The following is a 72089-nucleotide window of genomic DNA, read 5'->3' as shown; positions in this document are numbered from 1 at the left end:
ATAATCAAACTGTAATTAAAGTTTCACTTCTTCCTCCAGGCTCCAGAACTCTGAATCACTGTCAGCCTGAGTCAACACGTAATCTCTCCTGAGAATAGGCTAACCTCAGGGTGAAATATTCTGTGATCTACTGTCCAATCAAACCACTCTTTCATCTCAAATCCCTACATCCTATTCTTTTGAACCATGTTTACTCCTCCCAATAGAAGAAAACTCCTTGTTGCCCAACTTTTGATAGGCATGTAGATTTATGGTTACGGGGTTCCCTCTATTGCAATAGTCCTCCTCCCTCTGTTGCAAGTAGATCCCTCCTTGAAATTATCCTTTTGAATAAAGTCTCTCCTTACTAAGTCAGGATTTTTTATTTGACATTGGCAACTGGTAGAAAGAAGTAAATATTTCTGCATTTGGATATATGTGATAATGGGGAATTGAGAACTCTTAAGTACTAAATAATTTGATTCATTCAGTGAATTATGAGTGTTAAAGAATACATTAAAGAGTCCACAAAAATATAGTCATTTAAGCGTCTGCTATGTGCGAGGGTCTTCTCTTCTAGACTACAATTAGACAAAACTGTTTGCTCAAAAATCACACAGGTTAGTAAAGAACACTAATATAAAACCATCATGAGATGAGTTGATAAAAAGGTACACAAAGTGCTATGAGTACTTTTAATAAAGTCATTTACTGTGAACACTTAGGGTGGGTGACAGGAAAATGATGTGACTTGAAAGTTTTACAGTGCAGGTGATATCTGAGAAGAACATTAAAGGATGATAGGACTTCGTCAGATAAACAAACTGAAGAGTCTGCATTTAGGGTTGAGAACAAAGTGATCACAAAAGTCCAAGTAATACCATGGCTTGTCTGGGTAGTAAAAGTACTTGGAAATGATTTGGTTAAACAGCATGGATGTAAGACAATTGAAGATAAGCTAGAAAGATGAGCATATACAAGGTAGACTTTTACAACTATAAAGGTTGGGGCACCACACAATTCCACATAATGATGTAAATGGTGGTACTTCCTGGAGTTCTCGAATCCCTGAGCAATAGCTCTGAGCAGATACCAAATTAGTAGAGTATTTTTATGCCAAGTATACAAGGCCAGACAATTAAGTTCATGAACTCATCCTAGAAAAAGTGCTACATACCTCATTACTGAATATCATGTCGGTCTCCTTCAAAGTACTCCCCTGGGGAAGCTATGCACTAACACCAGTGCCTAGTCCACCTTTCAAAGCAATTTTGGAACTCTTTTTCTGGAATGGCCCTCAGAGCTGTTGTCGTCTTAACCTTAATGTCCTGAATGTCATCAAAATGTCTTCCTTTCAATATTTCCTTTATCTTTAGGTAAAGAAAGAAGTCATTGGGGGCCAGATGAGGTGAGTAGGGAGGGTGTTCCAATACAGTTATTTGTTGACTGGCTAAAAACTCCCTCACAGATAGTGCCGTGTGAGCTGGTGCATTGTCGTGATGCAAGAGCCATGAATTGTTGGCGAAAAGTTCAGGTCGTCTAACTTTTTCATGCAGCCTCTTCAGCACTTCTAAATAGTAAACTTTGTTAACTGTTTGTTCAGTTGGTACAAATTCATAATGAATAATCCCTATGATATCAAAAAAGGTTACCAACAGCGTTGCAACAAGTTCGTGAACTTAACTGTCAGAACTTCGTATATGTTAGGATGTTTTTGGTAACAAATAATGAAAACCAAACCTGTCTGTCCGTGGCTTCAAGAGGATTTTTGGAAGAACATCAGGGATTCATAGTACTGCCATAGGGCTGGAGAAAACCCAAAACATATTGGCAGATCACAAACAGGAAGTTAGAGCGCCTTCCTCTAACAGGAACAATTTGGCCAGAATGCTACTGACCGATGTGCAGGATACTACCAACGTAACTTCTGTTAAATAATTCTAGCCATCTCCCATTGTTACAGCATTTTGCTCTATATTCAGTCTTCTAGGTGAGAAGATTTGATTAAGCCTGAGCTGAGCTCTTCTTCTCGGAAAGATAACACAAAGTAGAGATTATCCTCAAAAAAGTGAGGAGGAATTAGGTATGCCAAATATGACAGATATTTTAAAAAAAGGAAAAGAAAGCTGGGGAGTTTGGATTTTGTTTTCTAAGGCAGAGGTTGGTAAACTTTTGCTTAAAGGGCCAGAGAGTACATATTTTAGGTTTGCCAGCCATATGGTCTCTGTGGCAACTAATGAACTCTGCCCTTGAAAGCAGCCATGCTAAATCAATGAATTTGGTTGTGTTCCAATAAAACTTTATATACAAAATAGATGGCCATCCTAATGGTCTTAGTTTGCCAAAGACCCCATTCTTAGGGATGGGAAGGCCTTCAAGGAGCTCAAGTCTTTGTTTTGCCTGATGAATTGGCCCTAATTAGGTGAGGTGGTAGCTATAAAAGGAGCAAAAATCTTATTCCCCCTCCTCAATAAAGGTATAATGCAGCAAATAAGGCCAAAATAAAGCATAAAATCATCATAATACTTTATAAGGCATGATAAAGAATTAATCTGGAAGTGTTTCCACTTTCCAAAATTGCTCCCCAAATTATATAATTTCAGGTCCAGTTGATCACATCTTTTCCTTTTCTGAAATATAAATGAAATGCTTGGGAGGAGAGAGATGAATACCATCTTCATAAGAAAATAATGAACAGTTTATAGTAAAGAAGGGAACAGCCAAATGGGTAACAGTGCTAGATATAATTTGGGATTTCTGTGTAAGGAATTCTGCAGTCCTGTGGAGCACAAGAAAATTGAGTAGGGGGATGGAGATTTAAAGAATAGTCATTGAGGGGGACCAGAGTTTCCCACCCCAAAATACGTCTTTTGGGATATCGATTTTAAACTGGTTATTAAGAAACAAAAGACTCAGAAAGAACCTTGGACCTGACCCCTAACTGCTTAAAAGAATTTAGATAGAGGATCTGCTCTTGGAAGGGAGCTATCATCACAGGTAACTATAGTTTAATATGAACTAGGTTGGTAGACAAGAATCGAGCCAGGCCCATTTGATCAAAGTCCTCTCTGTGTCCCATTGTTAAAGATGGCCCAGCAAACATCTGTTTACCAAACATTTGCATTTCCATCTCCATGTGAATTGCCTTCCTGCTCTTCGAAATATGAAACCACTGCCCGCATTTGCTCAAGATGTCATATAAGCCTTACCTCATGTCTCATATTCTTATGGCACACCTATATGTATTAACACATATGTAATAAATTTGGTCATTTCTCCTGTTAATCTATCTCATGATAATTTGGTTATTAGTCCAACCAGAAGAACTTACAAGGGTAGAAGTAAATTAATTTTTCTGCACCCACTTGCATGTGTGCACACATGTGCACATGTGTGCATACATTTGTGTGCGTTTTGATTTAACAAATGTTGGAGAGAAACGTGGTATGATGGAAAGAGCATTGGCCCCAGAAGCATGGGTTCAAAGTCCTATTTCTATCACTCCCTTTCCATGAGACTTTAAAAAATCTATTGTAATGACTCGGTTGTTGTTTCTTACATTTAAAAAAGAATGAGGCATTTTTCAGCTTGAAGTTCTGTGATTGTATGGTCATTTTAAATTTCAGCTTGCCAACTGAACTCTTAATTATTTCTAAACTCCCAAGTGTATACAGATAGCTGATTACTTGTGACCTCTCACTGATAGGCCTATTGTACTCAAACAAAGCCAACTACTCCACAGAAATGTACTCAACTTGTCTAGAAGACAGATCTAAATGTCTATCTACTCACTGTGTAATTATATATATTTAATAAAATTCTCTGTAAAATTGATGACAGAGGTCTTTAGTGCTCCATGAACATAAACATGTTGGTTAAAGGAGTAAAACGTGGATTTCACTATTTGTATATTATTCACATGAGTTATATTATTAAAGTCATGGATAGAAAAAAATGTTTCTGCCAAGAGTATGTGTACTATATATCAAAAGTGAAAGTTATTATTTTGGCATGGTTGGATTCATAACAGTTAGCACGCCCAGTACATTTTCAATACTGGAATTCTTTACCAATATATTCATGATACTTTTATTATTCACCTTTTATATTTGTATCTACTAAGAAGCATTTTCATAATACATACATATGAATATTTGTGGATTATTTTAGTAGTATCTTTCATAACCTAAAACTGTTGCAAATCCCATTTGCTAAGAGGTCTTACATCTCTACTAACAGATGATAGATGATTTATTGTCATATATGCAAGTCAAAAGTTTCATATTTGCAAATAAAAACTATGGTTGGGAAAATCTGTGATGTCACTCTCTATATAAACATATGCATGAAAATAACCTATATATGTGTATATACATACACACATATATATTATATATGTACATAACATGCATATATGTATGTGTGTATATATCCACTCATCTTTCCACCCACCCATACATACATCCATTAATCGAGCTATCTTCCTACATATAATATCCCTACAGTGATAAAATAGGATCAAAATACCAGAGAGATTCAGAGCCCAAAAGATCCTTAAAGATAATTTAAAGTCAAAGAATGTTATTCCCAGAGCTTTTACTCTCCAAGACAGCACAAGTAGTAAGAACTCAGCTTGAACCTAATCCACATGTCCTGATTACAAACTCAGTTTTCATTCCACCACACTACACTGTCTTTGCACATATATTTGATATATAGATAAATATATAGTGTCACAGCTGAAACTGTTTTCTATGTTACACACCTTGCTATCAACAAGATTCTCATCTGAGTTTTGAAATTTACTGATGGTTACTGTCAAGCCCATATCCTCCTAGGCATTTTTACATGTAATCACTATCAGGAGAACTTCCTGTCGGGTACAGTGTTTCCCCGAAAATAAGACCTAGCCGGACCATCAGCTCTAATGCGTCTTTTGGAGCAAAAATTAATATAAGACCTGGTCTTAGATTAGATTAGATAAGACCCAGTCTTATACTAAAATAAGAACCGGTCTTATATTAATTTTTGCTCCAAAAGACGCATTAGAGCTGATGGTCCGGCTAGGTCTTATTTTCCGGGAAACAGGATATCAATCAGTTCTTTCAACCACAATTATCTATTAAACTACTGTCTTAGAGTCAGAAAAAATGGTTGTTAGTGTCAAAGGCAGCTTTGCTGACACACACATACAAATGACAAATTGTATTCGACTGCTCTATTTTCAGGCTATTTGATAAATGGTATCTTCTTTCTGTCTACCATAATTTTTTATTACAGCAAAAAAACTATATACTAGTTTCTTGCAATACCTTACTAATGCAACTACAATTTCAATAAAGAGTTAATCACTAGCACAGCTAAACATTTTAAAGCAATTTCTCCTCTAATAGGAAATTCAACTTTCTTTCAAGCAAAGGACATTTACTCACTACTTCATCCCCAGCTAAATCAGTTCCATGATTTCCTTTCTGTTTTGTACTCATCTCTCTACTCTCCTAAACAAGGTCATTTCTGACGACTTTTCAACTGTGAGTATTGGGGGGAGGGGCGCAGAGTGTCTACAATTGGAATAAAGTTTGTATAAAATTAGTTTCCATATTGCTATGATTCTCTAATAAGAAACTTACAAAGAAACTATGCAAATGGTTCAGATGTACATATGGAGATGACTATCAACTAAGAAACATCCAGAGGTCTTGGAAAACCCTAAAAGGAGACTGACTCACTCAGAATATATACAAACACAAATGAGATAGGTGGGATGGAGTGGGCGTCATTGTAAATATAAGCCCTAGATATATTTTGCATAATTGAATTAAATTCTTTAAAAATAACCAAAAAGAAAAGTTTTAACTGAATTTTAGAAGGGAAGACTAAGTTAAACTAAATTTTTGTTTAGAATTACTTTCATTCAGAATAGAAGGAAGTTAGAAAATAACGTTTATTAAAACATACTCTGGTTAGCAATACTGCCGGGGAGCAGAGTTTGCCACCCCAAAATATGCCTCTTTGGAGATATCGATTATTTTAGGCTGGTTAATTATAAGAAACAGCAGGCTTGGGAGAAGCTCTGAAAACCCAGTAGAAGTTGCCCTTTGTAAAAGGTCATTTGCATTTGTAAGGGAAATTTCCATCTGTAAGGGTGTCTCCCTCCCTGTATCAGGCCTGCCTTCACTGTCAATGGAGAAGTGGAGGACTGAAACTGAAATCTACATAACAATCTTACCCTTGTTTATGATAGTAACCTCTTGGTAATCTCCCCTGACTCTCCTTTCCACCCCCAACATCTTTGTCTTTAGCTGAAGGTGGAATTTAAGGTGATGGCTTCCCCCATTTTGGGGAGTTAGTGTTTCTCTCCCTTGTATGCAGGAGGTATGCGAGTAACTAAAATTTAAATTTGTTTTTCTCTTGCTAATCTGTCTCACGTCAATTTGATTATTAGACCAGCCAGAAGAACCTTGAAGGCTAGAGGAAAAGTTTTCCTCCTCAACAATACCTGTATGGAGATTCGAGTACATCCCATGAACTAGCTATTGTTCATTGCTTCCGTTAGAAGAGCTCTTTGTTGTTAAACCTACACAACCAAGAATATAATTATTTCTCAATCAAATGTTCTTCAGCCAATGATTATACAGGAATAAAACATATTTACATCTCTAAACTCAAGATAACTTTTATAATAACATAGTGGTTGAAGAAAATCTTGAGTTACATTCCAAATACACTGGGTAACATTTTAGAATCAGGTTTAGATATTTTAAAAAGCCTGCAAAGTGTCATAGAAGAAGGTGTGCAAGCTCGTTACTGGGGTTGAGAGAGGTGTAGGCGAATAGGAGGCCACATACTAAACCTGACAAGCTCAGGGGAGGCCCGCATGGCAGGCCCTACAAATGCAGAGATCGAAATGAACAACATAGGAAGATCTGAGCATAAAAATTCCTAACTAAAAGCAGGTCATGGCCAGTAGTCACATCCTTGGCCTGTAGCTTCCTTGACAAGGTCAATCTTCACCTTAAGAGATCCTGTCTATTGTCTTTTTTGGGTCTAAGATAACTTACTCTTGGAATGCCAGAGTAATCCTTTTTTCCAGACTCCTCTGGGCACCACCCCTCACACCAGAGCAGGAAACTACAGAATCCCTCATTGTTGTTCTTGTCCCCTGCTTACCATCTCTATGTGCTGTAAAATGCTAACTATTAACTACCTTGCACCCACCAATGTAAAAGAAGTATCTGTCTCTCCAATTTACTTTTTATCCAATCCCAGAGATTTCCCCACTTTGCTTTCTCCCAACCTCTTAATCTACCACCAATGGATTTCATGTAACCCTCCTCCTTCGATTCTAATGTATAAACTAAGTTGCAAAATCGCCATTTTGTGGAGCATTTTCTCAATCCGTTGAGATTTTGCTCTGCAGCAATTGTCGTCAGTTTGGCTCAAATAAACTCAAGTTTTCTCTTAGGCTGGATGATTTTTTGTCGACAGAGGCCATGTTACTGCAAACAAAGTAGTGTTTGTTAACACCATGTTGATTATTAGTTGACTAGGAAATTATGTTTTTAAATATCTAAATTGTAAAATAATACATGTTTTCTGCTTGTTTGTTTTGTTTTATTCCATTTCAGGAAATTTGTTGAGGTTGTTCAGTTAACATATGAACCATATTAAGTGTTTCTGTGTAAATAATAGGAAATAGGCAGGCTCGGGTGATAAAATATCGAAGGTGAGGAATAAAAAATTTCATCAGCTATCAAGGGTGGGAGATTTTCCCTAAATTGAATCAGTGGGAATCTTGTTAAAACTGGTTCAAAGGGCTCAAGGACAAAGCCCAAGGTCAAGAACCAGTTAGAAACAGGAATCAGAGGAGACTGACTCAAGTTTGGTCAAGGGAGAGTGCTAGGGTCTGAAAGTTTGTGTTCCCACAAAATTCATATGTTGAAATCCTAATCCTCAAAGTTGATGGTATTAGGAGGTGGGGTTCTTAGGAAGGTGATTAGCTCAGGAGGCTGGAGCCCTCGTGAATGGGATTAATGCCTTTTAAAAGAGGCCCAAAGTGCTTCCTGGCCCCTTCGACCATATGAGGACACAGCAAGAAGGTAGGTACCACCTATGAAGCAGGAAGAAGTCTCTCACCGGAACATGACCATGCTGGAGTCTTGATCTTGGACTTTCCAGCCTCCAGAACTTTGCAAAATAGATTTGTGTTGTTTACAAGCTACCTAGTCGGTGGTATTTTGTATGGCAGCCAGAATGAACTAAGACAGAGAGAGTCCTTATCAAAGGTCCTTCTTTCCTTCGGCCCTTCCTCCTTCCCTCCTTTCTTCATATATTTCTCTATCCAACACATGTTCATTTAGTGCTTACTTTTAGGAAATGAATAGACAGAAAACAGGTTGAGCTATAAAGATCACTATTCTTAGAGTATGTAGTTAATTGGAGGAGGAGATAAGGGACTGTGAAAGCATGACACAAATAATTTTATTTTAGATAAGCTGGTCAGGAAGGCCTTTCCATGGAAGTGACATTTAAACTGAAGCTTGAAAGAGGAAAATGCAGTAATGTTGGGAAATTTAGAGTGATTTTGGTAAAGACTTACACAACTTACTTTCTTCTATATACAATAAGATGTCAAAGGTGTTTGAAGAGAGAGGTTACATTCTAACAGAGTGGGTGGGAACTTGTGTTTAGCCTGAATATTAAAGAGGCCCCAGGAAATCCAAACATAATGAAGCCCAAACTCTCCTCCCAATACACATGCCACTTTTAAAACCTGCTGACCACAGAATTTGTGGAGGACTGTGGGCATTAAGACCTAAGGAAGAGATGCAACATGATTATAATACAGTAGTTTGAATTTAAACAAAATGTTATGCTTGAAATGTAGGGACCTTTTTGTAATATAACTTGAAGATTTGGTGATTTTCTTTGGATAAACAACCCAGACTCTGAACATTCAGGGACTCTGCATAAGAACTAGTACAACACTCAATTAGCACCACAAAAGGGAGAATCCAAATGGGAGAGATGTGAGGTAACCATTACCTACACCAGGCACTGTCATTATTGTTACACCTACTGTTGTAAATACCATTCCTCCCCTTGATGGAAGAGGGAGCACAGCTCACTCTGACTACAGGCTGCTGAACAAAATCCACAACCCCCCTTTGACATGAGCGAGTAAAGTAGGAGGCCTGGAGAAGAACAAATAGTAAGTAACTATCTACTCTCCCCTGAGCTCATTATCTTCTCTTCTCCCTACTGGGTCTAAGGAAGGCAGAATATAGCATTGAAGTGTGCTTTCAGGGCCAGCATGTTCAGCTGTAGAGAATGTGCACTGCATATTTCTAGGAGAGTCATTCACTTTGTTATTTACATGAATGCTGCCCCCTGGGGTTATATAGTAAACAACCAGTGGATCTATATGTGGCGGACCTGCTTGAATTGGTTTGCTTATATATTGTGAGCCTTTGCGTTGCTTATTCATTTTGTGTTCTCTGTGTTCATTCATTTTTAGAAATAAACCTGGTATCAGTTTTATCATTGGAGCCACAAAATTCATCTTTACTATGTCTATATCTACATAGGCAACAAGCAGAATATTATTTATGTTGGTGTCATTTTCTTTATTTTTTACAACAATACTAGGAGGTGAGATTTTATAAATAAAGAGATTAATTTGCAGAGAGATGAAGTAACTTGTTTGTGAATAACAGCTGGACCATGGCTCAGAGAACAATGTAAGATGGCTCAAAATTGAATAAATCCTAGAAGCAAATAGAAAAGTGACCAAAAATCTAAATCTGAGCAGAACCAGGAAGAAAGGAAATCATAAGAGGGATGGGACCTTGCTAAATAAACACATTTTTATTTCCGTAATTACATGGAAGCATAAGAAAGACATGAAAATAATTCCCGTGCCCAGCCTACATACATGAAAAGGTTATGATTTCAATTAATCAAAATTTCACACTTAGATTCAAAACAAGTATTTGTAGCAAAGAACCAAAACGTGTGGGTTCCATGAGACATGCATATTTATTTTTATTTTCTGCATCAGAGCTTTCAACCTTTTAACCCATCCTTCTGGTGGGAAAGAAAAAAATACATAAGAATCTGAACTATTTTACCAAACTTTAACTGTATTTACTTCTTAATTAAAAATTACTCTTTTTATTAAGTTAAAACAAAAATATTCGGGACTAACTCTAAAGCAGAATTGAAATGGCACACAAAATGGCACCTAGAATAAAATATTTCACACAAAAATGATCAAACATGATTCAAGCATCTCAGTTAACTAAGATTTTACTACCTCTGCGTAATGATGTCTAAAACTGTGTTTCCATTACACATAGAAGAATATAGTGGAACCGGCAAGAGCTAGCCTATAAACTTTGTTTGAATTTAAATATATCCTATTACCGTAAGTTTGAGAACATGATTTAATTAGCTTCAACCTCATTATGTACAATATGAGAATAGTAATACCTATCTTGCATGGGACTTGAGATCAAATAAGTAAACAAGCAGAGCGTCTAGCGATTGTAGTTGCTCAATCAAAAGTTACTGTAGTTATCATTGGTCTCTTGTGTGGGAAAATGATTACATAATGAAAAGATCCCTAATCCAGTATCTTGAAAATCAGGCTGAATGCAATGAATTCTATGCCTTCACTTTTTTATTCTCACCCAGAGAGTATTGCACGTCAGGAAATAGAAGGAGAGATTAATTTCTACTTCAATTGAAAAGTCATCATTGTAAGTTTTTCATCATGTGCTATATGGTACTTCAAATATAACCATAAAATCTTTGCTACTCCTTTCATTGAAAGGTAGAGCTTAATGCTCCCCTTCTTGAATCTGACCTAGTGGATTATTTGATCAACAGAATGCAACGGAATAGGTGGTCTCGTACTTCTGAGGCTAGGTGATAGGAAGCCTTACAGGTTCCACCCAAGCCTATCGCCATGTTCACTGTGGGAGAAGCCACTTACTATGTAAGAATTCCAACTACTTTAATATTTCCAGGTTACAAGGAATCCTAAGCTATATGGACAAATTTCATAAAGAGAGATGGAAAGAGACCAGCTCCAGGTTTTCCATTCAGTGTAGCCCTGCCCAAGCACCAGACACGTGCGTAAAGATGCCATCTTGAACATTCCAGCCCCAAAAGATGTGACATAGAAAAAAAAATTAACCAGATTAAGGCCCCCAGACATATGACCCTAGTCAAGTCATCTAATCTCCAGCCATTCAAGCCACCACAGCTGAGGCCCAGTCATGACAGAACAGAGATGAGGCTTCCCCAGTTTGTTTTATCTTTTTTCTTAACTCACAAAGGTCTGACTATAACAACATGTTTTTTGTAATATCTACCACTGATCCTTGGTGTAGCTTGTTATACTACAATAGATAAGTGAAGCATATGTCTTGATCACTTCTTATAGTTCTAAAGCCACAGAATTCCTTCTACCCATATTCGGGGGAATTCAATCTCTTGTTGTCATTCTCCCTTTGAGTCATAGAATTTGTTCAGAAGCTTCCTTAGACTGAGAGTAAAATAAAACTCTTGATTACAAAACTCCATCATTACAAGCATCTAAAACGGAATAGCCAAATCTGCTCACACACATCCCATTTTTTTCACCAAGTCATAATCAACAGATGGGCCGAATATTTCAGTGCTGAATATGTAAGTCTGACTGATTAAAAGTAGGCAACTTTTTGTCTTTAACTTCTTCCCCTCCAACGCAACTTATAGTTAAGACTTTTTGATGCACTTCCTATCTCTGAAATGAGAAGAAGAGGCATCTTTAGAAGACTTCAGATATCAACCAGACAAGCAATCAAACAAAGACCAAAGCAGCAAGATTACTATCCAAAGGAAAAACTACCGGATTTACACTGCAACATTCAAAAGGCAAGCCAAAAAGTAAGAGCACTCAGTGTAAAGCACTGAGTGGTGGCTCCTACTTCAACAATTAAGGTCAATAACTAGGTCTCTGGGATAATGATTCCTATACCATGTTTGTCATGCGGGCTCTCTTGTCCCGCTCCCCGCACAAGAACGCAGGATATGGTGAGGCCAAAAAGGAACACCCACGGAGCCACAGATAGGGGAGTCATACCACTATAGTCTCGCTGGCGGCTGGGTTGGAGACACAGGGTGGGGGACACAGGATCCGCAGTCCGCTTCTCTGCCAATGAACCAACCTGCCGCTGTAGCCACGGCAGTTCTATTAGTGGCTAATGGCTAACCAGTAACAGCTGATAGCCAACTAGTCACAGCTGATGGCCATTTACTACTCGAGTCAGCACCTTTCCACATGAGGCTGAGAGCTTGGAAACTGCTCTCTGGGACTCTGTCCCCACAATGTTACTAGCACCAGAGTTGGGACCTAACCAGGGATAAAACAGTTCAGGAAGCCAGAGTCATTGACACTCTGAGCCGACATCAGGGAACACCAAACTTCTGGGGCTATTAGTTCATGTGTTTCTGTATGTGAATTTAGAAACATTGTAACACTGAATCTTCTGGTAACTCGCATACTATTCTAATTGTAAGCAATCATACTCCTGCTTCAGCTAAAGAATGTGGCCTCAAAATCAGGTGTCATTTATTGTTGGTACCACTGTTCAATAAGCAAAGACAGAAGTATGGGAGGAATTTGGACCCTTGCCTTTCTCTCACATTTCTCCCCTTCCTACTTCTCCTGCTATCCAATATATCATCAAGGCTAGTCAATTCTGCTTACTAGATACCTCTTGAGCCCCTCATTTTAATCAAATTCCATTGCCCTGATTCAGACCTTTGCCATGACTAACCTAGGCTGGCCTCCATCCATTTCTGCCCCTTCCATCTCAACCATTGCCCTTCCTATTCATCCTCAACATGACTACCAATATTATTATTTCTAAACTGCAAATCTGATCAACTACCCACCTAAAAACTTCCATGTCTTGCCATTGCCCTGAAGATAAAGTCTAACTTCTGAACATGTCATAAAAGGTCTCCGTTTTCTTGCCTGTGTGCCAATTTAGCTAATCTCTTTTTCATACTATATACCAGTATTTAAAACCTACTATGCTTGTTGTTTTACAACTGTTAGCAGTTGCTGTTCGTGCTATCAAAAATATTTTCCCCTTTCATTCCCTCAGAAATCTTGTAATCATCCTTTAAAACCCTAATGCATAAATGACCTCATCAGTGAAACCTATTTTCTTTCCCACTCAAAGCACTTTCTCCTCAAAACTATACTATACATGTAAATAACCACTGTGTAGCTCAATTGTTTGTTATGCTCTAATGACAATAGATTCTTTAAAATACCTTCATCTTTGTATATTTGACATCTCATAATATACCTGACATTTAATAAATACTAAATACTTGAACTGACACTTGAATTAAATTGATTGAAATGAATCAAATCAACTACTCTCAAGAACACTAATGATTTTTAGGGTTTCCTGGATAGAGAGTACAAATTTTTGCTGAATTTTCATAATAGTGCTAGTTTTGATTGAGGCACAGAAACCATCAAGTTTACAGTGAAGTTCCCCCATAAAAAAAAATAACTGCAGTAAAATGTAACAAATACACTCAGAAGTCTATAAAGGAGACTGGGTGGTCTAGTGATTCTGTTCTCATCCAAAGACTTGCTGAGATTCGATTTGGAGGGGAAAGATTGATTTTCTAGCTTAAGTTAAACGAGGCATCAAATAAATGTCAAAAGCATGACATAGACTTAGATTCTTGACTGTCACACCAATAAAGTTACCATCTTTCCATCTTTTTTTTTCTTGAACAAATGCAAGAAAGCCTGCTGTAGCCTTGAAAGAAATAGCAACTGTGAATTTACATGGCTCCTTAAACTTCCAAACTGTGTACTGAGAGTAAATTTATGCCCCATGATTAAATAGACAAATGTAAACAGAGGTTATTTTCCATGGGTTATATGGTTTTATTTTTAAAGAGAAATATTGTTGTTCACTCTGAAATTTAGACACAATGTCTTACACTCGAAAGATGTTTAGATATTATCATGTCATTATGAAAACTGTTATTAGATTAGAAAGCCTGAAATTATAGTATTAAGGTAACCCTTTTTGAATAGTAAAGGGATATATTAATATCACTCCAAACTAAACTTCTAGGACTTCAGAGGGAAAAATGCAAAATATGGCACAAAAGTCAAAAGACATGTGAAATCTTATTTTTGAAAAAAAAAAAAACAACTTTATTGAGGTATAATTGACATGTAAAACGCTGAATATATTTAATATATACAACTTGATGAGTTTGGAGAAAGGCATAAACCCATGAAACCATCATCACCATCAAGGCCATAAACATAAACATACGCGTATCCATTACCTCCCAAAGTTTCCTTCTGCCCCTTTATTGTAATTTGTGTGTGTGTGTGTGTGTGTGTGTGTGTGTGTGTTTAAGAACACAAAATAAAATCTCCCTTCTTTGTAAATTTTAAGTACACAAGACAGTATTATTAGCTATGGGCACTATGCTGTATAGATCTTCACAACTTATTTATCTTAAATAAGATAACTGAAACTTGGTACCCTTGAGCATCACTTCCCCATTCCCCCTTCCCTCAGTCCCTGGCAACCACCATTCTCCTCTGCTTCTATGAGGTTGACTGTTCTAGATTCCACATGTACGTAACAGTACACAATATTTGTCTTTCTGTGAAATCTTTAAATCTAGCTCTATATCAGTGAAGGTAACAGTCTATTGTACATAATTTAAGATTGAAATGAGGAAAAAATAAAAGGACACAACTCTTTAACAAACAACTTTCTATTATTTTGGTTGAAAGCCGTTTACAAATACTACTGTGCATTTCAACTGCATGAGACAGACTCATTTAAACATTGTTCCCATTGGTTTTGTTATCTAAGACCATGAAAATTTTAACATGCTTAAGAAACATGAGTTAAGAGTTGGGTGGCTTCTTAAAGTGCGTATTCCTGGCCTCTGTGTCCAGATTCTTTGTTGGTAAAGGTTAGGAAATAGGAATTTGCATTTCATGAACCTCTGCTGGGGATTCTCATGCAGTAATTTTTCGCACAATACTTTGAGAAACTGTCTTAAATAGGAAATTTTTTGATCCCGGTTTGCAAAGAATGCAGATGCTTTATTCTTATTGTCCTGTGCAGTTAGTAATATTTTCTCTTAGCTTTCCTGGCTTGGAGATAAACTATATGGTCATCTTAGTTTTAGGACACAAGGGCATCTTTAGGTTATCAATAAATTTAAAGATTCTGTAGAGTTTAGGCCAGCTCAGGAACCAGAGAAGCAGGTGATGCTTTGGAGCTATGGGGCTAAAACAACCTGATGCAGTTACAGAGATGCCTGATCTTCCAGAAGTAACCAAATATTGCCACTTTCTCCTTGAAATCCACTGGGCCGGAGACCAAAGGAAACCACTTAGAATTGCTCAAATTGGTCTCAGTAGGATATACTCCACTCATGAAATTTGATTTGATCTGAGTTAGCTTTTCATATGTGAAAGTTAGAAAAGCCATTTGAATCACAGTATTCCAGTTCTGTTTTCTCACCTGTTTTCATCACAACTTTAGGCTTTTCTGCCTTATGAGAAATATTCTTACACACAGGAACCAGGACATAACTTAATATGATTTCACTATCCCAGCAATCTCCATTCTGATCCCAAGAAATTCATAAGTGCCTTGGAATTAGTGCAATGTATATGTTAGCCCCTATCTGCTTTTATCATTATAATGATAAATTCTATGTCTATACAAATAAACATATAATATTGTTCAAATATCTGCAGATGATTTTTTAATTAACAAAATAACTACCATGTTTCCCCAAAAATAAGACCTAACCGGACAATCAGCTCTAATGCGTCTTTTGGAGCAAAAATTAATATAAGACCCGGTATTATAGTATAGTATAGTATAGTATACCCAGTCTTATATTATAGTAAAATAAGACTGAGTCTTATATTAATTTTGGCCCAAAAGATGCAGCAGAGCTGATTGTCTGACTAGGTCTTATTTTCGGGAAATACGGTATATCCGATATGCCCCACTTTACCCATAGCAGAGGAAAAAAAATAAAAGCACATAATCATTTAAATTCTCACTAAGCAACTCAACATCCCGTCTCAGTATTACAAGAATATCTTTTTCTTCCCCCTAAGCACCACAATAAAGCCAAAAAGTTTCCAGAGGGCTTTGATTCATATCGAATAGTAAATATTGATGGCTCTCACAAATTACTGGAGTAGAAACTCAGATGTGACAGGAACGCTCTGTGATTACCACTGACAGCTGTTTGCCTAAAGGGAGGACTTATATTCCAGTGAACATCTGGGAGATCCAAAGAGGTCCTTTGTCTTAAGGCTGTTTTCCCTATCATCACTGACTGAGACTGCCAAGTTTCTTCAAGTCCAGCCTCACTGAGTGTGTGCTCAGCCATGGGGTATTCCACACCGAAATTTCCCTTGGGATCCAAAGTCTCAGCTCTTTGAATGAAGTCAGACAACCCTTTTACTAGAGTGCAATCCTTTTCCGTAGGAGATTTACGATGGAACACTTTCTATCACTTCACTAAACCACAATTCCAGTTCTTATTGTATTATCGCCAACATCATACCAAATAAAAACTCCATCCTCTAGTAATCACTAGCTGACTGTTTACCACGCCCAATTCCTTTCTTCCTGCACGCATAGTGAGATTACATTTCTGTGTTTCCCATACATGTAGATTTGGTCATGTAACTGGTTTTTGGTCGATGGAGTATCAGAAGACGTGATGTATGTCACTTGTTCTGTATGGTCCTATACCTTCTCTCTTTCCCATTCTGTTGTCTAGTATTGATACCCAAGGTGAACTTGGAATTCATATTTTAAAGATTATGAAGGAGGCTGGGTCCTGAATCACCAGTTATAGACTATCTGATCAGAAACAGCCAAATCCCTTATTGTGTGAATGAAGAATAGATTTTATTGTTTCAAACTGCTGAGATTTTAGTATATATCTGTTACACAGCTATTACTATTTTAACTAATATGCAAACCTGTGGAGATTTTCCTTTAAGGATCTTGGGTAAGGACAGTCATGCTTGCTCTAACAAGTTTTCTTAACTTTGAATCTTGTGGAAAAGAAGGGTTTGGAATCTCAGATCTTTCCCTTCAAGAACTCTATCACCTTTCTTAAGAGAATTTGTCATACCCTCTCCAGAAGACAATAAATTCCTACCAGTTATCCCAATACATGCAAATTTATTGAAAGATTTTACTGAAATCAATGTATAATTTCAATAAATGTATGCTAAAAATTAATTACTCTCTTGTGGAGGGTGCCATTTTACAATTTAAGGCATTCAAATATGGTCCTTGTACTCAAACTGTGAGACTCACTGAAACTAATAGATTTTTAGAATATACTTTATGCTAATATAGTCACATTATTTTATTTAAAAACTTTAATTTTGAGAAGTCATCTTCTTAAGAACACCTTTTTTTTCTCCCCAGCTCACCCAATAGAACCCCTGAAGGAGCGCTAAGAAACCATTTGGCTCAGCTGAGTACAATTTGAAAAAATAAGGATGATACCATGTTTCCCCAAAAATAAGACCTAGCCAGACCATCAGCTCTAATGCATCTTTTGGAGCAAAAATTAATATAATACCCGGTCTATAATATAATATAATATAATATAATATAATATAATATAATATAATATAATATAATACAATATAATATAATATAACATAATACTGGGTCTTATTTTACTATAAGACCGGGTCTTACATTAATTTTTGCTCCAGAAGACACATTAGAGCTGATGGTCCAGCTAGGTCTTATTCTCGGGGAAACACGGTAGTAGCTAGTACAGTCGTTATTAGGCACTAGATACTACCCCAAGCACCTAACATATCTTAACATATTTAATCCCTTTTAGAAACGTATGAGGCAAGTACTATTACTGTCTCCATTTTGTAGATGAGAAAACAGAATCACAACGTCACACAACTAGCAAACTTCAGGGATGAGATTCAAACCTAGGCCCTCTACTACTGGGTCTGTGTTATTGCCCATTTAGAGGACATTTCTTCTTCAGTTTCCAAGTTCCATTTACCTAATGGAAATACATTATATCCAAGGAGAAGACAAGGACAAGAGAGGCTCAGTGACTTTCCCAAAGTCACAGTGCAATTTAGTAGCAGAATTAGACCTAAAGCCCAATTTGGGAACTCATAGTACAATATTGTTTCATGTGAACCACCATGCAATTGAAATGTGGACATTGGCAATTTTTACTTTACTTAGACTTATTTCTTATTGCATTAAATGAAAGGTATTTATTTTCTCATCTTCAACTTATTTCTAAGATTTTTATTTTTATTTTAAGTACTTAGATTTACTTCCCCATCCTTTCCATTAGCCCTTCCTAATCAATACTGCTTTTCAAATTACCCTTTAAAAATATGTATGTATATGAACTTATCTAATAAGGTACATTTACGTCAAATCCTTTATTTAAGGAAGAAGAACATAAATAAATCAAAGAGTAACACTGAAAATTAACATTAAATAATAATGAATGAAGGAATGAAGTAATTGCTCAATATTATGTCATTGGTTAGGTACCAGAAAATGATCCAAATTTAGAGAAAAGTTACTCTTCCATTTAGGGACAAATGAAGTATATTTTGGTGCCTAGAGGGTGCTCATAAATGTTAGCTATTAAACACTAAGGACAATATCATGATAGTATGGCCCCTCCCATGTACACATATATTGGTTAATAGCTTTTTTGCTGCCGTTCGTGTGTGTGTGTGTGTGTTTTCCCACAATAGTTATGATGATACCAAGACACACACACACACACACACACTACTTTGCATCTAATATAAGTAAAAGAAATTCAAATATACTCAATGCATATGTCTTCAATGTTTGATTATGTACTAGAAATAAAAACATAAACAATATTTATGAAACAGTGATAAAAATGGGGTTTGGGGGGGATTTAGTTTTGATTTTATAATTTATTTTTACTTATTGCATGACCATAATATTATCAAAACTCTGTAGAAGATACTACTAAAAGTGTAATACATGCTAAATATAACTTGGTAACATTTTCATTGTTACATTGATAAGCTAATTTGTAGGAATACATATACTCATATGATATTCTACAGCTATCCAGAAACTCTTTGATTCCTCATCTTGACAACTGCAAACAGAGTTTTCTTTTTCTATGTAATCATTTTGTTGCATGCAATACTCTCCGTGAGACTTAGCAGCAGATAGTAGAGCACAAGTGGAAACCCTAACTGAAAGTACAGCACTTGAAGTCTTGCATGCATGCAAAACAAACTGCTGAGGCCTAGGACATGAATCATCTTATTTAAGAGACCAAAAACCAAACATAAGTAGATACAGATGTGTGCTTGGCCAACAGCTTGTCCAAATTTGGTCCTCAGAACACACACACATGTTGGACACTACATCGGTCATCAGAGGATGGCACTCTGAAAGTAGGCCACAGTTTCTAAATAATCCCACTGTATATTTTATCTCAATTAACGTGTTTCCCCGAAAATAAGACCTAGCTGGACAATCAGCTCTAATACATCTTTTGGAGCAAAAATTAATATAAGATCCGGTCTTATTTTACTATAATATAAGACCGGGTCTTGAATAGAATAAAATAGAATAAAATAGAATAGAAGAGAAAATATATAATACAATATAATATAATACTGGGTCTTATCTTAATTTTTGCTCCAAAAGACGCATTAGAGCTGATTGTCCGGCTAGGTCTTATTTTCGGGGAAACACGGTAGTAAATCTTCTCAGGACAAAATAGATTTGATACAAAATAGCTGTGTATAGGGAATGGTTGGAGAAGCTTTTTTTCACCTTACATTTCAACAGAAGAGGGCAATTGTACTCTGATAAAGAGAGACTGCCAAGGGTGTGCAAAAGGCCTGGGCACTCGAAGAAGTGGAAACTGCTCTCAGGGTGGCAGATGTGGCTATATGCCATGTCACTGGAGTGAAAACAGCCCTGAGACAAGCATAGGTGGTATCTTCTGCCCCTTGTGTTGATAGGGCTAAAGATCACCTTACCAGAAACTTGAGAATAGGAGTGGCCTCTGGATATGAGAAAAGGAGAAGTAACAACCATGTTAATTCTTGTTAATTCCCAAAAGTACAAACTTTCTGACATAAATGACTTGGAAGAGAACCTCTTCTTTCATAAAGCTATTAAGTGACTTGCATTTGAAATATTAAAAGATCTAGTGTTGATAACATTATTAAAAGTTCTTAGGCACCTATTAAATTGAATAACTGCAAGAAAGTTAAAGACTTGAGTAGAATCATCCTCAAACTCTGGTACATATTAGAATCACTCAGGAAGCTTTAAAAATCTAGATTATCAGTCCACACTCCCCAGACCAATTAAATCAAAATCTCTTCCAGTGAGACTCAGGCATTAGTAGTATATTTTAGAACTTCCCATTGATTCCAATGTGCAGCTGAGTTTGAGAACCAGCGTTTTAGTGTAGTAAATAGCATTTATTTTAGTGATTTTCTGGTACAGGTTAAAGAACAAGATTGAGTTTTAGAAACAGATCAAACTGAGTTAGGCATCTTAAGCATTTTCCCTAATTCCTACATGTTGCTTTGTCTTTTAGTAAGGATGACGGTCTATACCCCATTAGGTGTCTGCGAGGCTTACTAAGATTAAGGTATTTGAAAACAAAGAGTTATTAAGAAACGTAGTTCTTTTTCTTTTCTTCTCCATATATTTATGCTGCCATTCGTGACACTGGATCCATTAAATTTGTACTTATTTGTTTTCTTTCATCTTCTTTTTCTCGTTTTCTGCCTTTCCCTCACTTAAGGTTCTCCACATGCCATTTTTGTTTTGTTTTACCTTCTTCCTCAGTTTACTCTTTTTTTTTTTCCATCTCTCCTAGCTAAAGTTCTACCTCACTGATGGAACTTAACAATGTAGACTTGAGAGCTTTTTTCAGGTACGCTGTGACAATTTTAGTCCCAAATTAATACCAGTTGGATTTCAACAACTCACTTTTTACTTCCTCCAGCCTTCATGACAGTCAATCCCAAAAGAACGTAAACATCACTTCAGATACATGTTTTCGTCACTAGGTGGTGCTCAGAGTATACATTAGATATTTTGTATTTAAGAGACTTCATCCTACTAAAAAACAAAATTCATCTAGAAACCACAAAGCATTTAACAACTTCTCAGAAAGGGCTGGATGGGGGGAGAGAGGCAGGGGGCTGTTAATATGAGAAAAATGAACTTTGAGTGTAATACTAGCTCTGATGTTTACGGTTCATTACCACTCATCATGTCGAAGAGATAAGTGTCCCATATTCCAGATAGACAAAGAGAACTGGGTGGCTGGTAACAGAAATATAACTAAGGGTAGTGTCTTTGGGGTGTTAGTTTTACTGGAATAGCCCACATGGATTTGGGAGTAAAATAATTAAACTACAACATCCCTAAACTAAACTACTACTACTAGCTAGTGTATTTAATAGTGCTACATAGAAACCATATTTCTGCTCAAAGGGGAGTGGGATGCATTTTCAGTTCCGATTCAAAAATGAAATTTGCATGATCAAAAGAATAGGTGTATAAGACCTTTTCCACAATTTCAGGAAAGAAAAACTGATAATTATGAAAGGAGCAAAACAGAGAGATATCAAGGAGAGCAGAACCACAAAGCTAAAATGAACTGGAGGGGTCATTGGAGTAACAAAGCCTCAGCAATATTTCTGTTTAATGTATGAATTTTAAGCAATTTAAAAAAATCAATAAAAATGAAAACTACGGATGTACAGAAGCCACCTTGAGGCTGGTAGGAGGGGCAGAGACGTGAAACAGGCTGGTCCCACACCTGCATGTGACCGTTAAAAATCAGGAGGGCTATCTGGGCTGTGGAGGCTCCCCCCTAAAGGAGCAAGGGGTCCCAGCACCACATCAGGCTCCCCAACCTAGGGTTCCAGTGTCAAGAGAGAAGTCCCCATAATTTCTGGTTGTGAAAACCAGCAGAGATTGTGACTGAGTGAGACAGAGGGTGGCTGAAGACCCAGGTGCTCCACTTAAAGGGACTGCACAAGGACTTATTCACCGATGGAATCACTGGCTCTGAGCTCCAGTGCTGCGGCAAAAGCAGGAGAAGTGACAGGGACATTCGGTAGGGAAATGAGTTTTCTGGCTTCAAAACAAGGGCTGGAGGGGCAGCTTTTTCCCAAATGGAAGAGCTGGAGGAATCCATTGTTTCTTTGGTGAGCCCTGCCCCCGCCCAGCATGCAGACACAGGTGGCTGCCATATCTGAGTCTCCATGAAGCTGACTGACACCATTCATTTGCCGCACCCTGGTGATTCTGAGACCCTGCCCAACCCAAATTCTAGGCACATGCAATCTGCTTCCAGTGATTTTTTCGTACAAACTGCCTGCCTTGGCTCATGGTACAGCCTTTCCTAGGGTCTCTCAAAGGTTTGTGGAACCCAGACAAACAGCATCTGGCTTGAGTGTGTGACCCTCACCGCTAGGTGTTCAGCCCTGGCACTAGCAGCAGCCGGTCTTCGTTTGCAGCTTGGTGTCTTGAGGCACTTCCAAGCACAGTGTGGGTGGTGGCCATCTGCAGATTGCTTTGTGGTCCCTCCCAGGTGGCCCCAGGTAGGGCACAGGCGGTGGCTGAAGTTGACCTGCAGAAGGTCCCTTACCAGGTGGCCCTAGACCTGGTACACCCGGTGGCCAGCTTTGAAATGAGCTGGAGCATCACCCAGTCACCTCCATGACAACATAACCAAAGGGCAGTTTGAGCCCTGCTGAGGCAGATCCTGCTCTGTAGGGTTAGCCCCTGCACCACAACTCCTCCACTGTAGTCACGGCCAGTTCTCAGAACAAATGAGCCCAAGGGTCAATCCCTCCCATTCATGTGCAAACAGTTACCAAGGCTCAACTATAAGAGGAGGGCACACAACCCACACAAGGAACACAGCTGGAGTGCATGGCTTAGGTGAGCAGGAAGACTGTACCACTGAGCCCCACAGGCCACCTACTACATAAGGCCACTCTACTAATAACAGGGGACATGGCAGTGGTACCTAATACATAGAAACAAACACAGGGAGGCAGCCAAAAGGGGGAGACAAAAAAGCACGTCCCAAATAAAAGAATAGAACAAAGCCCCAGAAAAAGAACTAAACAAAATGGAGACAAGCCATCTACCAGATGCAGAGTTCCAAACACTGGTTATAAGGATGCTCGATGATCTCAGGGAAATAGTCAACAAAGAGATAGGAAATATAAAGATGGAGATAGAAAACATAAAAAAAGAACCTGTCAGAAATAAAGAATACAATAACTGAAATAAGAATACATTAGAGGGAATCAACGGTAGATGACATGAAGCAGAGGATTGTATCAGTGACTTAGAAGATAAGATAGAAGAGAACACCCAATCAGAACAGCAAAAAGAAAAAAAAAAATCCAAAAAAATGAAGAGAGTTTAAGGGTCCTCTGGAACAACGTCAAGCATACCAACATTTGCATCATAGGGGTTCGAGAAGGAGGAGAGAGAGGGCAAGGGATTGAAAACTTACCTAACCTGGGGAAGTAAATAGATATTTATAGTCCCAGGAAGAGTAGAGTCCCAAACAAGATGAACCCAAAGAGACCACCATCAAGACACATCATAATTAAAATGCCAAAGGTTAAAGACAAAGACAGAATCTTTAAAGCAGAAAGAGAAAAGCAGTTAGTTACCTACAAGAGAGCTTTCATATGACTATCAGCTGATTTCTCAACAGAAGCTTTGCAAACCAAAAGGCATTGGCAGGAAATATTCAAGGTGATGAAAAGTGAGGACCTACAACCAAGATTACCTAACCAAGCTGTCATTTAGAATCAAAGGGCAGATAAAGAGCTTCCCAGTCAAGGAAAAGCTAAAGGAGTTCACCAACACCAAACCAGAATTACAAGGAATCTTAGAGGGATGCCTTTAAGACAAAAAAAAAAGTATGAATAATAACATGGAACTATCTATCAACAATTATTTTAAATGTAAATGGGTTAAATACTCCAAAAGATAGGGTACCTGAATGGATAAGAAAAGACCCTTACATATGCTGCCTGCAAGAGACTCACTTCAGATCAAAAGACACACACAGACTGAAAGTAAAGGGATGGGGAAAAGATGTTTCATGAAAATGGAAACAAACAACAACAACAACAAAAAACAATAAGCTGAGGTAGCAATACTTATACTAGACAAAATAGACTGTGAAAAAAGGCTATAACAAGTAACAAAGAAGGACCCAATAATCCCACTTCTGAGTAATTATCCAAAGAAATCCCAAACCCTACTTTGAGGGGACGTGTACATCCATGTTCATTGTAGCATTGTTTATAATAGCCAAGATGCGGAGGCAGCCTGGGTGTCCGTCAATGGATGAATGGATAAAGAAGAGGTGGTACATATGTACAGTGGAATATTGCTCGGCCACGGAAGGAAATGAGTTCTTGCCATCTGCGGCAGCATGGATGGCCCTGGAGGGTGTTGTGCTGAGTGGAGTATGTCAGACAGAGAAAGACAGATGCGATGTGATTTACTTATATGTGGAATCTAAAGAATGAAATAAACCAACAAACAAAACAGAAGCAAATTCATAGATACAGAGAATATTTTTATGGTTGCCAGACGGGGGTGGGGTTGAGAATAGGTGAAATGGGGAAGAGATTAAGAAGTACAAATTGGTAGTTACAAAGTGGTCATGAGAATGTAGGGTATAGCATAAGGAATACAGTCAATAATATTGTAGTAACTACATATGGTGTCAGATGGGTACTAGATTTATTAGGGTGATATATGGGAGGGGGTTGGGGGATGGAGTGAAAAAAGGGGAAGGGATGAAGAAGTACAAATTGGTAGTCACAAAATAGTCATGGGGATGTAAAGTAAAGCATAAGGAATATAGCCAATAATATGGTAATAACTATGTATAGTGACATAGACTAGTCCCAGGGATCACTTCTTAACTTATATAAATGTCTAACCACTATGCTGTACACCTGAAATTAATATAAAATAATACTGAATATCAACTGTCATTGAAAAATTTAAAAAGAGGGGGAAGGTGAAGGGGAATCAGAGGTTCACATTTCCAGGTATAAAACAAATATGTCGTGGGGATGTCATGTACAGCGTTACAAAGGAATACAGTCAATAATATTGTGACAGCATAGTATGGTGTCAGATGGTTGTTGGACTTATGGTGATCACTCCTCTAGGTATACAAATATTGAATAACTATTGCGTACAACTGAAACTAATATAATTTTGTATGTTAGTTATATTTTAATAAAAATCATTTTTATAAAAGAAATGCTAAAAAAACAAAAACACTTAAGATTTTCTGTTATTAACTTCCTTAAACAAGGAAGCTGTAATTCCAGCATTGACAATATAGGGACAAGATCACTGCATAATACTTAGAAGAAAATCAAAACCAGTAGGACATACACTGGATTATAAAAGAAATAATATAGTTATAATTATACCAATTTCACTAATTTCTAGTGTGATAATATGAAATTTAAATCTTAGTTCACTGTATAAAATTCCTCCTTTCCTTAATTAATTTATATTATCAATAAATATTATTGATCCATTAAAATAAAGCAAGCACTAAATAAGACATTGGAGATACTGCCACAAATAACACAGTTCCATGACTGTGAAAGGGAGAGCAGAAATGGCCATACCAAAATATGCCTCTTTGGCATAAAGATTATGCTGAGTTCGTTATTTTTAAAGAAACATCACAGGAAAGGTTCTGAACACTTAGTAAAATTTACCTTTTTGCTAGGTACATTTACATTTATAAGGGAAATGTCCATTTCTGAGGGTGTCAGCCCCTCTGTAAAAGGAAGAGGGTAACTCAGTCTCTAGAAACTCTTATCAATGGGGAAGGCAACACTTAAATCTGCATTAGAATTTACCCTCCTTTACTGTGCATTTCCTGGTAAATTCCTATAATTGACCCCCACCAACCCTAAGGTGGTAGCATGTGCCACGTGGGGAGTTACTCAGTTTTCCTGGGTCTCTCCCATGAATACAGGAGGTATATCTGTTATTAAACTTCTGTATATTTTTTTCCTGTAAATCAGCCTTTTACACAAGAGTGTCTCGGCCAAGGACCTAGAAGGCTAGAGGAAAAATTACTTTCCCCGCCGCCAAAATGTTACCTTTCTGACCTTCAGCATACATTTCTATTTGTTCACTTTTGTATGTAAAACTTTCAGAACATGTAAGTGAACCTCAAAAGTGAAAAGCAACTTTGTTCAGAGGCATAAGCCCTGCTAGAATTAAGCCTGAAGTTACTGGGAATCTTATAATAAAATGATGTTGTATGTGTTCTTAAAGCCCTTCCCCTTGGCAAATAAGGAATAGCTCAAAAGGCAAAGCAAGTTTTATTTAAATAAAACAGAACTGATTTCAAATATAGAAATTGTTTCTGACCTCTGAGTTTCTATAGGATAATAGCAGCTTCTTAACTCCTAATATTTCCACACATGCACTAAAACCCATTAGAAAACAAGAAAAGAAAACCATACAAAACTTATGCCAACGGCATAACTAAAAGTCAAATAATATTACAATTTGAATTTGTGATTAGTCATGCATCGCTAAATGGACGAGATATTTTCTGAGAAATGTATCACTGGGTGATTTCATCATTGTGTGAACATGATACAGTGCACTTCCACAAACTTAGATGGCATAGCCTACTACACACCTAGGCTATAGGGAATAAGCTATTGTTCCTAGGCTATGACCCTGTACAGAATGTTACTGCATACAACCAATGAGATTAAATCAAGCACAAGAGAAAATGATGCCATCAAGAGACGTGGTAAATGCAAGATGCAAAAGACAGCTACTGGTGTAACACAGCATGCTATTTTAAGGGAAACTATATATATATATAGAAAGAGTACAATCTGAAATAACGATAAAATGTGTAGAGTAGTAAATACATAAACCAGTAATATAGTCGTTTATTGTCATCATCAAGTATTATGCACTGTACATAATTATATGTGCTATGCTTTTAACCACTGGTAGTGCAATAGGTGTGTTGATATCAGCATCTCTACAAACACCTGCATAACGCATTACAGTATGACCTTGCAGTGGTTACAAAGTCACTAGTGGATGGGGACTTTTCAGCTACATTATAATCTTATGGGACTACCATTGTATATGGGATCTGTCACTGACTGAAACACGGTTATGTGGCAAATGACTATACTAGGAAAATATCTGAAACCAGCAGAACCTGCCTTGAAGCCCAGGCTAAATGGGAGAGTCAGATGAAACTGCTTGAAAATCACAAGCATGCAGCAGGAAAATACCCATGCCAGAACATAGAACAATTTCTCTTAGAAAAATGAGGTCTTACTTTGAGTGGGGAAAATACCAACAGCAGATGTGAGGCAAGAAGGTTCAGATCACAGGCTACTGAGTATCCAAAGGAAGGAACCTAAAAGTGTGGGTCTAGAGGTAACAGTCTTAGAATCAGCTGTGCTTCTGGGGCAAAGGGAGCAACTGGGAAGGGAGTGAACATCCCCTGGACTTTTGAAAACAAAGACAAAGAATAAAGTAAATGAAGGGGATGAGAAGTCCTACAGAAACAAAATAATAATGCAGAATCAGAAGATACAACCCTCCCTTAAATGTGTCAATCATTAAAGAAGCTACACTTCACTGTAGCAATTATCTTCTCACTAGGAGAGAATTTGAAAAACAAAGAGTGAGATATGATTGTGAGGTTTTGATGTGTTGACCTGCCAGTACCTAAGAGTACAAATAACACTGAGATCATGGTTTTGAAATATCATTTCTTGCTGAAAGGATCCAAAGCTCCTTGGAGATTCTGCTCATTATTTGAAAGATTAGAGAAAATATAAGATGAACCAGAAAGTAAAGAAGTATTCTAACACAAATGAGGCCATAGCAAAAGGATTCAGGAGCGAGCTTGAAGGTGTGTCCAATAGATAAATTTGGTGGAACTTTAGCATTAATGAGAATAATGACAGTGGTGAATTATAATACATTAAAAATGAAAAATATCCATTTTTATGAAATATTCATAGTCATTTTGAAAAGAGAGGAGGTAGAAAAAGTAGGAAATGATCTCTTTTTTTTAAAGAAAAATAAGATAATAACAATCATCTCAGCAAATGAATGTAGAAAGAATTCCAGAGTAAGAAATTCACTGTTTTCTAATCTCTGATATAATATCTTCAGGTAAGGACCGATGGCTGAAACCATATGGTAAAAAACGGGAGAGCAAGAGATTCAAAATCCTTCAGATTCCTTATTAATTACAAATGGCAAATGTGCCATTACAACAGAGAGATCGGTGGTCACCTCATAGTCACTAACAGTGTTATGACCTGACATTATGTGTCTATTGAAGAGATGCAGAGGAAGTTGCACATCATCATCCATCTGCTATCCTTGCCAGAAATATTTCATCTGAATCTCAATGTGGAAACACATTCAGATGAACCCTGAATGTGAAACATACTGAAGAACAACTGGCCTTGACTCTGCAAAGGACCCAATGCCATTAAAGGTACAGGACAGTAGATCAACTCTTCCGGATCACGGAAGACTCAAGAGCCATCAGAGCAAAATATGAAGGTAGAAGTGGATTGAATCAAGGTGGAAAACAGCACATTTTGGGGGGAAATGAGGAAATATTTAGTATTGTGAGAATGGAAAAATAAATTTCCCTTTCCCCTTCTAGGTTCTTGGCTAAGACCCACCTGTAATAAAAGACAGATTAACAGGAAACGAACAGAAGTTGAATAACATGGACACCTCCTGTATACTAGGGAGAGACGCAGGGAAACTGAGTAATTCCCAGAAATGGCCCCGGCCCTCACCTTAAATACCATGTCCAGCTAAAGACCAAGGAAGATGTTGGGGTGGGGAGCAGTTATGTGAAATCAGCAGGAAAGCACAGTGAACAAGGGTAAGGTTGTGATGCAGACTGAGGTCCTTACCTTCTCCATGGATGAGAGCTGTAGTCATCCCACTCTCCCTGGGACAGAGGGGAGACACCCTCACAAATGGAGATTTCCCTTATACGTGGAAATGTGCCTTAAGAAAGGGTGACTTCTAGGTTTTCAGAGTCCCTCCTGTGTCTGCTGTTTCTTAAAAATGACTAGCCTAAAATAATATGCCAGAAAGGCATATTTGGGGTGGCAGATTTTGCTGTCCTTTAGCATAATGGTTAATAGAATTGGATTAATGCTAATTTTCTTAAAGTGGGGTAACTGTGATATGAGTTTGAATCCTTATTACAGGAAGAGACATAATTAAGCATTTAGAGGTAAAATATCATGTCCTCAGGCTAATCTTAGGTTGTTCCATAAAAGACAGGTGTGTGTGTGTGTGTGTGTGTGTGTGTGTAGACAGAGAGAGAGACAGAGAGAGAGAGACAGAGAGATGAAACTGGAATGTTAATTAAAAATTAATGTATGTATTTTTTATGGTGGCCTTTCAACTTTCAACTTTTCTTTGGGCTTGAAACTTTTGCCAAAATCTAAAACACAAATGAAAGATTTGTTTTAAGCATTTATAGGCATTGTCAACTATATGTTTATTTATGAATCATTATAGAGTTTTAAGATTTCATCTCTTTTCCCTACATAGTCATATCTTAAACATCCATGGAACATCAGCTGAAGGAAACACTGTATGCACGAATGCCGGGGTGTTGTGTGTACTGACTATCAGCTCATGTTTCTTTGCTACGTATGTAGACTGTTCTCAAGGAATCTCTCTGTGGACTCGAAGGATGTTCTGATATTTGCGGTCAGTTCTCTCCTTGTGTCTACAAAAGAGGTGTATGGAAATCACAGCTGACAACGAAAGAGAGTTTCACTTAGAATAGCCTTTTAAGAAAGTTCACATACTTTTAAAGAACCGTAGTAAAATTAATGCCACAGTAGGTTGATGTCTGATTTTGGATTTTTTCAAGTCTTCTGACCATCTATCTCTAATGTATATCAAGGAATTACTTAAATGTGGTACCCCAGTTAAACTTGTATAACATATGGATTTTCATACATTATTTCAATTGTTTCTTCTCCATATACTATGAAATCAGTTATGAGGACACTGAATAATGACAGATTTTACTCAATCTCATAATAACATTAGGCTTAATATTCCGTTTGTATATTCTGGAAAATATCGCAGTTTTTGAAAACAACTAACCAAATCAGATGTATAGAATGGGTTGAAATGGGAACTAAATGATCTGGTTAGACATATTCTAGCAAGACTTAGTAACTGAAAGGGAATGTTTTCAATGAAAACTATTATTTTGTAATTTCATTTTCATTGCTAAAGCATGTATTTCATGTCCATTATTTTTCCTTTCGCCTCCCACACTTGAGGAATCTTCTTTTTCTATCCCAGCAAGTGGCCTGCTTTGTAATGGTATCTCACGTACAATTCTGATACCATTTCTTCTGTCATAACAATTGTGCATCTACTCTCACCTTTTTTATACATTATACTCTTACATTAATAGATTGCCTTTGCATGCCAAATACTTAATAGTCTCTCATGTAAGTTATATGTAATCGTGCACAAATAAATAGTTATTCCTAAATGCTTTGGTCCCACCACTGTTACCTTATGACACTTTCACTACAGAAATGTTTATTTGCAAAAAATAGGTCTACAGGATTCATGTCAGAATCACATTTCAGAAAATGCCCCAGTCTGCAATTTTCTGAAAGGACATCTATCAAAACAAGTTTTACTAAATATGATGATGCTAGTCAAATATGCCTTTTGTTTCTAATAGTCTTTTAGATGGGTTTCTAAATGTGGTACATATTATTTCCACAAATTTAATTTTGAGGCACACTGTAGAATATTATACAATTTATAGTGGTTCACTTCTTGGAAGGAAATATGCTATTTTGTGAGGAGTTTCTATTTATGATAATGGCATTAGTTTGGAAAGCACGTTCATGTGAATTATTCATGTCAACATATGTTTAATGTGTACATACTGTGTTCCATTTACAAGGTCATACACTAGAGATAAATAAAAAAAAGAAGCAGGAGAGGAGAAAGCACGATCCAAGACTCAAGGAGTTAATGAAGGACACGAATCCACCATGATTCTCTAAAACTTTCACTAAATACAAACTATTTCAAACTTAAAAATATCGCACAAATAATCACTAGGTTATCCAAAACCCAGATTCAAGATTTAGTTTCCTCATATTTGATGAATATCTTTTTGTTTTAGAAATAAAATGTTACTAGCAATCCACTTTGAGAGCCCTCAAATTGCAATGCATTTCCCTTACTGCTCAGAGTTGCAAACTGTCTAAAGTTTGACTATACACTAGCATCCATGTTTTTTACAAATCAAGATATTTGTTCGCAGTCAGAGCAAATTTCCTGTTTTGTTTATTTTAACTTTACATTAATAGTATATTTCCTTTTGAAATTTGCATTTTTCATTCAATGTTATATTTTCCCCTCAACAGATTGGGAGGTTATCTATTTTAATTCTATGTTTTCAGTAGTTGAAATGCTAACATGCCTACTGGAATGATCACAGTCTTATGCTGAGCACCTCTACCCCGTCCAGAAAAAAATAAATAAAGAAATTTCTAAGTATTTGTTCTGGTTGTATTTTATATCATCTTCCACGTAATTATTGTCTAGATTTTAATGGCACTTTATTTTTGACTCAGCTCCCAAATTAGCCACACAATTATATGATGTTTAACAGTTAATCCTTTTTGGGTTTCACTACATGTATGTAAATTTCTTTACCCAATATTGTTCCTTAATCCTACTCCTTCTCTATAGATTCAATTCCTTTCAGTAAGAAATCGATTCCTTGTAAGTTCTACTAGTGAGTATCTATAAATAGGAAGCTTTATCTTTGTCTGAAAATGTCATTTCCTTCATCTGTTCATATGGTTGGTTGAGTATTGCATTCTAGGTTAAGAGTGATTTCTCCTCCATTGAGGACAGTATTTTTTAATTTATTTTGTTTTTAGTTATCTTCTGGAATCTATGGTTACTGATGAGAAGATTGCTACCCGTCTAATTGGTCTTCTTGTTTGGTATTCTGTCTTTCTTCCAGATTGCTTTTTAGATTTTCCTCTTTGTCACTAATATGCTGTGATTCACTACATGGTTTTTAGCCTCAGAAAGCAGAGCCACAAGCCATGGGTTTATGTGCTATTATTTAATTAGAGTACAATCCAAATGAACAGGATTGCAGGGCATAAGCAGTGAAGCAGGGAAGGAGGATGATCCAATGTGAAAATGCAGAATCAAGCTGACACCTGACCCCTAGGAGTCCTATCAACTGGATCTCAAAGTCATGGGGAAGGAATCTGAAGAAAGGAGAAAGAATCCACCCAGGACCTCAGCATGTGGGGGCACTGAGATGTTGCTTTGTTAGTATCCTCACCTGCTGCAGTGACTAGAGAGGTAGGGGGTAGGTGTAGTGGCATCATGAATAGTGAGAAACTGTCAGCTTGTGCACCACAGTTCCACATCGATTTAATGTGAAACAAAGGAAGGGTACAGCTGAGGGTGAGGTGTCTGATACAGGTGTATTGTTATAGACTTGTTTTTCTAACCTGTGATTCTATGTACATCAATCTGATCATTTATTTCTAACTTCATGCCTAAAAAAGTATTCACCAAGTATTTCTTCAAATAATTATTGCACTTACTTTATTCTCACCTTCTGACAATATTATTAAATGAATGTGAGTATTCATTTTGTTTTTCATTCCTTTAACATTCATATTTTCATTTAAACTCATTGTAGTTTTCGGATTTATTTTCAGTGCATGAAATTCAAGTGCAGTTTTATCTAATGTCTTCTTTAAGCTCTCTATGGAGTATTGAATTCCAATGAGCACATTTTTATGCTTTTTTTCCATATCAGTGAGATGCTCATTTCATTTTTATCCTTCATTCTGTAAATGCAGTATATTGTGTTGATAGATTTTCATGTGTTGAACCATCCTTGCTTTTTGGGAATAAATTCCCCTTGGTCATGGTGTACAATCCTTTTAGTGGGGTGTTAAATTCATTTTGGTAGATGGATTACAGCCCATTTTTGCCAGTTCCAGTTTGTCTTTGATCTCTGCACTTCACATCCTCTCCCATTTCTGACTGCCAGCCCTGCTGACTTCAGGACTGGCTCCAGAGGCAGAGCAAGTGGATTTACATAGAATGTTCAACCAGTTCCCACTATCACATAAGGTTTAATCCGTATAATATTCTTTATATCACTAAGTGGTTCTACTTCTCTGATCAAACCCTAATACAAACATTACCTAATATTATTAGACATTCTAATGAAGGAAACAGGAGAAAGCCTAACTATAAAGTATAGGAACAGAAAGAAAACAAAGAAACAAACAAATACATTAATTTTTGAATGATGTTTTGAACACAAATATGTGATAAAAATTTAAAACGCTGGGTGAAATGGGTCACATTATAGTAAAATATGTATTACCAGAATTGATTGAAGAAGAGTGTGAAAAACAAAAGAGAACCCTATCTATTAAAGGACTTTCATTGCTACTGCTGGTGAATTGCCCACATTTCCATAATGTTTGACTTGGAGATCCAACCTCCATATTCTAGTGTTGGGCATGTGACCAAGACCTGGGCAGTTAGGATTCCCTGGACTTGAGGGTGAAACAGAAGTCCGAAGCTGAGTCAACCTGTTGTATAAAGGCTCTCTCTTTGCCTGGGTTCAGTACATTGGTAATATATGAAAAGGGAGTTGGTGTTGGTCATCCCCCTTGCCCTCCTTGGGAGAAAGCTTCCCCAAAAGAACAAAACACCTCAGAAAGAGAAACATCCCAGACAGAGAAAATTACATTTTCTATTCACATCCTTTGGGCTCCCATACATACCTGTGTCTGAGGCTATAAGCAGTCCCAAACTTTAGAGTATTGTCAGTCAATAAATTTATTGATACTTTGAAACCAATTTGTAAGGAATTCTCTAAGATTATGACTTCTGACTAACGTAATAACCATGATAGCAATTGTATAAGACTTCCAAGAAGGGTGTTTTCTTGCAAACATGTAGTGATGGGTATATATACACTTTCAAATTCAAATACTCTGAATCTCTTTTCCTATTGCTGAATTTTAAAATTCATTTTTACTGGATTTTAAAATACAAAATAGGCTCTGGTTCCAGATGTTCGTGGGCAGGAGCATACACTGCCATTACCTTTGTCTCTGAAGAAGCCATCATAATGATGGTGAACTATGACAGAGAAGGAAGCCCCCTAGTAAAATATGCAACGAGGCAGCTTCAGCTTAGGGCCTGTACATGTGTCTGTCAGGGAGGCAGAGTTTTTACTCCACCTGTCAAAGTTCTCCAGGCTGGTCTAATAATTAAACTCACAGAAAACAGATGAACAAGGGAAAATCAATTTAATTACACATGTATGGGAACCCCCAAGAGATGAGCCTTTCCAGCAGTCATGCTGTTCTTGTGCCATCCTGAGCTGAGGAGAAGGGGTAGGAGTGTGGGGCTTCAAAGGGGACGAATACTTTTCACAGGGAGATGGAAAGAGCAAATGTGTGGTAAACAAATGTTGATCCTGCCTGGCAGAGACAATGGGACACAGAGAGGACTTTGGTCCCCAAGCCCTCCAGCTCCCCACAGCGCCACACACCTAACCCGTATCCTCTGTAGTTATCTCGGATATCAGCTCTCTTCATGCTATAGGCCCTCTTTCTAAGTTCTCTTTGGCAGCAAAGGGGGAGGTAAAAATCAAAACTCCTAGGTCCCCTGTTTCTTAAAATAATCAGCCTGAAATAATCCTCATGCCAGAGACACATTTTGGAGTGGCACATTTTGTTCCCCGACATGCCCCACAGATCTGCTGAGTAACTCAGGACGGCAAAAGGCAGAAGTGGACTGAAAGTGTATGTGGGGCAGTCATTCCACCTACAGCTTTCTGCTTCCAAGCTGAATGGCTGGCAGAAAGGCATTTGGCCACCCATTTACCAATTCTTTCTCTTAAAAGGGAGTGTTTCCTTTAAAGAAATGAAAAGACTCTATCCAGGGTGAACTACACAGGCCAGTATGATTGTTAATGTCCCAGATCAGGGCCTCGTTCTTTCAGCATTTAGAGGTCTTCAGAATGGTGGCAGGTCTCCATCTGTTCTTGGGGAAATTATGCCTTTCAGAAGCCAAACCCTAACCACACACGCAGAGGCCATAGCCCCCTTTCTTGACTAGGAATAGAAAACAAAATATTCCTAGATGTTAAGAAGAATGTAAACTCCTAGAAAGCAATGGTTTTGTAATTTTCACTACAATATTCGTAGCACCCAGAATACTGCCTTGCCCAGAGTAGGTACTCTATAAATATTTGTTGAGATATTTGAGAAAGGTGTGATGTAAGAGATTATAAGCTAAATATTAAAAATAGAAAATTAAATCCATGGAAAAATGGGAATAATTCATGGAATAGGAACGAACTTCAAAAACGCACATGCGAGAAATATGAGTCAATGTTACATCCATATCAAGTGGAGATGATGCTATACAAAGAACAACTAAAAGATAAAGATAATGGAAATTATTACATGATTTCAGATTTCAAACGCAATGTCAAAAGGAACATATCCATTGCAAACAGCCACTAGTAATGCAATAGATAAATAGTATATGTTACACCTGTAATATGGAACTCTATGCCACAGTTAAAAAAAGAATACTCTATTTATATATACTGAGAAACAGCAATCTTCATTTAGATCTTATTCATTGAAAAAGTAAGTTACAGAACAGTACACTGAAAAAAAAATTCCCATGGATGAAGAAGTTTGGGATGGGTATATATCATAGTGGTTACAGTCATTAATTTTGCTAGTGCAAGGGAAAAGTGGTGCAACCGTACGTGAACTTCATTTCTTTAGCATGCATTCTGCTTTAATTCAAGCTAGTTTTGTTTATCCTGATAGAACTATAACTCATTTGCATTCTTTCCTCAAATCCTCCTACCTGTGCTTATACTGTATATCCTTTCCTTTTAATCAAGCCCTTAGGACACTAGGTTCTGGTCAACACCAAATTCACTAAGAATAAAGCTTCAGGTCTATCAACCATGACTAGGTTGATACTAAACCTCATACAATGAGTAAGGGTTTAATTCAACAAAGCTAACACTTTGGCCTCAGTTATGTTTTAGTTCTGGACTCAGGAAAGCAGAATGGGCCCACAGATAGCATCCCTTGGAAGAAACCAGACCAAACAATGCCATGATTGACACTAGGACCTGAAGCCACTATCAATTGCTCCCTGCCTTAACCTTGACCAATCAGTTGAGCCTCCAGCCCCAGCTTCCGTAGCAACCATGATTAATGGTTTTTCCCTCATATAATGTAGCCACTAGAGGCCATCCAGGAGCCAGGTTTTTGAGAGCACAGGCCCACCTGTTTCTTCAGACTTGGTGCCAACTCCTTAAATAAACTTTTACTTTCTTTGCTGCAAACTCCTGCTCTCGTTTTCTTTTGGCTTGGAAGCGCGCAGGCAAGCGGACCCCTTTGAGTCTGCAGTAACCATGGAAGAAATAGAACTAGAATTGAAAACGAAAGTAATCTTAGGAAAGACTAATTTATTTGTGTTTGGTTTTTTAATGACCAGAATGTACTCGTTCATCATTCCTTGTTTAAACCCAAAGTTTTAACACAAACTTGTTTAAACACAATGTTTTAAAATTTCACGTACAAGTCAATGATTAATAATTTGAAAACATTTTCAAAGTGTTTCTTCTGGGAAAAATATGGAAAATGGAGTAACTCACTGAAGTGACTGAAACCACAACCTTAAATACCATCTTCAGCTAAAGACAAAAGATACTGGGGGTTGGGGAAGTCAGTTACAGGAGGTTGCCAGGAAAAGCACTGTAAACGAGGGTAAAGTTGTTATGCAGATTTAAGTTGCTTTCTGCATTGATAAGAATTTCTAGAAATAAAGTCATATCCCTCTTCTTGGTACATACAGGGAGATACCCTTCCAAATGGAGATTTCCCTTACAAATGTAAATGTCTTTTGTAAAGGGTAACTGCTACTTGGTATTCAGAACTTATCACCTAGCTGCTGTTTCTTAAAATTAACCGGCCAAAAATAATCCTTATGTCAGAGACATATTTTGGGGAGACAAATTCTGTTCCCCTATAATATGCCACTGATTCCTTTGGCCTTCCTTCCAGTATTTCCTCTTCTCTCATTGCTGATGCTTTGGAATCCGCCAAGCTCAAGGTGACTCATGCAAGGTGCTACTTAATGACAGCTCATCAATGGTTCTTTTCAAGCCTGCCAGAGAGCTTTCAGGACTGAAATGAGAGCCAAGAGTTATGGGAAGTGCTGGCAGTGATTGCAGTCTTTACATCCAAGCACTTCCTAAAAGATGTAATAGGCCCAGATACGTGGAAGGAAGCAGACACAAGAGAAAGAATTCCTAGTCAGAGCAAGGTTGGAGGGGAAGGATAAAAACTACCTTTGAAAGACTTTTACTATATATTTAAGACATAAATACTATTGACTAAGCCAAGAAGGAAGGAGAAAATGATGCATCTTGGGCTTATGTGGCAGTGTTTTGAAAGTAGGCCTTCTCCTAAACAATCCCTGTCCACGCAAAACCAGATAAAAAAGGATGTTGACAGGACTATGTAATATCATCCACACTATGACCCTGAGAAAGAAATGTAAGAGGGTGTTAGAAATGTGATTGCATTTCTTCTGCAAATATAGTTTAATATTTGAGAGGGATATATAATTCAAAAATGTATAAAAGAGGATCTGCCAACTCCTGGAATTTTAAGTGGGAAAGGACAGATTCTACGTAGGTCACAGTTTTCTCTACTCAGGGAATTCCTCCCCACCTCCAACCCTGTCTCCCTTCTCTTGACCACAATCACATTCTCTAGTTTCAATGTCCATTACGTTAGTGACTCATTTCTCATCTTAACTACCATATCTTATTAGCAATATCCCCGTTCTACCTTCATTTCTCCTGTTTCTAATGTTATCCAATATAAAAATGTGTCTTAAATATATGCTAGTCAAACACTTTTAATGGATTGCATTTCTTTAGGTATATGATATATACATTATGAGCTCTACATACATTTAAGAAACATCAATAAAAACAAGTAAGATGATGATTTTCCAACCCACTTATTCCAGTTGAAGGTCTCAGTGGCCAGAGTCTATCCTGGCAGCTCAGGGGGCCAGGCAGGAACCCACCCTGCACAGGAGGCCCTTCCATGGCAGGGAGCATCACACACCCACACTCATTCAGACTGGGACACTTTAGACACGCCACACCTTACATGCACATCTTTGGAAAGAAACCAGAATATCCGGAGAAAACCCATACTGACATAGGGAGGATGGGCAAACTCCACACAGATAGTGACCCACGTCAGGAATCAATATTTTTTTCTCATCAACATTATAACAAAACATTGTTTAATGAAACGACGTAATTTGAGGACCTGCTGCATATATATATATATATATATATATATATATATGTATATATATATATATCCCAGCTATATATATATATATAACTTCTTAGCCACAATTCAAGCTTCTTCTTGATATAAATGAATCTACCTTTTCAGCTTTAACTTGCAGTAGTTCATTAAATAATCATATGTTCTAAAGAAATAGAGGATGTATTGTCAAACTTATTTTGCATTTCCTTTTATTAATCTATACCTTTTTCATTCTGTATCCCCACCTGCTATACTCTCTTCTTTTTCTATGCATTCAAATCACACATGCACACACACACACACACACACACACACACACGTTTATACCCTTCCCTGATCATCCAAGATAGAATTAGTCCCTTCTTCAACAAATTGCAATGACATTTGCTTAGAATTCATTTGATTCTATACATCTCATTGAATTACAGTTATTTTTGAAATCATAAAATCATAGAATATTCTAGATAGAATAAACTTAGGAAATTTGTGTCTCCCTATATCTATAGCTTGCGTCAGGGCCCAGGGCAAGTCACCCCCAAATCTTTCACAAGAGCATGTTGATTGTTTTGAATTAAAGTTACTTAAGAAACTGGCAGTGTAAGAACCCTATGACCTCTCTCTCTTTCTCACTTCCCCCTAAAAGCAGGAGATAAATCTCCCATGGGAAAGGTGCTCTCCCTGCACTAGAGGATAACAAGAGAGGCATCCTTATCATCAGAGGTAGGTAATTCAGGGCTGAGAAGAATTTATAAACAAACCTTGTTATTTTTTCTTTTTTACTTATTTACTATCCAAGCCCAAACTCTGATTAGATTCCTCACTAATGAGCACCCAAACCTAAGTTTCTTTGTCCTGTCAAATCCTCACAAATTTATTGTTTCTTTGTCTAAAAAGCAAACAGCTCCCTGCTTCTATCATTTCTCTGAGCATCATTTACAATCTCCTGTGTGCACATATTAAATTGGTTTTTCTCTGGTTAATCTTTCTTATGTCAATTTTATCATTAGTCCAGCCATAAGAACTCAAGACAGGTATGGAGGAAATTTATCCCACCCTAACACTTGCTTGACAAAAAGAATCACTTGGAAAGGTGCTCATTGAAATACAGATTCCTGGATGCTGCCCCAAATCTGTGTAATCAGAATCTTCAGAGTCTGAGCATCTGTACTTTTAACAATGATCCGGATGAGTTCATAACCACCCAAATGTGGGAAATATTGGTCCACTCTATTCCCCTCATTACATAGTGAGGGAACTGTAATCCTCTGCCTAAAGATAAGCAGAGGATTACAGTTAGAGAGTTAGATCTCTAACTGCCCCAGAGATCATATGGGTAGTTAGAAGCTGGACCAAAACCAGTACTAAGGTAATATGCTCTTTCCAAGGCATACTTATCCCATGCAGGATCATGAGCTTTAGAGAGAAGAAGTGGGTCTTTGGCTCCCCCCACCCCTGCCCGGCCACTGTGGTAGTTTGCATAATAAATTGCACATAACCACATTTAAAAAAAGTGTGGTGAACTAATTTTAGGGATGTAAACTTCAGACTCTATGTCAATATCTTCCAAATAGGTTAATAAAAATCATGTTCCTGACACTAGTTTTATAACTGAAAACACCAAATTTAAAAAGAAACAGAGAGAACTGAATAAATGTGTACTTTATTTTGAATAAATACTTGCACTTTATTCCTGAAAATTCCTTCCCAGTACTCTCCTGCCACTTGTCAGGGACCATAAAATATTTTAATTTCAACTTGATGACTGGGAAATGCATAAAGTGAATTTCCTCAGTAGCAGAGTCTGTGGACCCGATGAGGAGATATAGCACAGGCTGATAAAATAAACAAAAAAAAACACACCTAGTCCCTCTATAAACACAGGAGGGAGCTATGAGATTTGAAAAGATAAAGCAAACAGAAGGGGGAGGGGGCGGTGGAAACATTGTGTCTGTCAAGGCATACTGTTGTGGGAAATAATGAGCACTCTTCTAATTTTCCAACTGGTGATATAGGATTATTTCATTCACAATTAAGCCTCTAGGTTTTTGTAGTGTTTTGTTATTTTGTTATTTTTTAAAAGCCCAATTGTACCTTCTTGGCATCAGCATTTTTCCATCTTTGCTATGTCCCTGCACTTGTTTCGATCTGGCAAGCTTAATGTCATTTGATAGGATGAAAGCAGACTATTTTCTGAGAGCTGAGTGCTTCAAGGGCACTCATCCATTTTATGAGGAATTTCTATCTCTTTCTAGTACTTCTATCTTTTTTGCGCTAGATAATAGAATAAAAATGAATACATTATAAGGTCTGAAATCCCGTCAGAAGAAAAAAAAATAACTCTTCATACTATCTAGCATCCTAAGATGTAGACAGAAAGCTATGTTAAATATAAGATGACATTTTACCTAAAAATAAAAATAACTACCATTTAAAAAGAACTTACCATGTACTAGACACAATAATAAGGATATACATACATACATACATGCTCTAAATATTTTATTCAGTGCCCACAATATTTAACATTATTTTATTTAAGTCACAAAATTTCCATCAGAGAGGTGCTTTTATTTCAGTTTTACAGATTAGGAAACTGAAACATAGAAACTTAAATTAAATTTGTCAAAATGAAATGTCAATAAATAGATAACCCTTGGTTCAAATCTTGATCCCCCTGACTCCTATTCTTAAGCAAGAACCTTTAATTACTCAAAGTACATTTGTAGGTGCAGCCTTATTAATCTCACCTGGGAGCATGTTAGAAATACAGAGTATCTGGCCCCACTTAAAACTATTGAATGAGGTTCTGCACTTTAACAAGTCCCTTGGCACAACTCAATAGCAAAAAAACAAACAATTCAATTAAAAAATGGGCATAAGAACTGAACAGACACTTTTTCCAAAGAAGACATACAGATGGCCAACAGGTACATGAAAAGATGCTCAACATCACTAATCACCAGGGAAATGAAACTCAAAACCACAATGAGATACCGCCTCACACCTGTCAGAATGGCTATCATCAATGTATCAACAAACAACAAGTGTTGGCCAGGATGTGAGAAAAGGGAACCCTTTTGCACTGTTGGTGGGAATGTAAATTGGTGTAATTACTATGGGAAACAGTAAGGAGGTTCCTCAAAAATTTCAAAATAGAACTACCTTATAACCCAGCAATTCCACTTCTGGGTATTTATCTAAAGAAATATAAAACACTAATGCAAAAAGATACGCATCCCCATGTTCATTGCAGCATTACCTATAATAGCCAAGACATGGAAATAACTTAAGTGTCCATCAATGGATGAATGGAGAAATTGTGATTAACAGAAAAAATCAAAGTTATGGGAAATGAAAGCTGGCAGAGTAGATAAACACTGTGTTTCCCTCATCCTTGAACACATCAAAATTACAACTAAATTATAGAACAATCAACCTGGAGAACCATCTGAAGTCTAGCTGAACAGAAGTTTGATAACCAAGGATATAAAGAAGCCATGTCAAGACTAGTAGGAGGGGCAGAGATGCAAAACAGGCTGGTCCCACACCCACATGTGGAGGTTGAAAATCAAGAGAGATAGCTAGGCCACAGAGGTTCCCCACGAAGAAGTGAGGGACCGCAGTCCCCCACAACAGGTTCCCCAGCCTGGAGTACTGGTGCCAGGAAGAGGAGCCCTCACAACTTCTGGCTGTGAAAAACAGTGGGTATTCCAACCGTCCAGGTGGGATGGAAGGCGGCGTGAAACCCAGCTGTCTTCTTAACGGCCTGCACAGATTCCTACCCTGGGCTCCAGTAGAGGGACAGTGACTCTGGGGGCATTAGAGACATATGGGGAGAGACTGAGTTATGTAACTTCAGGGTGAGGACTGGAGGGACAGTCCATATTTTCCCTGTATGAGGCCCTCTTCCCATGAAGACTGGTGGGTGCCAGCTTACCTGTGTTGAGCCTGCCCCCACAGGATACAAATGAATTAGATTGGTCTGCTCAGTTACGCTTGCTCCACTCTGCTGACTGAGACCCCACCCAGCCCAACTCCCAATGGCAGGAGGCTTTATCAGTGGCTGAACCTTACAGGAGCCGGCAGGTGGCAGCAGGACTGAGAGTGTCCTGACTTTTTGTAGAGCTACTCCAGACCCAGTACTGGTGGCAGCCATCCTTGGTTTGCAGCATGGTCTCTACCAAGCACTGCGAAGTACAGCACAGGCAGTGACCAACCATGGATCGCTTTGTAGCTACTACCAGGTAGTCCCTGGCACAGGTAATAGCTGACCTGGGCCTGTACCAGAGACCTTTCCAAGAGGTGCCATAATGAACATATTTGGAGGTTGGCTTCAGACCACAGCAGAGCACCACCCAATTAGCCCCACAAGCAGCACACACAAAGGGTGGTCTCAACAGGCACTAGAGCCCACTGGGGCAAATCCTGTTCCATGGGGTAAGCCCCTGCAAGCAGCCCATAAGCTGTGGACGTGGCCAAACTCCACAGCCAGTCAGCCTGAGGGTCAATACCACCCACTGACATGCCAACAGCAATCAAGGCTCAATGATAACTGGAGGGTACACACAACCCACACAAGGGACACTCCTGGAGCACCTGGCTCAGGTGACCAGGGAGACTGTACCACTGGGCCCCACAGGACACCTACTCCATAAGGCCACCTGGCAAAACTGGGAGACATAGAAGCCCTAACATAGAAACAAACACAGAGAGGCAGCCAAAATGAGGAAACAAAGAAATACATCCCATATGAAAGAAGGGGAGAAAACTCCAAGAAAAAAACTAAATGAAATGGAGGCAAGCAAACTACCAGATAGAGAGTTCAAAACAATGGTTATAAGAATGCTCAGGAACTTAGTGAGAACATCAACAAAGAGATAGTGAGCATAAAAAAAGGACACAGAAACCATAGAAAAGAACCAGTCAAAAGAATACAATGCCCGAAATAAAGAAAGCACTAGAAAGAATCACCAGCAGTCTAGATGGAGCAGAGGATCAAATCAGCAATTTAAGATAAAAGAGCAGAAAACACCCAATCAGAACAGCAATAAATAAATAAATGAGGATACTTTAAGGGGCCTCTGGGACAATATCAAATGTACCAACATTCACATCATAGTGGTACTATGGAGAGAAGAGAGCGAGCAAGGAATTAAAAACCTATTTGAAGAAATAATGATGGAAAACTTCCCTAGCCTGGTGAAGGAAATACATATGCAAGCCCAGGAAGTGCAGAGAGTCCCAAAAATGATGAACCCAAACAGGCCCACACCAAGACACATCATAATTAAAACGGCAAAGGTTAAAGACAAAGAAAGAATACTAAAAGCAGCAAGAGAAAAGCAGTTAGTTACCTATAAGGGAACTCCCATGAGACTGTCAGCTGATTTCACAACAGAAACTTTTCAGGCCAAAAGGGACTGGCACAAAATATTCAAAGTGATAAAAAGCAAGGGTATTCCACCCAGCAAGGCTATCATTTAAAATTGAAGGACAGATAAAGAGCTTCCAGACAAGAAAAAGCTAAAGGAGTTCATCACCACCAAACTAGTATTACAAGGAATGTTAGAGGGACTTCTTTAAGATGGAAAAACAATCAAAATTATGAATCATAAAATGGCAATAACTACATATCAACAATTGCTTTCAATGTAAGTGAATTAAATGCTCCAACCAAAAACATAGGGTGCCTGAATGTACAAGAAAACAAAACCCTTACATATGCTGCCTACAAGAGACTTACTTCAGATTGAAAGACACACAGACTGAAAGTAGAGGAATGAAAAAAGTTATTTCATGAAAATGGAAAAAAAAAAAGCTGGGGTAACAGTACTATACCAGACAAAATAGACTTTAAAACAAAGGCTATCACAAGAGACAAACAAGGACCCAGTAATCCCATTTTCTGGTATTTATCTGAAGAAACCCAAAATGCAACTTTGAGGGGACGTGTGCATCCATTTGTTCATTGCAGCCTTACTTACAATATCCAAGATGTGGAGGCAGCTGGGGTATCTGTCGACAAAAGAATGGATAAAGTGTAGGAGGTACATATATACAGTGGAATATTGATGAGCCAGGGAAGGGAATGGGTTCTTGCCATCTGCAGTGGCATGGATGGACCTGGAGGGTGTTGTGCTGAGTAGAGTGTGTCAGACAGAGAAAGACACATGCAATGTGATTTCACTTTTATGTGGAATCTAAAGAATAAAACAAACAAACAAACAAAACAGAAACAAACTCATAGATACAGAGAACATTTTGATGGTTGCCAGATGGGAAGGTGGTTGGGGGCCTGGATGAAAAAGGGGAAGGGATTAAGAAGTACAAATTGGTAGTTACAAAATAGTCACAGGGATGTAAAGCATAGGGAATATAGTCAATAATATTGTGACAGCATGGTACAGTGTCAGATGGTTGCTGGACTTATCATGGTGATCACTTCTTTAGGTATATAAATGTTGAGTAACTATGGTGTATGTACACCTGAAACTAATGTAATATTGCTAGTTAGCTATATTTTAATAAAACTCTTAATAAAAAAAAGAAATTGTGATAAACAGGCATACCACATTTTATTGTACTTCACTTTATTGCACCTCACAGATACTGTGTTTTTTACAAATTAAAGGTAAGACCCTACACCAGCAAAAAGATTATGACTCACTGAAGTTTCATATGATGGTTTTTTTTAGCAAGAAAGTGTTTTTTAATTTTGGTATGTACATTTTTAGACATATGCTATTGCACATTTAATAGAGTATAGTGTAAAGATAATTTTTATATACACTGAGAAACCAAAAATTTGTGTGACTTGTTTTATTGCTATATTTCCTTGATTGCAGTGGTCTGGAATCGAACCTACAATATCTCAAGGTATATTTGTATATATACAATGGAGTAAAATCTGGCCGTAAAAAAGGAATGAAATCTTGCCATTTGTGACAACATGGATGAACCTTGAGAATATTATGCTAAATGAAATTAAGTCAGAGAAAGACAAATGCCATATGATCTCATTTATATGAAGAATCTAAAACAAACAAACAAACAAACAACCTGAGCTCAAATGTACAGAGAACAGATTGGTGGTTGTCAGAGGCTGGGGCCGGGGGGTGGGGGTAGGTGGGAGAGGGGTGTGTGACATGGATGAAGGGGATCAAAAGGTACCAACTTTCAGTTATAAAATAAATAAGTCATGAAGATATAATATATGGCATGGTGACAATGATACTGTATTGCATGTGTGAAAGTTATTAAAAGAGCACATCTTGAAAGTTCTTGTCAATCACAGAAAAAGAAAATTTTAAACATTTAAAATATAGATGAGACAAGTGCCCTGGGTAATTTTTAAGTACATTAAAATTTGAAAAACACTGTTATAAAGGTCTAGAGTGCCTATCCTCTTATAGAGCTCAATGCCATATGTTATTTAGTAATCCAAGACATACAAACTAACTGGCAGCTCAAACATCATATTAGGCCCAAAATGTGATTTTAAAAATGAGAGCACTACCTTTGTATCACTCATATGGTTTTAACATTTAGTTAGAATATGAAACTTCTTGGAACATGTGACTAGCTTGCCTCCATTATTCATCATAAAATATTTAGGGAGTTCTTATTTAGATAACACTCTATGAGTGATCATCCACAGTGACAAAGAAGAGCCCTTGTTTTCCAGGGACTCAAAGTTAAAGTTGACTGTCTGTCTCAGAATACAAAATAAACTCTTCAATTAAAACTAATTATATTGTGATTCCATACAAATCTGATGAGTTTTACACTTGAAACCTATGTAATTTTACTAACTATTGTCACCCCAATGAACGTTAATAAAAATAAATAATAATAATGGGTAATTAAGATCGCCTCATTCTTCCTTTCTCCCCTTCACCATTCCTCCCTCACCAACATCTCCCTATGTTTTAATTCCCTTGAATATTGAAATTGTTCTAGTGCTTCCTTAGGAAAGTAGATGCCAAGATCTTCCAATATTGCTGAATCTCTCATTCATCCCTCCTGGGAGGCACTGAGCACAGGAAAGCCTGTGGAGTTTGAGAATTATCAACCTCATACAATAAGAAAGTGCTACCTAGCTTAGCCCTTTCATTATAACTAATGTGCTATTCTTCGTCCCCATGGGAGAGCTTGGTTCTAATAATAAACTCTCCATGAATATAAAGAAATAAATTGAATTTTTGGAAAGAATGAACAGATTCTAGGGAAACATGCCCCATAGCCCTTAGAAGTTTCTTAATGGAAATGAGGAGCTGAAGAAAGCAAAATTGAGTTTAAAATCACCCTCCAGACTAAATTCTCTGACAGTTTATTAGGGTCAGTTTCACATGGCCATGTCTGGCTGTGATTTATGCTTGTTTCCGAAATGGATAAAATACTTAATGACCAAATAAGATCCTTTCAATGAGAGATATTTACTGAAAACAATATTATTTTCTTTAATTCAATATAACCTTAATAGTTCTAAGTAATCTGGAACATGGGGGGGGGGGGAAGTTAAGTATAATGGACTAGGGATTCTTTTTTTCTTTCATATCAAGTTATTTTAAAAAGGAAGAGTCCAACTGCTTTCTTCAGGGTCTTTCATCTCTCATTACTTTTCATTCTCTTCTCTTTCTTGTTGCTATTTTTTCCTGACTGCACTACTTTATCTGTTTTCAAGATCTTTTGATGCCCAGTGGTACAAAAAGGTTGTTTTCACCATTCCTGAACCCTTGGTGGATATTTATACCATCATTTACAATGAGGGCATCAGTCAAACTCAAGGCGCTGTGATTATCACAGTCACTGTAATGAAACGTTGGTGTTTAGCTGAAAGAGATAATAAATTGACTTGGTTCAGCTAAACTGGGAGCATGAACAAATGTTAAGAGACTACTGTTCAGCCCAGGAAAAGGAAATATCAAAAGTTCAAAAACCTCTATTTCTCAGCATGTTTATTTATTTGTTTAAATCAGGTAAGAGACCAGTGTTTGAACAGAAAGGGTCAACAGCTTATCGGGAAATAAAATCATTTTATAATACAATGTCACTTCCTTTCTTTTCTCGTTGTTCATATTATAGAGTGTTGACTACAGAAAAAGCCTTCAGTAACCTTCAGCTCACTGCCTGATTAAGAATATTAGAAGCTAAATGTAATACTAATATAAAACAGTTCAATTCTCATATTTTATTGATGCAGCATCTGAGATATAGAAGAGTAAAGTACCTCTCCCATAATCACACTACTGATTTTTGAATCAGGCCTAAAAATGCAGATGTCAGCTCCATGCTATTTTGATCAAACTATGAACTAAATTATGACTCAAGTTTTTTGCTTTATATCTAGTTTCACATAAAAAGAGAATCAGGACAACATAAGGAACATTAAAGCCAACCCATTTTTCTGCCTTAGTGGATGAGATTTATATTTCTTTCCAGTAAAGCTCTTGAAAAATGATGACACACAGAATAAGCCATAAATTGCAGTTCAAATTTAAGGTACACGAGACCAAAATCAACGCAGGTCATGGAGCTGACCCTGATAAATGAGCAAATTCATCTTATTGACCATTTCAACATGAGGATTAACTTACAAAGTACAAACCAGAACAGAATCAGAAGGATTCAAAAAGGACTGAGAAGGACCTCAAGATTGCATCATTATAATGCCACGCATCCAATTTGATCTAAAAGTTTTCTTTACTTAATAACGCTTTAAAACCACAAACATAGTTGACTTAGAAGGTAGACCGTTAATTCAATAAGAACATGGCACTTCAAGGGGGAAAAACACAAACAAAGCAAAAAAGCAAGAAGAAAAATATTCTGAAAGATCTCATTTGCAAAATGAAGCACTTAATTTATCAAGCAGGGGAACACAAGAAGTTACTTGTAGCCTCTTATAATAGTTATTTACTGTAAAATAGATATGTACCTGACTCAAGGTATTCGTGATTCTAGGAAGGCAGGACTAACACAACTCATTCTCAGTTTGTTCACACATTCTGCTTCATTTTCTGCACTTCTCTAATTGTTCTGTGCCTTGAAAGATTTTTCCATTTACACTGCATCTCCCAGGCTCTCTTGGCTTCACTTGGAGTTCCGCCAAAGAGGAACAATAATTTGGATACAAGTGAGGAGAAGAAAGGTTGGGGAATAGCTTCGCCATGCCTTCCATCCTCAGCGCTACACGTTGGGTAATTTCTGAATCCTTCCACGGCTAGCTCTCCCACTGGGCAAACCCACTTCCAAAGAGCAAATTTTGGTAACTTTTTTTCCAACTCTTGCCCTTAAGTTTTAGAGGTGGTAAAAGCTTCATGTTGTCGCTACTCTTTGATTAAAAATCATCCTTTAAAAAAACAAAAAAACACCCAGCTTTATTTAGGTGTTTATTGAGAGGACTTCTAGAACTGCTTCAGGAAGTGGCAAGACGATGGGATAAGTGTGTTCGAAGTGAGGGGAAGTATTTTGAGGGGGATTAATGGCAATGGGTCTTTTACTGTAACATATCTTTCTATAAACATTCACCGTATGTTTTGATCACACCTCATAAGCTACCTGACAGACAGACAGACAGAATTTGTATTATTAAAAGCATCATGAGTTTAGACTAAAAGGGACAGACACAGTTCAGAATTAGAAGAATTCTTGGTACCCTCAATCTTTGCACACAAGAAACATACTGAGACAGCTGATCAGCTACAAACATGGACCATTTACTTTAAGGAAGATAGGATGACTCAGAAGGCTGAAATAAGATAACAGAGGACCAATCGATGACCTAAGGAACAGGACTAGGCTCTAACCAAGAACTTGGAAGCATGTGCCCAGTTGAATTTTAAAATTACTGTGGACTATTCTTCCTCTTGAATAGATCTTTCAATTAAGGTTCTCCTACAACTAACTCAATATTGTATGTTAGATGTGAGGCATGCAGATAACCTGTCTCTTTATGTCACAGGTCTTCTGATTAAGGAAAATAAAACTCAAGGAACTGTACCTGAAGAGTCTCTTCTATACCTAGACCTAATTAAGATGACAAAGTCCTGGATGTTCATTCATACATTGCCATAAGAGGATAAGATTTGGGTGGTCTTGGAAGGGGGTAAATGTACTTTTTCATGTGAGAAGAATGTAAATGTTATCTATCCAGAGGACTGACTATGGTAGATTAAAGGTGGCTGCAAGTCCTTCATACTTCTTTTACTGAGAGATTCTTTTTTCCCTCCTTTTGAGCCTAATCTGGCCTATGGTTATTTTGATCAATGGATTGTGCTAGAAGTGATGCAGAACTGATACTATTTACTGGCACAGGCCTAGACTTTAAGAGGATTGGTGTTTCTACTATGGTCTCTTATAAACCTGAACTGCTATGTAACAAACCTAACTAGACTAGAAATTTGTCAGGCTAGTTACATGAAGTGGCTTTGGAAAAGGGACGGTGGGGGATGGATGGGAATCAACCGACACCCAGAAGTTCCAGAGGAGCCATCTGTCACCTAATTCAGCTGATATAATGGATAAGGAGCAAGCGCTACTGTCCCCAGTCTGAATTCTTGTGCCTTAGAATTGTGAGATAATGACAAATCGCTAGTTTTAGCACACTAAGTTTTGACGTAGGTTGTTATACAACAATGGACAACCAGAGCACATGTTAATTAATTCACCATGCAGAAGATGCTGAAGCTTGCAAAGAGCACAAAATATTCACTGAAGGTTACATATACTTAATCAAATATTATTTTCTATTTTCTATTCCCATTGTAAGCTCATTTATTGGAGTGCAATGGATGATTCATCAGAAAAGATGTCTTGCAAACAGTTTGATGAAATATAATTAATTCTAAAAACAATTTTTAAAATGAAAGCTTACACGAATGAACTTACTATATCAGATAGTATATTGGGCCAATTAATGAGGAAGCAGTAAATTCTAATAATCTGGGCTATATTTAGTTATATAATTTGGAATCACAGATCATCACATCTTTGACTCATTTAATGATGTTTCTTCAAACACAAAAGGGGACCCATATTGAGTTTCTGATTACAGTTCACACCTTGCTGGTGGCTCTCAATCTCCATTTGCTTGTTAGTATTATTGAATCACCCTATCTGTCCATGATTTGTTTTGGTATTTTATTTGTTTGTTTTTGTCTCCAAGTAGATAAATGTTTCTAGCCTACATGAATTGTCATTGCAATATATTTCAAGTTAATAATTATATATGCATATATGTTTATCCATAACTACAACTGGGATTTATACTGGAAAAGTCAGAAAATATGTTGTGGTCATAAACATTCATTTTTAAAAAATGGTATGGAATTTTTTTTCAGGTGGTGTCAGCTCTAGACATAGCTGGCATTGTGTCCAACATTCTGATGTTTCTAAGCACCCACACATATGTGTCACATTAGAGATGAAAAGAGGAGGTGCCTCAAGCAGAATGAACCTGAAGAAGGCATTGCAGCCATCTGGGTCAAGCTTGCAACCTTCCCAGATTGCGAATTTCTCAGTGCTAAGTCATGGAGCTCAGACTGAACACTCAAAAGCCATGAGTTACAGTCTCCCTCCTCCCAATATAGACAATCTGACCTCCCTTAAGGTGGACAAGCTGAATTACAGGACCATAACTGACAGCCTGCGGCACACCTTTGAAAAGTATGGGGAAATAAATCGGCGATGTGTTCATCCCACGGGTCCGCTTCACTCAATGGCTTTGCCTTCGTCTGCTTTATCTGCTTCCATGACTAGAGCCACCCTGAGGATGCCAAGAATGCCCTAGACAGGGTCAGGCTGGATGGCCGTGAACTGCAAGTCCAAATGGTGCGTTATGGTCGTCATCCAAATCCCTACAGTGCCTACTACCTGGGAACTCCTCCCCGCAGCTGCAAACGCCAGAACCGCAGCCCTGGATGGCGACGCCACTTCAGTAGCAGCAGCAGATCCCGATCTCTGGCGAGATCTTGCTTCAGCCACCAGAAGCCTCTATCTTGCTTTTATGGTCGATCTTCATCCAACCCTGCATCCAGATCTACTTGTCGATCCGAGTCCAAGTCTTCCTCGGTGTCCATATCTTCCTAAGTCCGGGTCTAGATCCAGAAGCCAGGAGCCACCAGAAGAAAAGTCCAGCTCGCAATCCAAGAATCCCTCCAAGCTTCCTAAAGAGGAAAGGATGGTGCCCAGCTAGGATACTGAATCATTAGCAAGCAGCCTGACTGAGGACTGGGGACCAACGAAGAGAGCAACTTAAAGAGTCCTTAGAACAAGCCACTTTCTCTTGAAAAGGTTATTCTTTAACATGTCTAACTTCTTACTTGTTTTAAGTTTTGCCTCAAGTGGTAAGCTTCATTTCATATGGTTTTTTTTTTAATCTCTGTTATTCAAATATCTTACAAGTTAGTGAACAACTTCATTATTATTGGTTGGAATATTGGAAGTAAAATTTCATTTTTCTTTATTGCTGGCTTTTGTTTGAAAGTAAACAGCTAGTTAATCTAATTTGTGGCCTCCTGGTTTAAGAAAATGTGAGCAGCTTTTTCTTGCTGACTAGTCAAAAACTGTCTAGTGATTGACAAATCACTGCCATCATTCTTATAAAACTAAAGACTTACTGGAGTTGCTGTAAATTTATGTGTGCTATTCACCTTTGGATTTAAATGGTAATTTGGGTCTACATTTGTATAAAAACATTTCAGGTGAAAAGAATTATCAAACAGTTCTAACCTCTTGTGTGTTTTTGTGCACTAAACATAGTTGTACGGAAGTTGAGTAATGTTGGTTAGCTGTTAAGGTGTTGCTTTGTAGTGCAGAATGCTTGGCTATTTCATGTTTTCTCCTGAGTACTCCTATGTAAGGGTAATGTGCTATGCGGAAACAAATGGCTATCCAGTTTATTAAAAAGTCTGAAAATTGAACTTCCAGTCACCCAGGCCATATATATATATATATATATGTATGTATATATGTATGTATGTGTATATATATATATGTACGCATATATATGTACATATATATGTATGTGTACACATATATGTACATATATATGTATACATGTTACATATGTATATATACATATATATACATATATATAAAGCACACATATAACAGAGCATATAGTAAGCACATCAAATAGATGATAAATACACCTTTATTTTTTCCTCTCACCCCTAAAGTGGTAAATCTTATCATCTATGAACTTAAATATGAAAAATGTTAAGAAGCAAAGCATTTATGACTTTGTAAGTGCCAATAACATGCTGGATCCTTTTGCTTATGCATATACTATACTACAACCACTTTCTGAAAGTTAATTAAAACATTTTTCTGGTGTTTAAAATAATTGAAGTTTGTTGTGATTATATCCTCATTAGTAAAATTGTGAAACAACATATTGAGGTCATCCATATCAAATGTCTTACAAATAAAAATATCAAGACAACTGAGTACCGACCTTCAGACATCCAAGGTATATTTTAATTTAGCAAGCTAATATCAAAGTCATATACATCTGCTACTACCTCACAGCTTTGATCCCCAAGCTTGTCATGACCTTACCTTGGCTCTGCTCTGAATCTTCTTGAATTGCCTTCTCTGGCTCAATACTCCATTTCAACTTACTGGCTTTGAATTAATGTTCTGATACATAGTTATTCCTAGCCTGACTTTGGAATTTGGACCTGCTCTGATTCCCTTGTTTCTCTTTTAGCTCAGCATTGCTGGTACTGATGCTAGCCCTACGCAGTCTTTCCACTTTACTTCATGGGTGCCAATCCAGCACTCTGGTTCAGGCATTATTTTCAGTTGCCACTGCCCAATTCTCTTTGAGCAACTGATTAAATCAAACTTTAAAAAAGAGATTAGCGTTCTCATATTAGAGCTTCATAAATTGGAGTCTAGCGAGATTAAATGATTGGGCAAATAATGGATTAATGATTGGACTTAACCTGGGTCTCTAAATTCTCAATCCAATCCTCTTTTCTATGTATTGAATTGCCTCAGTATATTGCCTTTAAATATGTTGAATTGAAATGACGTTTAGGAGCATCAATTGTGATGTTTAGGGAAAATATTAAAAACAAGCTTTTAAAGTAGACAATATCTGTAACGTAGGAACCCAATATTTGGAATGAAGTACATACATTCACATTGAAGAGGAAATTTCCAAACTTAAGTGAAATGATTTTCACTAGGGGCTACAGCTGGGGTGAACCCTACAGGTCTGAATGGCGGTGGCCAGTGGTGGGGAGAGCAGCCCACACTCCCAGGGGCCATTCAGGAACTTTGCCCGAGGGGCCTGTCACTAGGGGCCAAGGTGTTGCCTTGCTCAAGACTGGAAGGTCTGCAAATACAGTGAGGTTTCTGCTCCTGCAGAAATCCATGCAGCTATCAGCTCTCCCCCGGCCCCTGCCCCAGCCCCGCAGTCCCCTGGCCTCCTGGAGTGGGACCGCTGCCATTCAGAGCCACTTGTCACCCTGCCAGGATCTGTGCTGGGGCTGACGCACAGGGGCTCTGGAGCCCACCTACCTTCCCTCTGTGGCTGTGCATTAGGGTGGACCTGGGCCAGCTGGGGCACGGAGCCTGGCCTGGGACAGAGTTGGGGATGGGGTGGGGGAGGTTGTAGAGCCAGTAAGAATGAGGAGCTTGGTGGCAGTTCCTGGAACTCCCTGTTGTCATCATCAGCTGATAGAGATCGCAGCTACTTCCAGGACTCTCAGCCTAAGTCAGAGCCTGTCTGGAATCTTGTGGTCCCCCCACTTCAGAACATGGACCTTGAGAGGGAGCAGGATAGTCGGGACATTGTGTATGGCATCTGCATGGACAAAGTGTGGGACAAGCCAGAAGCCGAGCGGATCTTTGGCCTCCTGCCCAACTGCACTCACGCCCAGTGCCGGGGCTGCCTGCACACCTGGTGGAAGAGCTGACAGGACTTACCACTAGATGTCATCAAGGCCTGTCCCCAGTGCCATGTCCATTCCAGCTACATCATCCCCCACAAATTCTGGGTGAGCAAGGGGGCGGAGAAGGAGCAACTCATCAGGAACTTAAGGGCTTGACCAGCCAGATCTGATGCTGGTTCTTCATGTGAGGGAATGGCTGCTGCCCCTTCAAGTCTGACTATGTTTACCTGTACCAGCTCCTGGATACTGCCCCTGCCTCTGATGTCCCTGCCCTGAGAGCGCTGGACCCAACAGCACTGGTAGGGGGTGCAGAGCAGGAGGACGAAATGTTCACAGACTGTGTCCTGGCCATGGCTTTCTGGGGTTTAGAACTCCTGCTGGATCCAAACAGTTCTTACCACGGCCTCTTGTAACCAAGGTCAACAGATGGGGGATGGGGCTGAGAGGCAAGGTTTACTAGGTGGTAGGTCTTTTCCCTTTTGGGGCTTGGCTAGGGATGAAAGTAGCCAGCCCTCCACCCCCATGAATATGGGGAGGGAGGGAGGGCTCTGGGGAAAAGGGGACGTGTTCTCACTCTCTTGTTAGGGACTTTGATTTTAACTTTGTTTTTGTAGAAGGATTCCGAAAGAAAACCAATAAAATGCACCTAAGCCATCAAAACAAAACGAAACAAAAAAAAACCTTAAGTGAAATAGACCTATTACTAGTATCCAGAAACTACACTTAAGTCAACGGTTATTAACCTAACCAAATACCTGTTTAAGCTTTTTAAATACACCACACATATATGCACGTGTGCATATATAAGTACATACCTACTCACGCTAATTAAGACTTTGCTAAACTTAGGCATCCTAAAAATCTCACCAGAGAGCTAACTGTTCATATTCTCTCACTCTTTATTAAGGTGTCAGTGAAACATTTTAGCTTCCACCAAGACCATTTTGTTTCTTAATATTAACCAAATGTTCAGTGGTACTGTACTTCAGGATATTTTCTCTCCATCTGAGACTTAAATGAGTATCATCAGGCCAAGACATCAGAATACAATGTGTAACATACGTAATACATGCAAAAATAGGGACATTTTGGAAGGACTTCATGGTAGTGCAGTAGGAAATTTAACAGAATTAACATTATATGCCATAACCACATTTAATTCATAATCAAATGAAAATGATTGTTCACTTTTTTCAACTTAATCATATACAATTTCAGTGCCTAATACTTATTAAACAAATAAATGATAGGGAAAAAATCTATTTTCTTAGTTTTTCATAAAGACTAAACCCAATCAAGCTTAAATTATATAAACATGTTAACTTTATAGAAAGGACAATAGCAAATAGGTCTTACGTGGCAAACTTATTAAAAGTTACTTTTTGACACCTGATTAGATCACTGATCATCTCTCTCTCCTGTTGCAATTATTAGGAGCTTTCCAATTTTAAGTAACAAAAATCCTTTACAAGCTAACATTTAAAAACTGAAATAGTGATCAAATATATGGTGATGGAAGGAGAACTGACTCCGGGTGGTGAACCCACAATGTTATGTATAGATGATGTGTTACAGAATTGTACACCTGAAACCTACATAACTTTACTAACAATTGTCACCCCAATAAACTTTAATTAAAAAAAAAAAATCTCAGTATAGATCTCAGCTTCAGGTATTTCTCACATTTTTTTCTCAGGTATGTTGCTTTTTCTCCCTTTTTGTTTTCCTCTGTCTCTTTATGTTGATTTTCTTCATTCTCAGGTACACAAGATAGCCACAAGCATATTTAGGTTTACATCCTACCAGCTTAAGAATCACAGTGGAAAATAATTTGTCATTTTCAGTAGTTCCAGCTAACGTCTCAGATTTAATTCTGAAATTTACTTTCAGTCACATGCCCATGCTTTAAACGATAACCATAATCAGCAATTTGAGATATGTTATTTTGCATCATGTGCCATTTCCTTTAGCCATGGCAGTGAATTCAGTTAAACCTAAACTAATTGGACTAAGATTGGAGAATGGGTTTTTCCCCCAGAAATACCAGGGTGCTATTATCATAAGTATGTTAAGTGGGTGGTAAGCAGGGAAAAATAAAATCCACTGCTTGTTCTCAAAAACTAACAAAACATCTTAATCAGTGTCCTATTTCTTATAGGAAAAAATATCATAACTCAATTTATACTCTGTGTCAGTTATTCCTTCTGTGATTAATTTCACAACATTTCCACCCCAACCCCCAAATTATGGCCACAGTTGCCTAAACAAGCTGAGGGTTCAAGTCTATTCCTTCTGTCTGACATAATCTTTCTTCACCAGCACAAATCCAACTGTCACTTTCCATCTATAGAAACTCATATTTAGAGATTCCGATTTAAATGTAATATCTCTGTGAAACATTTCCCAACTCCCATTCAATACTCATGATGCAGTTCTCTGTACGACCCGATACTACATATATAAATCTATTATAGCATATAACATACTGCATTTTGATAGTTTCTAAGTGATGTTTCCCTCACCTGGAGTGTGAATTACTTGGAAGTGCAGACCGCTGCAACATTTAACATATCTCTAGTGGCTAGGGCAGTAACTGACTCAGTGTATGCTAGACAATTTAGTTATTAAATAAGTCAAATAGAACAATGTCTCAAATTCAGTAGCCAAATCTTGTTTTTATATGAACAACTTGAATGAAGGATTCCCAAACAAGTGTTAAGTAGGACTGGTAATATTAATAAGTCCAGAAACTCTTAGAGGTCTCCTTCAGATAGGATAGCAAATGAGCATTATTTTTACCTAGCCATCCTGGCTGCACTAACATACATGGAACAAAATCAGCAAAGTCAGCACTCATTATGGTAGGCAAAGTAACTTACAGATCTGTTTTAAAAGTGCCTGTGATGTTTGGGCTAGTTTTGTTTAAGTATTATTTATAATACTTATGATAAAGGAGAACAAAAATGAAACTGGATGTATTTATGGAGAATTCCTTAAGGGATTCTCTGGGTGAGCAGAAAACCTGACAGGTTTTTAATTAATTTATTAATTTTTGTTTAACAGAAGCTTGAGGGATTATATAATGTAAGATGAAACCATTAAGAGTTAAAAGGGAGAGGACCCAATTAAACAGATTCAGCTCTGACCCTGGTGAATTATCAAAAATTGTGGGCTTTCTTAGTGAGTGTCTATGATTTAAGGAATTAGGAAGAGGGAAAAAACAAGCCCTGGGAACCTGAAAATGAGAATTGTTACATTTAACCAGGATGACCTGGGCGTGGCATTTTGAAGAAAGCAGTCATATACAATATAACTAGCTATATTTGGGATCTGTAATTTTACATACAAATAACAACAGTATATCAGAGCCTGAAAAAGCCTCCTGAAAGCCTGAGAATCGGCTCATGTGGGTTAAAGGCTATGAAGGAGTGCTTTGTATAAAATAAGCCCTCGTCAATATTTGCTGATTTGGAATGAAGAGAAATCTAACTTGAATCCAGGCCCCATTTTGTGACAATAGGGCCGATAACGGATGCCTAGGCAACAAGAACTAGCCGCGGTTGGAGAGACCGCGGATGGATCTTGACAGTTGACGCACCTGTAGAACTTACGGCACCGTCGCTGTCGTAAGAGGAAGGAGTAAGGTCTGAGAAGCCGGTTGTTGCCGAGGCGATCGGTCGCTCTGACTGAGACAGTAAGTGAAGAAAACTAAACTATAGTTATCTGTATTTCAACACCATGCCGTAAAAGTCAGATAATTTTCCACTTGTTCATCATGATGGAAAACTCGGATTCTGACGATGAAGATGAATCCACGGCCATGGTTCAAAATCAGATGGACCGATTGGTTCGGGAAGAAGATTTCTATCGATTTGTAAATAACCTGAATGACGAAGATTACAAGCTTATGAGGGATAACGATTTGCTCGGCAACCCGGGAGAAAGTACAGAGGAAGAGTTGCTGAGAAGACTTCAGCAACTTAAAGAAAACCCACTGCAAAACGTCCATGAAAATACAGGTATGTTTATTCCGCTTTTGACGGGAATAGGATGGGATGGACAAGGAACTTCATAAAAGTAAATGTAAACCAGAGATTATACAGAAGTGGCACAAATTAATTTGGTGCTAACTTCTCATTAAAAAAGAATTGGCATTTATTTGATTTTTGGTGAGAATGTCAAGGTAGATTTTTTCCCCTGATTCACGTTTGGGTTGTTTTAATTGGGAAACAGTGTGAAATAACCTATTGATATTTTCCTTGGTTTTCCACCTCACTGAAAGTTTCTCCCACTTCCTTAATTTTTTTTTCTATGTAGAGAAGTGACTTCCTCAGCAGCAAAAATAAATATTTCATATTCTAATCAAGTAGTTCTCAACTGGCAGCATTTGACAATGTATAAATATATTTTTGGTTGTCATAGGTAGGTGGGTGGGTGTCACTGGCATCCAGTGGGCAAAGGCCAGGAATGCCGCCAAATATCCCACAATGCACAGGATAACTCCCCAAAACAAAGAATTGTCCAGTGCCAAAGTTTCAATAGTTTTAAGGTTGAGACATCCTGCTGTAACCTCAGATCTGGTGATTCTTTCCCAGTGTGAAGTAGGGGCTTGTATTATCTAATGAAGAGTTAGGTGCTTGAATACAGCCTTATATGTACTATGCTAGATTTAGTCTATCAATTTGATCTAATCTTCAATTTCATATCAATTCAAAATGTTGGTAACATTAAGAAGTATTCAAATATTTTTAAATCTATAAACCTTGTTGATATTTGGGCAATGGCTACAATACTCTTATATTTTAAAACAACTTTATGTATTATCAAAAGCAGTTAAGTCAAAAGCCTAGAAGTAATGTTGTATGCTAATGAGAATTAGACAATAATGTAAATTGAACTAAAATAACTAGCACTGTACCTTAACTGGCACTTGCCTTGTTTAATTGCATTAGTATTTTGACAGTGGAGTGTTTGCCTTGTTTAATTGCATTAGTGTTTTGACAGTGGAGTGAAAAAAATTTCGACATTCCTCCCACAGTGGTATACAAGGCAGTGTATATGATCAAATATTGAAAATAGATTTCCTCCAGATTCCCTTTTAAAAAAACAACTCTGTGAATTTATTTAGGATTATCTCACTCTTTTCAGATAGAAGGAAAACTTTCCTGTTTCTACTTGTTAATTTACAGTGAAGTTTACAGAATATTAACTCTATAAATGTTAAATCTGTTTCAAATATCTGAGTATTAAGTTACCATTTTTTGTTTGATTTTGAAACAAAGTTTCTGAATACTATTTTGTGATGGCTCTGAGTTTAGTAGTTCCCTTCTGTGCCCCCTCCCCTTTTTTGTTAACAGGTGGAGGTGACACTTCAGATGATGAGTCTAGTGCTCAATCTCTTTTGAATTGGCTTCTCTCTTCTGAAGAAACTGATGAAAGTGTGACAAGTGAGCACACAGAACACCAATCTTGCAGAGAATTGAGCCAGGTTAGTCCAAACAATGATTTCACTTTCAATTCAGAAACATATTTTCACCTTAATAATGACAACTCCAATTTAGAGAATGAATATGAACCACCTACAAGACTTCCCAGAGGAGAAAATATAGAAAACCGCCAAAGTCATGTGGAAAATCTATGCTCTGAATCAACATTTACAAGACCATCTAGATCAGAACAAAGTATAACTGAAGCATTAAGTGAAGTGCCACTCACCAGAGGTCAGCGAAGAGCAAGAAGCAGAAGCCCAGACCATCGGAGAACCAGAGCGAGAAGTGAAAATTGGTCACCTCCACATTCAACGAGTGAAATTTTCCAAAGACATTATCAGGGTGCCTCATCTCCGACTATTGAGCAGCCTCTGGTAAATGAGAGAACCACAGTGACAATTGAAAGTTGGTCACCTCCACATTCAATGAGTGAAGTTTTCCAAAGACTTCATCAGGGTGACTCATCTCCGACTAGTGAGCAGCCTCTGGTAAATGAGAGAACCACAGTGACAATTGAAAGTTGGTCACCTGCATGTTCAATGAGTGAAGTTTTCCGAAGATTTCATCAGGATGCCTCATCTCCAACTAGTGAGCAGCCTCTGGTAAATGAGAGAACCACAGTGACAATTGAAAATTGGTCACCTCCACATTCAATGAGTGAAGTTTTCCAAAGGCGTCATCAGGGTGCCTCATCTCCGACTATTGAGCAGCCTCTGGTAAATGAGAGAACCACAGTGACAATTGAAAGTTGGTCACCTGCATGTTCAATGAGTGAAGTTTTCCAAAGGCGTCATCAGGGTGCCTCATCTCCGACTATTGAGCAGCCTCTGGTAAATGAGAGAACCACAGTGACAATTGAAAGTTGGTCACCTGTATGTTCAATGAGTGAAGTTTTCCAAAGATTTCATCAGGATGCCTCATCTCCAACTAGTGAGCAGCCTGTGGTAAATGCGACCGAGAGACTTACTAGAACTCAGCTCCAAGAAACATTGAGACAGCAAATAACTGGACATGATTTGCAAAATAGGGATCTTTTTGCAACTCCCAGAACAAGGAACAGAGAATCTCCCGTTCAAAGAGAATCTTCTCAAGATACAACCAGGGGAGATGTATCTCATAGACTGAGACAGATAAGTCCCACCATATTCTTGGATTCTGAACTAGCACGAGTTCATCCTGGAGCATATTCTGAGAGCGAGAGTATAGCTAGTAGAACCCAGATAACATCTGAGACATCAATCAACACTTTCACTTTAGAAAGTGAACAAGGAGGACCTAGGCCTATGTTTTCATATTCTGAGCAGGCAGATATGAGAGCTCACGTCAGTACCATCAGCATTCCCATTCATACAACTTTAAATACTGGTTTAAATGATACAACATCTGTTGCAACTCAAAGCAATCCATGGCAGGCAATGACAGATTTTAGTGACTTAAGCAACCTTATGAACAATGACAATGATTTAGAGCCTTGTGTCTCACCTTCAAGTCAAAACGTGGAAAAGAGAGAGTCCCCCACGGGAAGAGAGAGCTGTGATAGTAGGAGTTCTGGTGCCAATTCAGATTCTGACCATGATTCCCATTCACCTTCGGCATTGATTTCTAGTTCAAACTCCAGTTACAGGTCTCCTTTCAATTCTAGTCCTACGTCTGATTCCAGCTCCAGTGATGAAGATCCATATGGTAACTCACTGATGTTTGAAACACCTGATGAAAGAAGCTTATCACCAGTCTCATTCTCACAAACCAGACAACACAGTAGATCTATGAGCCCAGTATCATTTGATGACAGTGACTCTTGGACCTCCCTTGATCTGGACCAGTTTTTTCTCGTAAGTGACGATCAGAACCATTCTACAGGACTCACCAGAGAACAGATCGACAACTTGACTGTAAGATCTTTTGGTAAAAATGAGGTATTAAAAAGTTGCAGCATTTGCATCATGGAGTACACAGAAGGCAACAGGCTTCGCGTGTTACCTTGCTCCCATGAATATCATATCCACTGCATTGATCGCTGGCTGGCTGACAATTCTACTTGTCCTGTTTGTCGTGGAAAAGTAGTAGATTCGGGTGAAGGAGAAAATTCTAATTGAGTTCTGAATTCTCAGCTTTATGAACTGTTGTAGTAGACAAACCGTAGTCACCCGCGTTATGTCTACTTTGGGAGTGATGCTTAAATGTAACAATCTGAACCTAATCTAAATTTAACAATCTGAACTAAATTAGTGGTTCCTGAAGGAATTAATGGACTTTCCCCAATTTCCATTCAAGAATAAAAGGGAATATTTAAAAAGTCAAACAATACTGTCTTATCTGACAGTAAAAACAAATTTCATACCATAGAGGGTCACTGAATTTCAATAAAAACTTAGAAGGTACACTGGGTTGGATTGATCCTTGATTCCATAGAAAAATGTCTTAATATGATACAATCAACGCAGATAGATCCTAGTAGTAGTCTTATCTAGTCACGTACATCCCAGACGTCTCATAGCTATGTCCTATCTTGGATGCACATTCAAAGAAACAGGAACCCAGCCAAAATAATTAAGCAATTTAAGAATCTGTTATTGTCGCTAACATAAAGAAGTCATGTTACATTCACAGAATGGTGTAAAAAGCTTTGAAAATCTACTCCTCCTATCTCTCTCTGCAGCAGTTTATCACACTCTAATACTACCTTGAAGTTTCTCCCATACCTCCACTACCAATGTGTCAGTCAGAGTCCTGTCCAAAAATTAATAGCACACTTGAAAAAGGTGAGGAAGAGTGTTTAATGAAGAGACTACTTACTGAAGTGTGTAAGGAATGAAGGGAAACCAAGAGATGATGAATTACCCTGAAGCTATCTACTGTGAGAAGCCAGTATTATCTCCGCTAGGCTTGAAGGGGTATAGAGAAGGAGTAGCTCCAACAACCCGGAATGTCCTGTGATTGTAATAGAAGACCACCCAACAAGAGCTTTGACCTTAAATAAACAAATGGCAGCCACTGCAAACCTAAAGTTATTTTTGGGTTTGGGGGCGAGGGGGAGGGTGTTCATAGAAATAAATATCCTTAACCTTTATTTCTCCTCCTGACTTCGAATCTCCTCTTGGTAGTTCATATTAGGCAAACCCAACCTGAAGATACCGAGCAAGAGAGACTGACTGATTGATGAAGCTAGTAAAGATAAGCCTCCTGAAATCATAGAGCAGCATAGAAAAGGATGGGGAGTGTACCTGAAGTGCAAATCAGAGACCATCTCCCACAACCAACATTCCCAACTCTGTTCAAACCCAGTCTGTCTGTGCTTTCTTGTCTCTTCCTTTTGTTCTCCATTTGCTGCTCTTTGACTCAGCTTTTTAACAACCCTCTTAATTTGCCTTTCATTTACTCAGATCTTGTAGGATAAAGGAGAGAACAAGTACAGTTCATCTTTAGAAGTAACGAGATAACAAACCCTTAGAAGTTAATTACCTTTCTCTTAAACTTGTCACAGTTTGGTTTGCTGTGATTGTAAACAACTAAAGAAAAAGAGTAGTATAGGTATTTCTTTAATGTTTGCTTCATAAATATATTCAAGTTTCAATTCTTTTTGTATATAAGTTTTGCTCATATAATTATTTTAAAAAATGTATCCTTATTTCTGTTAAAAGGTTTTACGGTTTATATATGCCTCTTAACCTTTGTGTGAATGATACAAAGTACTCAGTTGCTACTTGGAGCCTCCCAAGTTGCAACCTGAAAGACTTAAAAGTAAAACCTGAGTTCAAAACCTGAGTTCAAGTCTCATTGTTCCTAGTAAAAGTATCACCCCATGACTATTTGAAATCAAATTTTAGGTCATGTTTCCTTTGCAATTCAAACACAGTGAAGGATTTTTCTCCTAATGGAGCCTGAAAACTCTTTTTTGTTTTGTTTTGTTTAGTTTTTTGTTGTTGTTGTTGTTTTGTTTTGTTGGTTTTTTTGGTATATTGACCAGTTCAGCAAATTTTGCTTAAAATTTTCAATCCTGGTTTAAGTGAGAGTACATTGTATTAAAACCTAAAGCAATAGTCATAACAGTCATCAATTTTGTGCAACCTGTATAAATGTGTACAGTATTAAGTATAAATCTGTTCTAAAAATTTAAAGTCAGAATCATCACTGACCTTTACTTCTTATGTGAATTGCTGGCAGGCACCGTAATTGCATAGAACTGTAAAATATAATTGGGGAGTGGTGGTGAAGTCTTTTAAAACATCTTCGAGCTAGTATATTTTTCACACAGAAGATACTTGCGTGGCCAGCAATGAAGACTTAGATCAGTCCTCTAAAATTCTGAACATTGTGTGAATGTAAAACTCATCTGTGTGAATATTAAACTCTGAACGTTGTGTGAATATTCTGGTTTTTATTAAGTATTTCTGGTACCAGATCTACTTCATTTAAAGTAAGCAGAATACTTATAACCGTAGTTGGCTTTCTCGCTAGCTTAACAGGTTCTGACCTTCCAAAGCATGATAACTGCCTAATTAATACTTCAGTACATTCACATACATCTTCTATGGTAGACAGAATTCTACAATGACCCTTGTAGTAGCCCCTCCCTTTGAGTATGAGACCTGTGAATGTGATGGACTATACTCCAATTATTATGATATATTGCATAGTTGATTTGGCGATTATCCAGAGTGCACCTGACCTAATTAGATGAGCACTTAAAAGGCACAGAGAGGACTTCCAGTCCAGCCAGATAAGATGGTTTATACTCCTCTCTCCCTGCTGCCCATCTATAAGTACAAGTATATATCCTAGAAATAAGACAATCAAAGGAGGACTTAGAAAGGTTTAGAAAAAAGGCGAATTGGCTAGGGACCCTCAGAATAGATTAACAACTTCATGGCAGGGCATCTTATCAGAAAAAAGGTGACCAGGCCCAGCATTTCCTAATTCCCAGTTTAGTACAGGAAATAGCTCAAATAGGCTCTCCCTCTACCAGATCAAACTGAAGTCTCAATGAAAACACCAGGTGAGTCCTGCAGAAGCTGCAAGGAAGAGCAACTGGAAGCCCCGCTGACAATAAGTGACCAGGAAAAAGTGCTCTCCTTCCCCACTGGGCCTAAGACCCCCCCCATCCCCACCCAGACATACTGGTGGCCAATCTGAGTAACAATCTGAATCTAATCTAAAGGGAAAAGTGCAAGTGAAACAGTACCAGTGAAAGTGATCCTACCACAAAAAGCTCCCACCTGAAAAATGCTCTCCTCTTAAAGAAGTTGAGACTCCTCTCCCCTACTAAGAGACACCAGGCAACTTGCTGATCCCAGCAACAGGGATCCCAGCACAAAAAGCTCTCATCCTGGTAAGCACCCTCCATCCCTTCGAGTAAGGGAAAATCCTGCAGCAAAAAATGCCTGGGCCAGGAAGTGCTCTTAATCCAAGTGGATCAGAGATTCCCCTCCCCCACCTACAAGCACCAGGTACCCTGTCCTGGGGAAGCGCAGCATGAACATGGACCCCATCTGCACAACATTAATCAAACAGACCAAAACAGTACCACAAACGTTCTGAAAACTAGATTGTCATGGAACCACAGTCCACAAAAGTAGAGAAGGAACGGTGTGCCAAACCTAAACAGAGCGAATGCCTGCTGAATCTTACAAAAACACTTTAAATAGGACCCAAAGTATCCTAACACAATAGCTGAAACGTTCAATAGACAATAAAATACCACCTTTCATAACAAGAACCAGATACATGACAATTTGAAAGAGAAATGACAAATGATGCCAACCCTAAGAAGAAACATGATAGAATTATCAGATAGCGCTTTTGTCATGTGGGATGTCATGTGGGACACCCTGCTCGCTGCACCGTTTGTCGTGCGGGGCGGCATGCGGGGTCTCTGGTCCCGCTCCCCACATAAGAACACAGGACACGGTGAGGCCTAAAAGGAACACCCACGGAGCCGTAGGTAGGGGAGTGATACCACTCTAGTCTCATTGGAGGCTGGATTGACACGACGCGCGACCTGCTGTCCACTTTTCTGCTAACTGACCGACTCCCCACTTGCTAGCTGCAATCCGTCTCTCTGAAATCCGCAGTCCACACTCCGCCGCTTGCAGGGTCAGCCACCATCTTCTTCCTAGCCCCCCATTTGCTGCAAGCGTAGCCACAGCAGTTATATTCGTGGCCAATGGCTCTCTGGTTATAGCTGACGGCCAGCTAGCCACAGCTGCTGGCCATCCAATCACAGTTGATGGCCATTTGCTACCTGAGCCAGCACCTTTCCACGTGAGGCCGAGAGCCTGGAAACTGCACTCCTGGCTGCCCCCACACTCCATCCCTATAGGGTCTCGCCTCACAATCTACGAGAAAAGAGTCTTCTGCGAGGGGCCCTGTGCGAAGAGCCTGGAGGTGAATGCAATATCCTGGACACAGCCAGGCTCTCTGGGCACAGCCAGGGTTTCTCAGGGCACTACCAGTCCTTCTGGGCACAGCCAGACTTCCTGGGCTTCTTAGGGTACCACCAATCTCTCCGGGCACAGCCAGGGTTTGTCAGGGCACCACCAGTACTTCTGGGCACAGCCAGACTTCCTGGGCTTCTTAGGGTACCACCAATCTCTCCGGGCACAGCCAGGGTTTCTCAGGGCACCACCAGTATTCTGGGTACAGCCAATCTCCCCGGGCACAGCTGGGGCCTCTCAGGGTACCGCCACTCTCCTCCCTGGGCACAGCGAGACCTCCTGGACACAGCCAGGGTCAGGGCACTGCCACTCTCTCTGGGCTCAGCCAGACTTCCTGGGCACAGCCAGGGCCTCTCAGGGCACTGCCACTCTCTTTGGGCACAGCCAGACTTCCTGGACTTCTTAGGGTACCACTAGTCTACCTGGGCACACGAGGGCCTCTCAGGGCACTGCCACTCTCTTTGGGCACAGCCAGACTTCCTGGACACAGCCAGGGCTTTCAGTACACTGCCACTCTCTCTGGGCTCAGCCAGACTTCCTGGGCACAGCCAGGGTTCTCAGGGCTCTGCCACTTTCTCTGGGCTCAGCCAGACTTCCTGGGCACAGCCAGGGCCTCTCAGGGCACTGCCACTCTCTCTGGGCACAGTCAGACTTCCTGGGCTCAGCCAGGGCTCTCAGGGCACTGCCACTCTCTCTGGGCACAGCCAGACTTCCTGGACACAGCCAGTCTTTCTCACATATTCTCCATGGCAGCTGGTCAAGACACAAAAGCAAACATCCGCCAGTCGCCAGTTCCACTACATGGTGGTATGTTCAAGCGGTCCATTAAATTAGGGATGGAAGGCAATTCCCTTAGTCCATAGTCATTCGCCAGGGCTGTCCTGGGGTGAGGAATGACCTTGAACTCACCCTCATTTCCCACGGAGGACTCAGCAAGCCTTTCCTCCTGGGACTGGGCTGCCTCAGCAAGAACTTCCCAGCTGTGGGGACAGAGCCCCAAAAAGCAGTTCCCAGGCTCTCGGCCTCACATAGAAAGGTGCTGGCTCAGGTAGTAAATGGCCATCGACTGTGATTGATCAAATGGCCATCAGCTGTGGCTAGTTGGCCGTCAGCTGTAACCAGTGAGCCATTGGGCACTAATGTAACTGCCGTGGCTATGGGAGCAGAAAATGCGGGCTAGCAAGAGGATGGGGACTGAGCCTGCAAGCGGAGCAGTGAGGGTTGCGAACAGTGTGGCTCCTGCTTCCTGTGTCTCCAACCCAGCCACCAGCGAGAGTATAGAGATATGACTCCCCTACTTATGGCTCCGTGGGTGTTCCTTTTCGGCCTCACCATGTCCTGCGTTATGTGGGGAGCGGGACCAGAGACCCCGCAGGCCGCCCTGCATGACAAATGGCGCAGCGAGCAGGGTCCCCCGCACGACACCAGCCCACAGGGCTGCAACGACCTTCGCTTTCTTCGGCCTCTGCTGGTTGGGGAACCGTCCACAGCTTCCCACCCCTCCACGGGGGTCCAGCTCTCCAGCAGCTGCTCCTCCTGGTCTTCCTGAGACTGAGTGTTCATACGCACAAACTGCTCCTCCGCACTTCGGAGAGCTTTTGCCGGCTCCGTACCCTGCTCCCTGCGCCATGTGTCATGCAGGGTGTCATGCGGGAGACCCTGCTTGCTGCACCATTTGTCGTGCGGGGTGGCATGTGGGGTCTCTGGTCCCGCTCCCCACATAAGAACACAGGACATGGTGAGGCCAAAAAGGAACACCCACGGAGCCATAGGTAGGGGAGTCATACCACTATAGTCTCGCTGGAGGCTGGATTCACACGACTCGTGACCTGCTGTCCGTTTTCCTGCTAACCGACGGACTCCCCACTTGCTAGCTGCAATCCACCTCTCTGCAATCCGCAATCCACATTCCACCGCTAGCTCAGCCACCATCTTCTTGCTAGCCCCCAGTTGCTGCTAGCATAGCCACGGCAGTTATATTAGTGGCCAGTGGCTCACTGGTTACAGCTGACGGCCAACTAGCCACAGCTGATGGCCATCCAATCACAGTTGATGGCCAGTAACTACCTGAGCCGGCACCTTTCCACGTGAGGCCAAGAGCCTGGGAACTGCATTCCTAGCTCTGTCCCCACAGCGTTTAATGCTGATTTCAGGGCTTTAAGTCCTTGAACAGAGGAGTAGTCACTCCATGCCAATACTCCAACCTAACTGGGAGCTAACGAAGGTGGTTTTAAGCCACTGTATTGGTGTTGATTTCTAACGCAGCAACACAAAACTAATACAACTTCTCCTAGGATCTATCCTGAACCCAGAAAAAGATTATAATGAATCCGAGACAAGTCAATGGCTCAATATCTTGGTTCTAGGCCCACTACAACCATATTATGTTCTTGGGCCTGCAGAAAATGCGGTACTTGACCTATGAGCATTATTTTCCCCTAGAATGGAATACCCACCTAATTCCTGCTACTGAAGCTCCAAAAGGACAATATCCTTCCTGTTTGAACAACCACCCTTATGTTATTGCTCTAACTTTGCTTCACATCAACCTATCCCGCCTAGTACTGTATGTTGCACATATCATAAACCCAATTTAATAGCCTGACTTTCAAACTATGTAGCCACTTATTTTTGTCTCAGAGTGACTACCATATTATATCGATTTCCCAAATCACATTCCTCTATATCTGCCCTGCTACATGTCAGAAGTTGGGAAGATTTGAATTTGAAGCTTCCCAGCTCCACCGGGTCTGTTTTTTACTCGTACATTACAATCTATCAGTTTAAATCAACAATATCAATCATATGTGTGATTGTCAGCATAAATATTTCCATCTGATTAATTTTCTCTCTAGCTTTTAAAAAATATGTATTTATTCTGGCCTATTTCCAAAAAACAAAAACAACAAAAAAACCTCATCTGAATAAGAAATTCTTTTTGAAAGCAGTTATAGCCAATAGGTAGGTCTTTTATAGCAATATAAAGTGTACCTTTTTTGGCTAACCATGAAAATGAGTTGTGCTCTCAATCTTCCATGAAGAATTAAGTGTAAAAGATTCTTTAGTAAGTACAAACAAGCTTGAGCACTTAACAATATGACCATCAAAACACTGCAAGTACTAGAAATTTCACAAAGAAATGAGATGTTTCTGTTGAGTAATATCACCTGTTGTCAGTGTAATTTGAGACCGTCAGTATCTTCATCTTCAGTATCCTCATTATAATAATTATGCAAACATTTTACATCTTTAATGAGAGATGAACGTGCAGTCCCTTCTATGAGACGTTTTCTGGTGTGAAAATTGTGAATGGAAATGTGAACTATATTTATTTTCTGCGATTTCACTTAAGATGGGAACATTCTTTCCCATGCTCACTGAGGCTTGACGATCCTTTCTGTAATATCTGAAACTCTCCATTTTTAGTCACTAAGCCAGCATCTTTAACATCACTGCAAAAACGGGGGTTTGAAAAGCATTTTATGGAAATCCCTTTTTCTCTTATCTACCATTCATGTAGGACAGACACTAATTATCAGCCAACTCTGGGGTCACTTTATCCATTGTGACATCACTAATCACCACACAGCTATGCACCACCTCGGTCTTGTCATCTTTTATTCTGGCAGGATATTTTTTTTTCGTTAGTAGCACTTGTGACTATCTAAAACATTTATTATTTATCGTGTGCTTGTTTTCTTCCCCACTCGTACCCCAAAATAAAACCTCCAAAAGACCTTTTTTGTATTACTGCTACATTTCTAAAAACTAGAACAGCTACCAGCATACACACATACATACGTACATACATACATACATACATATACATCCTCCACCCCCCATGCCCAAAGAGAATTTTTGGCTGATCTCAGCGTCCCAGACTTATTTTGCACCCTTTACTCTCCAAAGAAAACTTATTATAATATTGTTACCTAGCATCCTGGATTTGATCTATTTCAGCCTAGACTTCTCTAACTTAACATATTTGTATAGTAGTTCTTGCCTGTTACGTTATTACATCTGCCAAGCCTTTTCCAAATCATTATTTCATGCATTCAGCACATATACAAACTGTCTCCGACTTACGATGGTTCGTCTTACAATTTTTCAACTTTACAATAGTGCAAAAAAGGCATATACATTTAATAGAAACTGTACTTCAAATTTTGAATTTTGATCTTTTCCTGGGCTAACAATATCCAGTACGCTACTCTCTCATCATGCTAGGCTGCAGCAGCAATTTGATTTTGCCCAACTGTAAGCTAATGTAAGTGTTCTGAGCTATTTAAGATGTTTAAGGTAGGCCAGGCTAAGCTATAATGTTCAGTAGGTTATGTGCATTAAATGCATTTTGACTTACAATATTTTCAACTTACAATGGGTTTATCAGGACACAGCCACATCGTAATTCAAGAAGCATCTGTATACTTACCCCAAATGTGCTAGTCCTGATGCTGGGTGTGAGGGTTATAGTTAAGAAGTATAGTGCTTATCATTAAGAAATGTATTAATTTTTTTTAATTAGTTTCAGGTGCTCAAGACAAAGTAATACTTAGACGTTTATCATTTCTATCCCTCACACTGTGTGAACACCCCTCCCCCATCCACTATCCCTCTGACATCGCACAGAGCCATTACAAGAAATGTATTGAATTTTAAAAAAGGTACATGAATAAACATATGATGACACTCTATGTGATAGATGCACTGATAGAGATTCAGATACAGGGTACAATGGAATGATCTAGGAGGAGCAATGTACACTAGTAAGTCAAACCTCCCTAAAGTTAAGTGGTGTCTGAGTTTTATCTTGTAGGACTAGCAGTAATTAATTAGCTAATGAAATGCTGTCATTAATTAATTCTAAGCAAAATAAACACTTCATGCAACAGTAGAGATGCATAACAGAGCATTGAAAATTCAAGAACCAGTAAGCACTACACTGTGACTAAATCATCATACTCTGGGGGTGAAGAGGAAGAGGTCTGAGGACATTAGCAAAACATAAAGAAATGAGGCCAAAGAGGTAACAAGTGGCTTGTACATCACACTGAAGAGTTGAATTAGATCTTCTAAGCAATGCACAGTCAATGTAATTTTAGTAAGAGGAATAAAATTATTCAATTTTTAGAGAGTGGTCATACTAGCAGGTGTGTGCAGAATAGACTGTAGAAAAGTTAGACTGACTCATTTATGGAGTTATGGCATTAATTGCATCAATAAAGTATAAGGTCCTGAAATATTGGTGTGGCAATTGAGATTTGGATGTAGTATTTAAAAAGCACAATCAAATTTGGTGGCTGCGTGGATAATTTGAAGAGGATCTCAACTTTCTGGTTTAGGTGGCTGAGTGGATGAGGGGAGGTTCCACTGATAAAAGAAAAGCAATATAACAGGATTGTCATGGTAGAGGGACAGGTGACAACTGAGCTGGGATCTCTGAGATTTGAGATGTCAAACTCATCATATATATTTTTGTGGCAATGTTTAATTATCATGGAATAGCAAGTAAACTAAAATTAGAACAAAGATGCAAATTAAAATCAAAGAAGTATAAGGTATTACCTGTATAAAAAAGATAGCAAAGATAATCGAGATAGAAAAAAGA

At 38.6% G+C, this 72089-nt stretch overlaps 1 protein-coding gene across 1 annotated transcript; it reads left to right on the top strand.

Annotated features, from left to right (window-relative positions):
* Positions 1–58336: 58336 nt before the first annotated feature.
* LOC117019190 (E3 ubiquitin-protein ligase RLIM-like) lies at positions 58337–62143 on the top strand. Its single transcript, XM_033100753.1, has 3 exons — positions 58337–58577; positions 59916–60342; positions 60910–62143. Exons 1-3 carry the CDS (start codon positions 58337–58339, stop codon positions 62141–62143), a joined length of 1902 nt encoding a protein of 633 aa, XP_032956644.1.
* Positions 62144–72089: the final 9946 nt, after the last annotated feature.

The sequence above is a fragment of the Rhinolophus ferrumequinum genome, chromosome X (genome assembly GCF_004115265.2).
Source record: "Rhinolophus ferrumequinum isolate MPI-CBG mRhiFer1 chromosome X, mRhiFer1_v1.p, whole genome shotgun sequence".
Lineage (NCBI taxonomy): Eukaryota > Metazoa > Chordata > Mammalia > Chiroptera > Rhinolophidae > Rhinolophus > Rhinolophus ferrumequinum.
Note: the sequence above shows the minus strand (reverse complement) of the source record. Positions and strands in the feature narration are given on the sequence as shown.

Excerpts from the sequence above, each read along its gene's own strand:
- LOC117019190 (XM_033100753.1), top strand. The coding sequence starts at position 58,337 with ATGGAAAACTCGGATTCTGACGATGAAGATGAATCCACGGCCATGGTT. Across the intron at positions 58,578-59,915 it reads AAACGTCCATGAAAATACAG|GTGGAGGTGACACTTCAGAT; the intron begins GTATGTTTATTC and ends TTTTGTTAACAG. Across the intron at positions 60,343-60,909 it reads AGAGCGAGAAGTGAAAATTG|TTGGTCACCTGTATGTTCAA; the intron begins GTCACCTCCACA and ends GACAATTGAAAG.